This window comes from Apodemus sylvaticus, chromosome 1 (genome assembly GCF_947179515.1).
Source record: "Apodemus sylvaticus chromosome 1, mApoSyl1.1, whole genome shotgun sequence".
In the NCBI taxonomy this organism is placed as follows: domain Eukaryota; kingdom Metazoa; phylum Chordata; class Mammalia; order Rodentia; family Muridae; genus Apodemus; species Apodemus sylvaticus.
The window spans coordinates 198,160,410-198,232,498 of record NC_067472.1 but is presented as its reverse complement, the minus strand read 5'-3'; the positions used below and the strand labels follow the sequence as shown (position 1 = coordinate 198,232,498).

At 39.5% G+C, this 72,089-nt stretch overlaps 1 protein-coding gene across 1 annotated transcript; it reads right to left on the bottom strand.

Annotated features, from left to right (window-relative positions):
* Positions 1 to 12,371: 12,371 nt before the first annotated feature.
* Positions 12,372 to 69,990, bottom strand: LOC127670216 (STAM-binding protein-like). Its single transcript, XM_052164629.1, has 6 exons — positions 69,978 to 69,990; positions 25,067 to 25,191; positions 24,179 to 24,316; positions 15,612 to 15,724; positions 14,491 to 14,590; positions 12,372 to 12,428 (listed from the first exon to the last, which is right to left on the bottom strand). Exons 1-6 carry the CDS (start codon positions 69,988 to 69,990, stop codon positions 12,372 to 12,374), a joined length of 546 nt encoding a protein of 181 aa, XP_052020589.1.
* Positions 69,991 to 72,089: the final 2,099 nt, after the last annotated feature.

The window sequence follows — 72,089 nt, the reverse complement described above, 5'->3', positions numbered from 1 at the left end:
GCAGTACATTATTTACAAGAAAGAGTAATTATGCTGTGTTCTTAGTCACTTTCCATCACAGTGCACCCTTCACATTCGTCTCCACACAGTTTTGTAGTAGTGATTCCCATCAATATGTACTTGGTATGATTTACAACAATATTCAGGAACAATATTCATTATTTTGAATTCAGTCATTTTCTTAAAGTTCTGTATTGAATCTCGAGATTACAAAGTCCTAAAAGGAAAACAATAGACAACCTTCAAATAATGTATTCAGCTATTTCTTCTCATGTGTGCTTGTAAGTTTTTTTCTTAGATCCACATATCTTTTCCTCGGATTCTTCGAGTATTCTCTTTGAAAATAATTCAATTAAAGTAAATGAGTGAAATGTATTTGTTTAAGATTTATATTGCATACTATTTCTCTATAGCATACCATTGTATAAACAATATGCTGTCCCATATTTTAGCATACATTTTCCTACAGGAAAAATATTCTATTTGATTTGGCATGATGAGATTAATGAGCTTACAGGTTTTTTTTTACTGTAACTTATGTCTGTTCTATTTATGACAACATTAGAAACCTATATTACTTGCATCACACTCACAACTTTCTATAAACATCGATCATTTTCTATATGACATGGAAATGATGTCAAGATTGTTATGGAGATAAATACAGTTTCTTTCACATGTTGTTTATTTAAATATAATGTTTATTATGCAATGTAATACGTGTTCCCCTATAAATGAAATTAATTATCTTTCCCTTTTTGCTCTTAGAGTTTGAAGATAAGATTTTCAAAGTCATCTTGAATTCCAGATCTTCTTGGCATAGCTGCCTAAGTGTTGGAATTAAAGGTATGTCCTATCATGTCCATGTGGTGATCCTGTTAAAAATGCAGTGGATTAACTTACTGGGACACTTAGAACATTTAAACAATAAATGTTGATTTTTGTCCACAGTTTAGACATCCAGGAGCAGGTCAGGTGTTCTGAGGCATAGAGATATTGAGGAGAAGATGGAAGTGATGGCAGTTTGTTTGCATGACTGCCTTCATATTGAGGCTTGATTGTAGCTGTAGAGTCTAAGCTTACTACAGGGCTTCTTGGGAGGCCTTGATTCTTAGAGGCTTGCAGCAGAGTTCTTCCCTACCATCCCAGGCAGACATATTCCCATATTCTTTTCAACTACATGTTTCCTTTCCTACCATCAGGGTAAACTGAGGTACAGTGTCTTTCATAACCTAAAATCATCATTTTTGCCATATGCTGTCAGATACACAAGGCTGCAGTACAGTGCTCGAAGGAACTACATAATCAGTACTCAACATTCTGTCATCTGCTTCCACACTGTACAGTTTAGTTCATTATGACAAGAATCCATATCACTTGCCATTCTGTGCCAGTGCCTAGGAGTCTGTCACTAACTGTGGCTTAGACCACAGCAGGAGAGTTTCATTTTGCTTAGAGTTTGAACTGACACAGCCCATCTTGGTTTAGGAGGTATGGGTCAGCTAGCCACGTTACATCTACTCATGAATCAGAGAGGGATGAAAGGCAGTGCTCAGCTTATTTTTTCCTTTTTAATCTGTCAAGGATCACAGCCCTTGAGAGCATGGACCCACATTCAGGGTGTGTTTTCTCTCCCCAGATAAGCTTTCCTGAAAACATACTGAAAGATATACCTAAAGATATGTTTCTATGGTAATTTTAAATTCACTCAAGTTGATAGTTGATATTTACCATTGTAGAAGATATTGAAGAGTTACTAGTCAGTGACAATTCTGAAATTATATTTAGCCACAATTAACTACTTCGAAGAGGCTGAAATTCCACCCTTACATCTTATTACTAAGGCCTTAGGCATACCTGTATAGAACTCTACTCTAGATGTTTCCAATATCATAAGAAAAGAAGCTACATATATTTAGCAATCATATAGCCTGCTATATTAATAAGTATGTTTGCTGTCCAAGTTATAGGGAAATGACGTCATCTCATAATTGTGCTTCCCATTATGACACTGGCTAGATTAACTGATTAGTCATATAATCAATGTTTGCTATTTTTGAGAAGGCATTACTCTTATCCATATAAATTTGAGCTACTTAAATAAAAATAATTCTCATTTTATAAAACTTTGAAGTTTGTTAGAAATAAAAATTCCTGATCAAATATGAAAAAGAAGATAATGAAAAGAAATCCTGTATGCCGGAACATGATTTTTAGCCCTGCCTCTTGTAAGGCAGGAGGAGGGAGATCAACCCAGGTCTGAGACTGTCTTGACACAATAGTGAGATCATGTTGCAAAGCTAATGATATAAACTCCAAGGAAAGTGGTTAAAAAATGATTGCATATTGAAGCTCCATGTCCATAGAAAGATCTTAAAGTCTTAGAGGATGGCCATTCCATTGCAGATAGACACCATGAAATTATGGAAGGGAAAACAATATGATCCTTAACGCCTTTCCCATAAGCTACCAGTCAGCACACACTCCCTTTCCTCAACTTCAACCATTGTTGCATCTTCATTTTAAATGCATGTACAATCATAACTGGTTGTTTCTCTTTCACATTTCCTTTTTAATTAGGTGTTTTCTTTATTTACATTTCAAATGTTATCTCCTTTCTACATTTCACCTCCCCAAACGCCCTATTCTCTATCCCCTCACCCTGCTCACTAACCCACCCACTCACATTACTCTTACTACATCACCTACACTGGGGCAATGATCCATTACAGGTCCAAGTGCCTCTCCTCTCATTGATATCCAACCAGACCATCCTCTCCTTGTGTACTCTTTGGTTGGTGGTTAAATAGCTGAAAGCTCTGAGGGTACTTGTCAGTTAATATCATTGTTCCTCCTATGGGGATGCAAACCCCTACAGCTCCTTGGGACCTTTCTCTAGCTCCTCCATTGGGCACCCTTTGCTCAGTTCAATGGTTGGTTGAGAGAATCCCCCACTGTATTTGTAAGGTACTGGCAAGGCCTCTCACGAGACTGCTATATCAGGCTCCTGTCAGCTAGCACTGTTGTCATGCACAATAGTGTCTGTGTTTGGTAACTGTATATGGAATGGATTCCTATTTGGGGGCAATCTCTGTAAGGTCATTCATTCCCTCTCTGCTCCACACTTTGTTTCTAGTCTTTGATTGCTGCTTCCTGGTATTGTTGTTGTTAAAAGTGGAGTTATGTAAGTGAGGTAACCCAGACTCAAAAGGTGAATCATGGTATGCACTCACTAATAAGTGGATATTAACCTAGAAAACTGGAATACCCAAAACATAATCCACACATCAAATGAGGTACAAGAAGAAAGGAGGAGTGGCCCCTGGTTCTGGAAAGACTCAGTGAAACAGTATTCAGCAAAACCAGAACGGGGAAGTGGGAAGGGGTGGGTGGGAGGACAGGGGAAGAGAAGGGGGCTTGCGGGACTTTCGGGGAGTGGGGGGGCTAGAAAAGGGGAAATCATTTGAAATGTAAATAAATTATATCGAATAATAAAAAAAAAGTGGAGTTATGTTTATGTGGCTACCGTCTTATTGGTCTGTTAATGGAAGATTACATTATTGCTTTTTCTAGTGTAGTTTCCATCATTCTGTTGGAGTTTTCTATGTATTATTCTTTGAAGGGCTGGATTTGTGGAAAAATATTGTATAAATTTGGTTTTGTCATGGAATATCTTGATTTCTTCATTACGGTAATTGAGAATTTTGCTGCATAGAGTAGTCTAGGCTTTATTTGTGTTCTCTTAGGGTCTGAATGAGATCTGTCCTGGACCTTCTAGGTTTCATTGTGTCTGGCAAGAAGTCTGGTGTAATTCTGATAGGTCTGTATTTATTGTTTTTTTTAGAATATACTTAATATTTTAATTGAGGATACATGATTAAATTACATAAAATTTGGTCTATTAACACCACAAATAAGAAAAGTAAAACAAAATATAATGTAAACAAATGCAAAACAGAACAAGGTAAATATGTAAGAAATAAAAATAATGGTACTTATTAAAACTACATTACAAGGAATATTAAATGTGGTCACATTATTCTTTACAAACATAAAGCTTTCCTGATCTATGAAAAAGAAAGTTCTCATAATACATTGTCTATAAGAAACATAGGGTAAAGGGTTCTGGAAGGATGTACCAAGTTGACAGTGAAAGACACAAAAATGAACTAGGGCAGCTACATCAGTTTCAGACAAAGTGGATGTCATTAATATAATAAATTGTCATTACTTAAATAGGGTTTGTAACATAAATGCTTTTCTTACATTTTGAAGGTTTACAGTTCCAAGATGGAGTCACTGGAAGTGTTGAGTTCACAATCTCACTTATGCATGGCAGCTTCTTGCTGTCTTTCTACAACCATGAAACGAGTTCCTTGTCCCTCTCTGGACTGTTATTGGAGGGAAAGTGACCCAGAAGTGACATCACTGCTGGAATCCCAGCTCTCTCCTGGCAGGCTGTGCTCAGAGGGCAATGAAACCACCCAGCTCCAGGGTGCAGATGGTGAGTGGAAGGATCCTTTCCCAGATGCTCTACTCATCTTATGTCCTGTGACTCTCCCACAGTTCTTATTTTAGATTCGCTGTCTTTATCCATTTGTTACCCTATGTTCTAACAAGGAGTCTTGGAAAGGCTCCTATTCTCCCACCATTATAGTACTTTGAACTTTGAACCAGAAGTTATCTGTGATCCCAATATGAAATACCATTCTCAATATCCATTCACAAAATATTAGACAGTAGTGTGGGCCAACTGCATTTCTAATCAGACAAGTATGAAGTTTTCATTGCCTGTTGACATTTCTGGGATCTGAAGTGTTTGTCACTACTTATAGTATTACCCTTGCACTCAAAATCAGCCTGCAACTACATGCGTTCCAGAAGCAGTCTGTTCTGAACAGCCGCTCTAAAAATCAATCTGTCTATAAAAATCCAGCCTTGCTAAGGGTAATGGCAGCATTGGCATTTCTTTCCCTAGCTGAATGAGAGAACGGAGGCCTTCAGTGTCCAATTCTTTAAAGAAAGTAAATATACACATATTAGAAGCTCCAAATGCATCATTATTTATATCTTTACATTTTACATTTTTTACCATTTTAAAAGGTACAGTGAAGTCATTAATTGAATATATATTATGTTCAGGAACTTTCCCCCTGTGCCCATGTCCTCAAGGATCTTCCCCGGTTTCTCATGCATCTGATGGGAAAAAATGCAAAGATAGACAATCAGACATTATGCATGCAGAGGGACTGAGATACAGAATGTCTGACAGTGCATGCAGAGGGACTGAGATACAGAATGTCTGACAGACAGACACACACACACACAGAGAGAAAAGAGATAGAGGCAGAAAGAGAGAGAGACAGAGACAGAAAGAGTCAGAGACAGAGAGACAGAAAGAGAGAAAGAGCAGCACCCAACTCCATATGAGATTTCTCCATTAAATACCCCTCCGCAGAGCTCAAGGAATCCTGAAGTAGAAAAATAAGAATAAATAATATACATACCATAGGATAGACTAGACACAAGGAGAACAAAGCCTTCTAAGTCAACTGATCAAAACTTATTTGTACACACAGACGGTGAGGCAGCAGACATTGGGTGTATTGGTGTGTGCAAAGTCTTCCCAAAACCTATCTTTCAGTTTAGTATTTTATAGGACTCCTGAATGTGTAAAAATATGTCTCAGTTTCTTGAGCTCTTTTCTTCTGTTGGTTTGCCAAACCTTACTTTGTTGAGCTTTTCTGTGTGGTAACCTAAGTTTCATTCTTAAATTCAATATACAGATCTAAAAGTAACCACCTTCCTGAAATTATCTGCTGACCTCCAACCATTTATCCCTTTATGATCAATATCGAACACACAAACAAACAAATGTGAAGTATCTTAGGTGAGGGTTAGATAGATGCTTTAGTGATTAAGAGCAAGCACTACTCTTTCAGAAGACCCGAGTGTAGTTTTTAGTACTTCATAAGCTGGCTCACAACCATGAAAGTAGAAGGTAACATAAAGCAACATCTGAAATTGTCTTGTGACCTTCACATTTGCATGCTGTGTGCACATATCCATCCATTGTTCAGGTGACATCCCTTACTGTATATGAAGGTGCATCTCTGTATTTTCAATTGTTAAATCTGTACTGATAAAGAGCTAAGTGATGGCAGGAGTTTGATACTGTCGTTTCTGAACCATCACTGTGCTTTAGATTTTAAATTTTGCTGATTTAAAGTTTGCTGACTTTGCTCAAAACATGAATGTCATTGCCTGATGGCAATCCAAGAGATATTCTGGCACTGTCTTACTGCTAATTGCTAATTATAATTATCTGACAGCCAATAGAAAGGTCAAAACTACTGGGATTGACCAGGGCAGGAGACAGACAGAGGGGACAAAAGCAGATGCAGGAATATGAAAAAATACTGATGGAAGCAGAAGATAGGGAACAGAGCTGTAAACAGTGAGAACCAAATGGGTAGGTAGATTGTTGTACAACTTGAAGTAAGTTGAAATGAGCTCTCCCATCAAAATGCCTACAGCTTTGACCTATACAGAAATCTATGTTTTATTTATGCTGTAAGCTGCTCTGTGAAAAGCCCTGTTTTCACCTATGCTCACAACAATACACACCTGCAAAACAGTATGTGATGCAGCTTCTTGGGTGTATGGATGATTAAACTGATGGACAATCTCATGGTTTCCTACACAGAGGAATCCAGAGAAACTTCCATCCCTCTTCCAAACACAATTGACCTTCCTGCCTAACAAGTGTAGCCCAGCCTTCTCACATTTCTCTCTTGCTCACATACCCTTTGAGCCTTGGTAACAGGCTCTCAGGGCAGCAATAGAGCCCCTGAGAACAAAGTCTTTGATTTATTGCTTGTGCTGTATGCATAGAGGCAGAGAAGGCCCACACAGAACTAAGTACACATGTATGAATGCTCACATCTACAAGCATAATCTCTCACTCATGGAGACCCTCATCTCTGTACATACTCATGTATCACACACAATTGGAGAAACCTCCCATGACAGAGAGGCACATGTAGACACACATACTGCAGAATGTTTGTTTACAATTGTATAGCCATTTACTCTACTGTACACTTGAGAAACTGCCCTGAGTCACCATGAAACCAGACTTGTATGTTAGTTCATGATAACTGTGGCATCCACTGCTTCCTCCTTTTCCTGGACTTCCATCAACCACTGTTTAATCATGTTCTCTTTCAGATATCTCTGGATAAAATAGCTAATGGTCCTGGAATGCAAACTGTATGACCAGTGTGGTGGCCAATTTTTCAGCCTTTTACATCTATCAAGATAGCAGTGTCAGTGATGGAGGTAGATGCATAGTGCTCTCACAAGCCAGAGAGGGGAGAGGCATTTAACAGAAAGCAACAGGCATGCCACTTACTTCATTCAGCTTAGAATCTCTGTCTCCTCAGTTGGCTCCAGTCAGTCTGTGGAGAACTTCATCCCTCTGCTCCCTCGGAATCTCTCTTGACCAATTAAAGGTAAGTTGTCTAAGAGACATGGCAACACAGCTTGTGAGCAATGAGTATTTCTTTATGGTCACCTGTCCCTTTGCCTAACTGTGAAGTATCTTTTAGCCTCTGGTTCCTATATTGATGATTTGTGAGGTTTGGTTCTCCAGAACTTGAGCATGCTATATTAGTAACTCAGGCCTAAATAGAACATCAACATCACTGTCACTCAAACCTCACTGAAGCTGAGGCAAGAAAATCATATGGCCAGCCTGCCTTATATGGAAATTCTACCTCAAAAAATGCATGATTGTCATTCAGAAATGTCACTGTACCTGACATCTCATAGACTACAAATGCCTCTTACTATGCTAACAGGAAAATGTCAGCAGCAAGGAGGATAAACTGCTCTTTAAGTGTGTTAATGAAATCACCTGAGAGGTTCTTTGCTTGTTGATGGAGAATCACCAAAATATCAACACATTCCTCCTCTCCTCTCTAGAATTGCCTTTACTTTCGATCAGGTCTAACTATGTAAACCAAACTACCTAGATGTCTTGGTATATTTCTATCTCTATCCCAAGAAGCAGGACTTGAGATGTCTTCTGGGTGACTTACCTGATTAAACAATAGGAAAAATGGCAAGATTTCCTATCTTCCAGTATCTCCAACAGTTCTTCAACTTGTAGCCAAAAGGTCTCCCCAGAAAACACATTCAGAGTCTAAAACATAAATACTATTATTCTTTCTCTGGTTCAAATTAAGGAGAGCTAATGGATGAGTAGGAAGTCCTTACCCAACTTGTTAAAATGCTCCATGTTCTCCTTCTCTTGCTGTCCTGGGTTTTTCAGGGACTTTAAGCTTCCCCTAGAACTCCACACTCTCTACTTCCCTATGGGTTCTCTGCCTGATCCCCCACCCGACATCCCCCACCCCTTGGTACATGCATCAAGACTGAGGAAATCCAGGCAGGCTCTTGAGCAGGTAAATGCTTATAGAGTTCTACGTTTAAGGATTTCTATTTCTTTTGTTTCTCAGAAGACTTTGTGCATGTGAATTTTTGGTCTATATGTATGTATATGAATTCATTACTAGAGCCAAGGTTACCCAAGAAAATTAGGAATTGAGTAGAGAACTTATGAGCAAACATATGGGAGATGAGATCAAATAGGATCCATATTGAATGACTTTTTTTGGAATGAGCCATGTCTGGATCCTCATGCACTGTCCATAAATTAATTTGTACTCTGCAGAGCATTGGAGATCAGAATACTTTGTGTCCTCCTCATGTTTTGATCTAGGAACATTTACAAGTGATGACCTGGCCCCTCAGCCTAGTCCTGTACTTCGAATACCACCTTACTTACAACTCTGCACTGGCTAGCAGCAAGTCGGTCTGGGGATTGGGTTGTGTCTATGTGTACAGGGCCAGCTGTGATATGGAAAGACCTAAACTGTGTCTTCACTTAGACCAACAAGCAAGGAGAGGTGAGAATAATAGGGAAGGATCTAATAGGAGAAGTGAAGAAAAAGTGTGTGTCTGGGACAGATGTGGAATGGAATGTAAGCATTGCAAAAAGGATGCTTAGAGATTCACTTTCTGTCCTCATCTAGGCACAGACATGTAAAGGGACCAGTGGTAAGAAAACCTCGTGCTGTAGTAATGGAACAGTTTTCAGTGTGGCATCCTTATATGATGCATTTGCTGAGTGCGGACTTGTGGAAATAATTGAGAGTTCATTATTCTCAGATAGCAATGGTTAGTGAGACCCTAGCTGCTCTTACGGATCCAATAGGAATCACCCTGTCCACAGGCTTCAATATCCAAGCTGGAGACCATGAATCTTAAGTTAAAGGGAGGACCCTCTGCAGTGAACACTTGCAGTTTGTTTCAGCAACTGATGATTGTGTTCAAAAAATTCAGTCCCAGGAGTGAGAAAGTCACCTTGTACTTTTATTCAGTGAAGCCCGAAGCTACATAAACAATATAAGCTAGTACTATTTCTCTTGGTTACATACCAGAAGTAGATGGTAAGAACCTACTGTTGAAGAAACCACAGTTCAGTTTTGGTCCATAGAGAAATGAACTGAGTCTGGCAGACATCTGACTGCTGCATTGCATTCTCTGTGAAGTGTGGTGCTATACATGGGAGAGAAGTCATGTTCTGACTACTAGTGGATTTTATCTGCTATTATTCTAACGTGCTTGGTAGGATATGCCTACAGATTCAATCATGACAGTCTTGCTATAACAGTAACCAAAACGGTCTGGTTAAAATTTTGGCCATTAGACAAGATGAAATCCATACCTAGATCTTTAACCTGGTCCTAAACCCACACTCTGGTACATAACAGATCATGAAAAGACATACTGCTGTCCTTTTGGACATACTTTCAAACTGCTTCCTCAATGTGTCCATGTTCATAGATTAGTGCTACTTTTCCCAAAGGTCAGAGAAACAACTTTTGCAGGGTGATGTGTTAAGGTATAGACTAATTTACTCTCATTGGTTTTTTATTATTATTACTTGTATTTGTACTACTCTAATTATCCTTATCATTACTATCATTACTACTATTATTATTAATATTATTATTTAGACGTATACCTATTTCCTTAATTACCTCGAGTTGCTGAGAGCAAATGTTAAGTGTTTGACCCCAAATGAGACATTTAAATCACACAAATACACACCAGACCTAACTACTCAGAGACCATGGTATAACATGACCTAGAAACAGTATAAAAGGTGGAAAATAGGAGGAGCGCTTTGAAAACGTCTGTTCTGGACAGGATAAGCCATTGCACTCATAAAAACCCAGCAACTGTGTTTACTTGCACTATACCTTTAAAAAGTGAAGCCCTTACAGCATGCTATCATACATATTAAAGAAGCTCCTAGTCCAGCTTTACAAGAACAGCTAATAATATCAAGTGTTTTGGGTATGAGGAGTCATTTTTCTTTAGGGGTATAGAGAGAAGAATTTTTCCAGCATCCATGGGACACCACAGGGAAGACATGCAACACACCTGATTGAACACAGCAGGTTTTATGTTTTTTGTTTTTGTTTTTGTTTTTAAATGTTACATGTCCCTTGGCTTCCAGGGACAAGGACCTTAGCACCATGCCTGACAAGCAGAGTTTGATCATGGAATCTAACATAGTAGTAGAAAATACCTGATGCCTTCAAGTGCTCCTGAACTCGAGAGAACCTCTAGCATATGTCCTCTAGAAGCAAAACAATAAACACATATACAGAAACACACACACACACACACATACACACACACACAGAGAGAGAGAGAGAGAGAGAGAGAGAGAGAGAGAGAGAGAGAGAGAGAGAAAGAGAGAGAGAGAGACAGAGAAAGAGACAGAGAGAGAAAATAAATGTACATTTAAAGGAGACATGATAGTTGGAGAGATTTTTCTTTTTAAATTGGATTCTGTGCAATATGAGGGAAACATCAATGTGTTGTGATTAGCTTCACTTCTGAACAGGACCAAAGTCAGGAGCATTGAGTAGAATAGTTGACCACCCACAGGTCATAGTGAGCTTCTTTCTGCCAGTATGCCACCAGCAGTGAGTTTGTCCTGCCATCTCTTGTTGAGGACAGTATCTTTGTGTGAGGTGAATGCAAGTACTAGTCTCATTGATTAGGTCATTAAGAATTCAGGGAAGTCACATGCTGTAGGAACCATGTTCAGGCGAGCACATTACTCTGTGTAGGTCAGACAGATTTCCCTGGTGTATTGTCTTGTGTTTTGTGGCAAGATTTTTCAGTCAGCAGTATATCCATCAGGACAACTTGGTTGTAGGACTGGACAAACTGGAGCAGGTGACATGGTGTATGAGGAGTGGAGAAAGTCTTCCTCATCTTATTTATGTTCTATAAACGTGACAAATTCCACAGGGCTGTAGTCATCTTCTCTTGTCTTCCAGGGTTTGAGAGGTGGTCACTTTGTTACCAAAGTTCTTTTCACATCTGTGATGAACTGAAGATTCAATATGCAGTGAACATCACAGTACAAAGTCAGCACTTTAATGGTGTAAGCCTGACACAGCATCATCAAAGGTTCTTCAGGGAGCCTAGCAGAAACACACATCCCTAGGATATTTTCTGGAAAATACATCTTTTTCGGTTTTCCATGATGTTGCAGTACCAGACTATAATAATCTCATGTAGGGAGACATCATATCATGCCGTTTGTACTAGAAACTCAATACCGATGGTCGACTGATTTCAGATTAAAGTCAATCCAAAAGCAATGAAGTTTCTATTGAGTCAGAAAATTCTTTTTTGTCTTCATTAATCCATTTCTCTCAGAGCAACATTCTGAGTAGATGAAAAATGTAGGCTGATGTCTGGGACCTTTGAGATGATTCCCCTCTGCAGTTGGTTAGTGAGTCTTGGAATTATAATCTGTCCCACATCTACCCTGTGACAGATGATGCAGACCAGTTTTGGGTGTACTGAATCCTTATATACAATGTATGCTCATGGTTCATGGCCAAAAATATTGTCTTAAGCTCTTAATAAATGTTTTATAACAAAATCAATTTCTAATTGTTATGAACTCCTAATACACTATCCTAACTTTAAATAAACCTCATATAGAAAAGATAGGTTTTCTTTTGGCCACCAAGTATAACCATCCAGACTGGTACACATACATGATGTAGATTAAACATTCAAGAGATAGAAGCAACATGTATAACATATTGAACATAACAGATATGTATACCACCCTACATACATACATATAACACATTCATATGTATAAAACACTCAGAGAGAGAGACATACATGTGTACAAGTACTCATGCATACACACACACACACACACACACACACACACTCACAACTGAAGGTGTTTGGGATTTGACTCATCTCAAATCTGTGACAGTCACCATGATGTTCCGGGTGGTGACATGACTGCAGTCCTGCAATTGGAGAAAAGGAAACGTGGATAAGTCGTGGTAAGCTCCAATTTTGAAACAACTTATACTTTTTATATTATAGCAAAGGAAAGTCTCATGTGATCTAGTCTACACTATATATCCTAGAGAGCACAGACCAATCTTGGTGTTAAACTCCTGACACCTGCTCTCCAGTACTGTATTATAGGAAAGCAGCACTTAGCAGATTCCAGAAGTGGAAATGCTGGGAACTGAATAGAGAGCCTAGAGTTTAAAACACAAGCAATCTCACTGCATAGCCCTGTCCCAATCCTCTAATGTAAAAAGCTAACTGTAGAGCAATAATTGTCATCTTAGACGTGAGATTATCTTGTTGGTGGCAGCTATGGGAAAGGGGCTGGGACCCAGTACTCCTCCCTAGTTCTCCTCATGATCAGAGTCAGTGTGTCACCATATATCTTGGCACATATTTTTCAGAGTCACTTGCAAAATATTGCCTTATTAAAAGGATCAGTAAGTCTAGTGTATTATTGGAGTCATTGTATAAATCAGATGATAAAAGTTATCTAATAGTCTTTGAGGGATGCTTAAATATGGCCTACAAAAACATGAGGAGTAATCAGTATGACTCAGTTTGGCGACATAGTGTCAGATAGCTTTAAACTCATGATTCACCTGCTATAGCTGTCCTGCTGCTGGCTTTGTCAGTATGCTTTACGTTGGCCAGAAATAGAAAGTGTTGTTGCAACTTGGAACCTTGGGATTAGATTTCTAGGCATTTTTTTTTATAATCATGCAATCTCTTTCAACTTTGCAATACTTAACATTGTTATATTACAAGACAGAGCTATGCAGTTTAGAACACATCTGTTCGGATCTTCTTCCTCCCATCTGACTGAAAAATGTTCTCTGCTTTTGATCCATGAGAGTACTCAACTGGGAACAAGGGAGATGATAAAATGTGCAACAGAATCCACTGATCTTATACGGAAGCAGGCACTGCACAATCACCTGACTCCAGATCTAGGACATCTGACAAACTCTTCTCAGCACTAAAGGTACTGAACCCACAGATAACAGGCTTAAAGTGAAAATGGTATCCGCTTTCACTAGTCTACACAATGATGGTACAGAAAGAAACATAGAAATATACATGTTTTACAAAAAAAATCTTAAATTTTATTAGGTCTTAATTTTTGTTATAATCAAGAGTATAATGCTTTATATACATACATGTATTATGACACATATAAAGCACACATACACAGAGAGACAGAGACAGAAAGACAGACTGACTCTTGGAATTAGCAGTCTGATATAGGATCTATGTTTAGTTTGGATCTCTGTGACTGAATTTCTGGTTCTTATATATTTTATGGGACAGGTTCTGGTCCTTTCACTATGTTGCTACATTTCCTTTGAATCTAAACTCAATGGAAGAGCCCTGGCTGATATGCAATAAAGTGAAAGAATCTTGCTATCTGGGGCTGATCTGACACACAGAGATCTGATCATACTAAGTGTGTGACCAGAGAAAATAATATGGGAGAAGAAACTACCTCCCTAGAGAGTTAGAACCATACTCTTCCAGACAAAATTCCTGGTCAAAATTTGCATAATTAACATATCTTGCATATTTTCCATTTGCATTCAGATCGCTGACTGGGAGTTAGTTAATGACATTGATAAAGCATTAAATAAGCTAATGGATTTAATACTTTGTTCTTTTCCTCATGTTACTGGGGATAGAATTCAGAGCCTCAAGCATGCTGCTCTCACACTCTGACCCTGAAGTACACTCAAGTTTTGCTTCCTTAATCTTATCTTGATGTTATTAGTTACCCCAGATATCAGGTTTGAGGGACAGAAAGGACTAGCATCTCAGAGACAGTCAATGACTAGATTTCAAATATGAGAAAACTTATATCCACTGATAACTGCATCCTAGATATTTGGTTATTGTGAATTGTTAAGAAGAGGGTGGTGAAGATGAACTGCCAGGAGGGTAAGGAAAAAATGATGAACCCAATCAGCACTGTGTCCTGCTTGAAAACACGGCCTTGATTACTTGTACAAAGATACATACACAGAAGAGAGCTGTGTCCTGTCTGTGGGTGTGGAACCCTCTCCGTGGACAATCAGATATTTCTTGTAGTCCAATAGGTGTCAGTGTGAAAATTCCAGTTCTGAAATGAGAAAAGGCAGACACAGTTGCACACATTTGCCTCCAAGTCCTAGTTTCCTCTGTCTCTCTTTTCTACCTTTCTCTCTACCGTTTTCTTTTGTTTGTTTTCTTTTACTCATTTCTCTCTTTTTCTTAGATGTCTCTTTTTTCTTATGTGTCTCTCCCTCTTTCTCTTTTACCGTCTCATCTCTCTCAAAACCTCCTATCTCTCTTCTCGTCTTCTTTGAACAGTGTTTCCCTTCTATTTTAGTAACTGCGGACTATGTCTGCCTATTGTAATTGATCATGGTCCACGCTGTCCTCCTCCTAGACCTTGACATCCATGTCCTAGTTTTAATTATCCACTAGTTTCTTAGTGTTTCTCCTTTCTTTTTTCTTTGATGTCTTTCCCCCTTATCTTCCATCTACACTTTCTTATTTATTTATTCATTCATTCATTTATTCACTTTCCTTCCTTTTGTCATATATAAGCATCTCTGTCTCTCTGTCTCTGGATCCCTTTCTTGCACGATAATCTAAGTGGGCAGAGGAAGTCAACAGTAGAAATATGTAGGAAGAACAACGTAGCAATGAGTTAGGTCTGTTTAAACCAATAAATTTGAGGCAGAAGGGACAAAATTCTAAAACCAGAGCAATCTTATTCCTGTAGCACATCAAGTGTACAAAAATATTATAAAAGAAAGCAGGATGATTCATTGCTTGCCCAATACTACCTCTCCTGAAGAATTCAGAATAACACAGCATTGTGAAATAAAAGACATAAAACTCTTATACAGTGTTTTCTGTGGAATTTGTTCAATCTCTGTCTCTTGAGTAAATTTCTTGAGAGGTTGTCTTAGAAAACCAACAGTGGTGTCATCTTATCTTTTAAGAGTGGCTGGTGATCATTAGACTATGCACCTTAAAGGAAGGCTTTCATAGCAATCAATTAAGACATTCTGTACATAGACAATTTTTAAATAGTTTGGAGCCATTGACAATTTTGTAATTCTAAATTCCAGACTTGAATCTCACATACTTACTGTTTATACTTGGGAGCACACACCACAGCTATGGATTCAGGGAGCATCGTTTGGTATGCAAAATGTGTGTGTAGATCTACACTTGACAAAAAGGCTGTCTGGGTTGGATGGGTCTGAGAAGACAAAAGAAGTCAAGAATTGTAAGTTAGCCCAGTCAGCTATGGTTGATCCAGCAAGGAAGGGAGGCCATGGATCATTAACAATCTGTTCTCTCCTGTGATTTCCAAAATCTCTCCATGCAGACCCACATCTGTCATGTGGAAAAGGAAAATTGAACCATCTGCCTGATAATACTATGACTCTTTCCTTTACTTCCCTCCCATTCTCACTGGGCCACCAGATGTAACTACCCATCAGACGAATACATTCATGAGTCCACACTTACAGATAGTAATCACATTTCTGCACAATGAACACAAAGTACTGCTAGAATTGAGGAGGTTCATATATAAAATGGAGGAAGACATGGTGAGTTCAAGAGAGGATTCAATTTCAGAGGAAGGAAGTGAGAAATTTGGAGCAGGCTTTTAGCAGATTCTCATTTCTATCTCTAAGTTGTGTATGCATATAGATGCATCCACCTTGAGATATTTAACAACTCTATTTATGTATGTACACTCACAACTATGCTATAACTTATTTTTCCCTTTTTTTATTCGATATATTTTTATTTACATTTCAAATGATTTCCCCTTTTCTGGACTCCCACTCCCCAGAAGTCCCATAAGCCCCCTTCCCTCCCCCTGTTCTCCCACCCTCCCCTTCCCACTTCCCTGCTCTGGTTTTGCCCTATACTGCTACACTGAGTCTTTCCAGAACCAGGGGCCACTCCTCCGTTCTTTTTGTACATCATTTTATCTGTGGAGTATAGTTTTGATATTCCAGTTATCTAGGTTAATATCCACTTCTTAGTGAGTGAATACCATGATTGATCTTTTGAGACTGGCTTACCTCACTTAGTGTATGATGTTATCCAGCTCGATCATTTGACTAAGAATTTCATGAATTCATTGTTTCTAATAGCTGAATAGTACTCCATTGTGTATATATACAACATGTTTTGCATCCATTCTTCTGCTGAGGAATACCTGGGTTCTTTCCAGGTTCTGGTTATTATAAATAGGGCTGCTATGAACATAGTGGAGCATGTATCCTTATTACATGCTGGGGAATCCTCTGGGTATATACCCAGGAGTGGTATAGCAGAGTCTTCCGGAAGTGATGTGCCCAATTTTCTGAGGAACTGCCCAACTGATTTCCAGAGTTGTTGTACCAATTTGCAACCCCAACTCTTTTTACATATGTACACTCACAGCTATGCTATAATTTAAAACATCAAGCCTTTGAAAACTAAAGTGAAATCAAAGAAAAATTGAAGAAAACAACAAACAAGAAGATACCATGTCCAAACCATCTCACAGGTCCTACAGGTCAGTAATCTGCTAACCCATTTCCTAAGAGCAGTCTTCTCACTTCAAATTCCCCTAGATTCTAGGTCCTAGATGCCTGCTTCAGTATGACCGTTATGACAGACTCCACCCTGACCAATTCCTAATTAAGTGACTTCTTGTTTTGAGGCACAATATTACAGTTCAATCAACTTGGCACCAAATTCTCTACCTACAAGTCTTATCGTCCTGAATGCTGGGGGTCCAGGAGTGTGACAGTACACCCAGATTTTATGACATTCTTGAACATTGCAATCTCTGCCCACCATGACTTAGAAGGCATTAAGTCAATATCCTCAGAGCTCCAGCAGGTCAAATCCTGACGTCATTCTTCCTGCATCCCTGTTATGCGGCTTCTGAGAACATCATATCCAGTTCTCCTTCACCCTTGTTTCTTCTTCATCCCTATATACCCTGCTTTCCTCATTAGACATTCACCTAATCTGCCAGGGAATTGTTTCTCTTGCAGCCAGTTCTCCCTATTTACCAGGTTCATGAGCCACCTGCACGTGGCTCAGGTCCCTCTCTAGGCTTCTCACAACATCCTCCCAATGTTGATGCAGTTGGAATATCTAACATGTGCCTTCAATTCCAAACAGTATAACTGAACCCTGCTGTCAAGATCTGTCCTCTTCTGCAACCCTATTCATGTTTATGAGAGGAGCACTTCTAACTCCATGAGCCCAATTGAAATTCTGCCCAGTCTGACTCCTCAGCCTCTACCCCTATTGCCTGGGTATCTGAATTACCCTGATCCCTCCTACACACACAAACAAGACTATCACCTTCTTATCCTCATTCCATGGTATAAGCTCCCAAACCACACCTGACATTCCCTTCCCAAGGAGCCCTTCAATTCCTTAATTTTAACTTCTGGAGTATGGCTTTGGTTACATCATTCTTTTGCTCAGAATAGTCCAGAGCTTTCTCTATACTCCAAATCACTCTCCATTTTTACCTCCATCCTAGACAAGGTATGCCAGGGTTCTCTTTGGTTATATATGTGAAGATCAGGCATCCGTTTCCAAAACAAACCACAAATCCTAGCCAAGAGAAATGCTCACTGATATAGGATCTCAGTGTATCTCTCTCCAATGCTATCCCCTCTCCCATAAATTTTTTGGGCTCCTCCTCCCAAGTCATCATGTCACTTTACATGTGACAGCTCTTCCTCTGCAACCCTCACTGTCCTATATTTCTTACCTGAAGTATATTGTGCACTTTGTCTCATGTGACTTGGTGCTCATTTTATGTGTGATTTCCCCTTTGAGTCCCAAGCCACAAAAGGCCAATATCAGTTGGCCATAATATATTGTTGAATGTACAGAGCCATATTGGGGCAGTCTTGCACTTGGTCAGAGTTTGACTTTGGTCAAGGTTAACTTCTCCCAGAATGCCAGGATCCTGCTCCACCTAGGGTGGAGTGCACGTAGTAAAGGTCAAGCTCATTGTTCCTCCGTGTATAGGGATTCCTGAATTAAACAGGTGACCCACCCAGCTGCCGGAGCAGTCAAGACGAAGACCTCCAAGAGAAGCTAGACAACTTCCACCGGAACTCAGCCTGGAGTCTGGGGGGAGGGTTTGCCCAAACTGTTAAAAGGTCCGGCGCCATTAAAGTTTAGGGCTTTGATCAGTGAACATTGACTTAGCCGTACGGTCTTTTCGCCGCTCTTCCCTATGACCCCAAAATTCTCTCAACAGGTAACCCGGTTTACATGTAGCTGCTGGCGGCTACATAGTGGCGCCTGAACGTGGGAAGACCTGGCACGAGAGAATTCCTGAGGTGGCCCTATCCAGCGAAGCTTCGCAGAAAAAGGTGAAAATTAATGGTGTCCGCACGGTAAGCAACATAGAGGGCAAAACTAGCGCTAGTGAATTCGTGTCTATGGTTGTGAGTGCAGGAATGGATACAGTTTTTCAAGCATACTGCGTGGACCCAGCGCAGGACTGCTTGGGTTGATAAGATAGGGAAATATGGGGAAGGAATTTGGTAGGCATTTGCCCAAAGCTCGTAAGAGCTGATTTCGGCGAAAAGAAAGGGGTTTTTAAAAATAGGCATATGTCCACAGCTTCTAAGAGCTGTTTAAAGAGGAAAATGGATGCAATTGCTTAACAAGCACGCTTAACTTTCTGTGTATCTTTCCGTGTTTGTCCCGGTGCACCGACTGTCTATGTGTATGTTTATGTCCTCTCTGTGTCTTTGTGTGAATGACTGTTTCATGTTAAAAAGAAAAAATTGGTAAAGATTACATCTGCTGGTAACCTCTTGAGCTAGCCACAGTTTGTGTGGGGATTGATTCAAAGCCACGCCGCGACAGCGCAGCTCACTCAAGAGGCAAACATGGCTGGGGAAAAAGCCGCTCTTAAAGCCCAGAAACCTCGAGATTTGGGAAGACTTTGGTTTGGCTTGTGAAATTCATGTAGTCGCTTTATACTTGTTTTTAATTGGTTTTAATGATATAAGGCTTTACATTTCTTGACTAAAGAGTTATAAATTAATTGGTTATTATGTAAAAGGTATAGTGTTATTAAGAAAAGGTTAGTTTAAAACTGGTAATTCAGTGTTAGAGCCATCTTAACTAACTACACGTGGCCTAACGCCACTCATGCTTTGTTCTTGTTTATAATTGGATTTAAAGGTATATTTTGCATGTCTTGACTATAGAGTATTGGCTTAAGTCACTGCACATGATTTAAAAGGTATAATGTTATTAACAAAAGTCAGGTTAAGGCTGGTAGTTTAGGGTAGTCGCCATTTTGAACACGTGGCATGATGGTTAAGGCTGGTAGTTTAGGGTAGTCGCCATTTTGAACACGTGGCATGACGATTAAGGCTGGTAGTTTAGGGTAGTCGCCATTTTGAACACCACATGGCATGACGCAATCCAGGAAATACAGGCCTTTGGGACGCTCCTAAATTGGCATGGTGTTTCATGTGGATCTTGGCCTGGAGATTAGACTTAATGAAGATTAAGATCTAAAATATTGTCTCTTTAATAAGTTACACTGTTATACACTTGAACATAAGAACTGGCATACAAACCTTGTGCTGTAAATATGTGTTTGCCATTAATTTTAAAGAAAATAGATTGTTTAAAATTGAGATTTGCTTCCAAAATTACAATTGTGCTCTAATATTGCAAGAAAACATTGAGTTACAATAAAAATCAGTGTGTCATTGGCTACAGTTTTCAGTTTGCAGGCTCGTAATTGTTAACATTTTGTAATTAAGATAATTTTGAGAGTGATACAGCTATGGGTTTTAGAGGCCCATTGCCTCTTTTCCACAAGTTTATAGGCTACAATGGTAGGAGCAAAATTTAACCCTCCAAGATTAAAAAGGATATCTCTGTAGAAATGTATTTGATATCAAGTAGGTTCCTTTGACCATGAAATTACAGGCTTCTTTTGTTTAATCCTTAAATTGTCCTTGTAGGTTTGGGTCTGGTCTTAGTTAAAAGGCTCAGATTAGAAGATATTTACATTTGAGGAATCTCATACAATGTCCTTGCCAAGGACTCAAGGTGGATCCTAGGGCAGATAAAAAAATTTACATTTGAGTTAATGCAAAGCTTAGAGCTGCCTCAGGGGAAGCTAGTGAGGAAGTTTTGAGAAATTGTTTCCGCCTTACAGGCCCCACCTAGGGAGTGTTTGGCTTTAAAAAAAAAAAAAAAAAAAAAAAAAGGTTTTTGACTTATCCAGGTGTGGGTTAAAATGCAGTTCAAATCTATGAAAGGTCAAGGAGGCTATAAAAGCATTAACATTTGGCCTGTCTACTCCCTATAAAATTATTGTAAATTTAAAGGGTTGGTTTTTTGCTTTACATTCTGATAGTTATAAAAGCATTTGCTTCTAATTTTAAAGAAACAACAAAACAATGTCATTAGAAAGTTTTTGCCTCAAGGAATGGCTAACAGCCTTACGTCCTGTGAGGAAAAAATGTTTGTCTCTCTTTCAATACAGAAGTTAAGATCTTAAAAATTTCAGTGTATAATGTTCATAGAATGTTTGTTACAGGCCCTTGCTCCTATAGACTTTTAGAATTTTTAGGTAAATGGCTTTCAAAGGTTGTTAAGATATATTAATTGGCTTTATCTTATATTTACCTCATTTTAAGCTTGCCACAGAAGGTCTTAAACCTCTGTTTTCAAGGTAGGAAACGTTTGTTCCTTGCTTCAAGCAACAATCAAATTTATTATTAATGGTTGGTCTATTACATGGTAAGCATTTTTAGGCAAAATTAATAATTGTTATCCAAAAGATAATTTGTACTATCAGATCACATGTTTATTCCTTTAAGTTTCTCCCTGCTTCAACACAGATACCTGAATTGGGTGCTATAGCAGCTATTTTTAAGATGTTAAAGGTCAAGCTTTTAATAATAGTAGATATATATATATATATAGCTCATGGTTTTATAATTGCTTAAAATTGGTCCATTTTTAATACTGCTAATTCTTAATTTCTACAGTTTATACAAATGTGATTCAAATTTCTAAGAACAAAGGATATGTTCTCTAAATGACTGTCCTTTAGGTATTTGAAATAATTTTATATTTTGTGCACATCAAATTATAAAGATTTGTTCTTGATGTCCTCAGTTTCTACCTCTACCACGTAATGGTGTTAATCCTAGAGGACTTAGTTATTACAGATAAATGATATTCATATTTCTAATTTAAAAGATTAAAAAAATATGTACATGTGACTAATGATTCATTTTTAGGCTGTCTAGTTGCAACTGCTCTAACAGAAAAAGCAACTATATTTTATATAATTACATAGTTATTGCCTATGTTATGGTTTATACTTTGTGTTCCAACTTAAATTAATAAAACAATATCTTCTTGGAAGAAAGAAAAGAGGGGAAATCGTGTCCCTGTACATATCATTTATATTATGCTTGCATGTTTTTAAGAAAATTTTAAAAATTGGATGCCAAGAAACTCCTTGCTAAATGTATATGACATCTTGTAATTAGACATATTGATGTCTAGGTGAAATGAAGGAATTCACTTACTAACATATGCCATGATCCTGATTTAATATTGGGGGAGAAGGCATGTCCTCTGTTTTTTCCACAGAATGCTGCAGAAGATATGCTGACTGTGCTTGCTGAATGCCCAGACCATGGTAACATAAGAGCTATATTGGGTATATGTTCTTGACTTACCTCAATTGTTAAATGTCCCAGGTTAGATAAATTGCCTAGCTTCAAGCTTTTAGACTTTGTGGGACAGAAAATAGAGACTGTTAAGCTAGCTTAGGAAAAATTAATCTAAAGAAGAGTTAAAATGACTCTTCTCCTTATTGTGTTCAGCTGACTTAACCATAGACTAGTCTAGAAATAATCCCAATATTGAAGATTCCAATTTTGAAGATGGCTAACAATCTTCAGCCAGCTGTGTTAATTTAACATATAGTCTCCACTTTTCCTGAGAAGTAACAGCATATCTCTTGATTCACAAGGCTACCTCTCCCACCTCAGAGGCCAAGCTTTGGATCCTTAAAGTTGTTAATTTACAACTGAATTGGATACTTCTGGGACAAGTTAATCCTATTCCACCTTTAACTCTTGACCTTGTCTGTTAAGCAGACTGGCTGTCTCCACCCAGGCTCACCTGGATGGAGAGATTACATGTCTGTTAAAGACACTTGCAGACCCCCCTGGCTTCAAATCTTACACAAGTGGATCTCCAAAGAGGGAGCCACATAGAACTCAGATCTATGTGTGTTTGTTTTTGAACAAACATGGGTACCAGCGAGACGTGCGAGGCAAAGCACTGCATGGGGAGGTGAATTTCTGCTTCTGAGTCCCCAGGAAGTACACCTAATTGCATAGGGGTTAACGTCGAGAGGCTGTCCTTAAAATAATAAGGGAGCCTATTACCCCTCCTCTGAAAAAGACGTTATACAATATTTAAGAGGAATTACGGTCAATGCTTCCCCTCCTGGTTAAGGCCCGCCTTCTTATGAAGGATATTTATCCACTTGTTTTCTACCTCCTCGTGTTCAAATTAATAAAAAAAGGGAGGACATGTACAGAGCCATATTGGGGCAGTCTTGCACTTGGTCAGAGTTTGACTTTGGTCAAGGTTAACTTCTCCCAGAATGCCAGGATCCTGCTCCACCTAGGGTGGAGTGCACGTAGTAAAGGTCAAGCTCATTGTTCCTCCGTGTATAGGGATTCCTGAATTAAACAGGTGACCCACCCAGCTGCCGGAGCAGTCAAGACGAAGACCTCCAAGAGAAGCTAGACAACTTCCACCGGAACTCAGCCTGGAGTCTGGGGGGAGGGTTTGCCCAAACTGTTAAAAGGTCCGGCGCCATTAAAGTTTAGGGCTTTGATCAGTGAACATTGACTTAGCCGTACGGTCTTTTCGCCGCTCTTCCCTATGACCCCAAAATTCTCTCAACAGGTAACCCGGTTTACATGTAGCTGCTGGCGGCTACAAATTTGGCACAGCAGGAAGAATTTATACAATTGGAATGAAGAGCATCAGCACTTCCCAAGGTCTGACTAGAAGTTTTTGATCTCACAAAAAACACAAGTAATGCTCCTTCTTGTGGCTTATATTCGTTGTTAGAATAATTTCAATAGTTTTGTGAACTTCAGTCTTTGAAAATAACAGAATCATCCAAGGGACTCTCTAGGCAAGTAAATGTGTTTTCTTGAAAGTCAAAAGATGTATGCTATACATGTTCAAACACTTCAAAATCTTGCATGTAAGATTATTTCAGTGTACACAAAGGAAGTACTTCTTCATAAATATAAAACACAATCATTAGAACAGACACTCTTGGCTTACTTAAGTTTCATCTCTACACCTTTAGGTATATGGTCTATATACATTTTCTCATATATCCTGTCAAGCTACCATTCTCCACGCAGATTAACATAAAGTTGAAAGTTTGAACAATTACTCCTAGTAAACATAAAATACAAAGAGCTGTAAAAGTGCCAGGAAATGCTCCTTTGATTTGACCTGCACACTATTGGTTATACATGCTCAGAGCCGATGATCTGGAATGAATTGCCTCTGTGCACAGCAAGTTTTAGGTAGGCTGTTTTGAAGAAACAGAAAAGGAACCCTCATTCCCAGAGGTCCTTTTGCTTACATGTATCCATCCTAATGTAATAAGTCCCAGTCCTTCTTGAATAAAGAAGAGGTCCTCCTCATGCTTTGCACAGCAATAATCTGGGCCTCCTTCCTGGACAGGAATGAGGATATGGCTGATGTGATATTCCTCTCCAACCTGCCAGGAGAAAACAACTTGTCACAACTCTTGGAGGTCTCAGACCCATTCTCTCATACACACAATAGGCCCCAGACCAGACAGTACATGAATCTCATTTTTCTTTCTCCCTTTGTGGTTTCAAATCCTTGGCTGCACTTGTGCTTTGCTAAGATACAGCTAAAAAGGAACAGATGTTGAGTAGAAATGTAGATGTCCAGCTTGACACCTCCTGGGCTTAGGGTCTTTCCCGTAGCAGCCAGTAGGATTGCTCAGGAGTCTAGAGATGCCTAGGAAACTAGTGCTCAAAAGCTTACCAGAGTAGATACTCAGACCAGGACCTAAAAGCCATTGATTTCTGGTTACAACGAGGCAACTTGTCTGTTTCCGTGACTTATGCCTGGCTACCTGCATTTCTGCTTTCTGTTTGCATTCTTTTACCTTTAGGTAATATAGAACTCTGACGCTGAGGCTCATTTGAACTTGTAAGAAGATTCCAGCATCAGTTTGCCAGTGCCTAGAATTTCTGGCACTAGCCCCCAACTAGAATGAACATTTCTATCTATAGCATTGAACCACATTGTTCATTTCAAAAGACTCTCTAAAGCAACCAAATACAAAGTCATCCAATACAAGATGGCCAACCTTGTCAACCATAGTTCCTTCTGGAAAGTGATGTGTATGGATAGAGACCCTAGATATGTTCCCTGAGAGTCATGTAAAGTCAAGGGGAAAGCAACAGCCTCAAATTAGAAGTGTTTATATCTTTACCAGGGCTCCACATAGAACACCACATGTCTCTATTTTTTTCTTGGTGTTCATTCCTGCTGCAGTGAGGAATTTATCGCACAAATCATGAGGGAGGACCACCTGGCGCAGGCCTCTGCCTTTCTCAACTGTAATGGAAAAGAGAGAAAAGTATGAGGAGACAGGGCCTGGTATCCCTGAGGAGAACTCAAGTCTATCACCCTAGGAAAGTAATACAAAGTCATTGAGATCCTTTTCTTCATCCCCCTCCTCATGATAGGCAGGGAGTTTTACTCCAAGCTCTGGTTACTGGTGTCTGGGAGAAGGGGCCATGGGCTTTACTGTCTGCTTAAGTGGATGGAGCAATATTTTTGGATGTGACTCTTAGCTGATATAAAATTTCTCTGTGAAAGTCCTCATTGGACAAAGTCATCTCCTAACTGAGTAGAACACCATAAGCATTCAGGGAGCTATACTGTCAGAGAAAAGCAAAACTTCTGCTGTGTTTCTCCTGGCAGAGACAGGTCTCCTTGGATCTTCATTCATATCTCCAGATTTTTTTGGCATTTACGCTCTGAAGTCTAGACTTGTATTTTCCTGTGTCCACCTGGATGTTGCCTTAGATCTTGACTCACACAAATGACTTACAATCTGTGACATCCTGGCATGCATTGAGTCAAACTACACTTATTCCATAGAATCCACCTTGAAGAAGACAGCTGTAGTTGTGCTCAATCATATGGAGCATTTATGCTAGATCTGTGAGGCTGTGAATAAATCCTTCAGGTAATAAGAGGATGCAGAGAGCACAAATACATACACAGTTTCTTATCTCAGGGTCAGACTACCACAATCTGTCCACAATCTTGCAATGTTTTAAGGATGAGGGAGACCCATGTGGTCGCTGAACTGCAGGGAAAGTTCAGAAATTTTTAACAACATCTGACAGATACATATGGAAATATTGCTCTGTCTCCACATGCTGACAAGACAGTCAGGTTGTCAAGACAGATAAAAGCAGCACTCATCTCATGAGGTTCTGTTACCACAGCATAGCCAGCAGATCCATGGAAGCAGAAGACTGAGAACATGGCAGGAGATTCAGGATTCCGTGTGGGGCCCAGTGTTCCAGACTTGAGGCACCTGTCCAGCACCTCTGCCTTACCTTACTGGTGAGCTTCAGTCTCACTCCTGTTTTCCTGACCCAGATGCAATTTGAACAACTTCTACACAAGGCTTGTCCAAGTAAGAAAACGATGATGACTCACCTGGACATTCTAAGGTGCCAGTTTCTGAAGCCTCCTTGGCAGCTGGTGATGTTGTTTGAGCTGCTTCATCACAGGCTTCCTTTTCTGAAGGCACCACTGTTGGGCTGAAAGTTCCAGTTGTTACTGAATAAGGCTGAGCTTCCTTTGATGAAACTGGTGCTCCAGCGCCCACCTCCCACCTTTTTTTATTTTTCTTCAGAACCATACCGTTTTAGAAAAGGAAAGGAAGCCCATTTTGAAATTCGTGTTCTGGTCTTCTTTTTTTCTTCCAAGAATGATGCCTTCTTGGACAGTTCTTCTTCCTTCTTCTTCTGTAGGAAAGGAAAAGAATTTAGGCCACTACTTCAAATTTTGGAAGAAACGTCTTTTCAGCCCACATATGAACAAAGCGTAGTTCCGTTAAAGTCTGACATTTCAGCCTAGGGCATGTATCCCTGGTGTTTTGGAAAATCCATTCTTCTACCTTACTCTTTTCCTGTTTTTAATAAAGTTAGGTCTCAGTCTTCTTAGTATGCCATGACATTGTGTGTGTGTGTGTGTGTGTGTGTGTGTGTGTGTGTGTGTGTGTGTGTGCATGTTCATGTGTGTTGATTGGATTACAGAGGGAGCCCTTTCATTGACTCACACTTCAAAGACACTGCACAAGACAGTCCTGGGATCAGACTGTGTAGATGTCACACAGTCCTCCTATATCCATGCTTCCCCTCACACTGACCTTTTCTGTCAAGTAAACGAAATGTTCTTCAGAATATTCATTTAACAGGTCTCTCTTCAGCTCCTCAGCCCTTACAAAAATCTGTTTTATTGTCTGCAATACAAAACCAAAATGGATAATTAGAACAGTGCTAATGTTAGAAAAGAGAGAAAGAATAGAAGATGGCAGGGGCAGCAGTATCTCGTGCATGTCTTGAACGCAATTCCCAGCCATCCCCTCTGTACAGAATTCCTGAAACAGCATTGCCCCCCCACCCCCCCACACCCCCCACCCCCCCCCCCCCGCTTCCTTCTAGTGTCATCATCTGTGTCTTTTTGGTGAGCAGTTGTGTTCTGCTTTGGAGATTTTTGGTCAGTCACATTGAGAATGAAAACCTACCTTGAGGATATTTGATTTTTTGTAAATCTCCACAACGTCTTTGTACTTTTTATCTGCAGGGAGCTTTTCCACATAGAGTCTAAAGGAATAGAGCAGAGAGACTAAGCTGTGCAGAGAAACTAAAATGTCTAAATGAGTCCCTAAGGAATCTTGGACTCTGTTGTCACTGCTTCAGAAGTTACTGGTATTTAATAAGGCACACCCTGAGATCCCACATCAATTTCCATTACTTAGACTGGAGAAAAACTATCAAAATTCTTCCATGATACTGGCACATTCAGCAAACATTAGTTGTCAATAAGCATAGTTAAAGTGATACAGTGCAGGTTGGTCATTTCAACACCCAGGAGGCACCAGATAGACACACAATCCTTGAGGAAACAGGTTGTACTCCTGGACTTCATACTAGGAAATAATCACAGTGGTCTGAGTCTTTCATTCCCAATATTAATCTTTGCCCACATAGCACTTTTGTTTATTGCTTCCTGGGAGTGTACCACCTTACCTCAGACATCACTAGGTAATGAGAGGAGATACTGAGGGTGCTCAGTTCTAGGTGGTGATGTTCCCTGGGTACCTAGTCTCATGATGCACTGAAAGATGCTAGTAAACTGCTTCAACCCTTATGTCTGTCCAAGATTCAAGATTCACTGCCTTGTCAAAAACTCTTCTTGAGAAGAGGATATGACCAGAAACTCAGTCTGGGAAGCTGATGTATGGGAGAACTTGTGACTTTTTGGTAAGAGAGATTTGTTCTTGGAGAAGGGAAAAAATGAGAGTAGATTTTTTATGATCTCAAGAGAATGCCTTCATTTTACGGGAAACCACCAGTGGAAAACCAAGAGAAACCCTGTTGTAGTATTTGTACAACAAAGGGAATGCAAACTGTGGTACCTCAACTCATCTGTAAATCTAAGCTCTCTAGTTGTGGAACAGTAATTGACATACCTACTAAACATTCAGTCTTCTGAAGATCAATTAAATCATGTCCAGAAAACCCCTCCCTATACTATATATATATATACTATATCTCCTTATATTCTGTTTCACAAAATTTAAGGCCAACTAGGATTAGTGAGACTTTTCCATCTTCCCCTTACTAAAGTCAAAGCACCCTTGTCACTGAGGCTGTAAGAACTATTTCATGGTGACAGCTTTACAATCTATTTTTCACTCTTCTTATGCAATACAATGAATAGTTTGGAGAAATTCCTAAGGATGGTTAACCACACTGAAGCTAGGAAGTCAACAATCCTCTGGTGACTGTGAAGCTACAGGAATGCCTACTTCTCTCCCATAGAACTCAATAAGTGTGGCCACCCATCAGAGACAAATCTGTGACTGTTTACATCAGGGGAGATTTGAAAATCAAAAATAGCTATCAGTTCAGATACACACTGATTTTCAGCCCTCTTTTCTTCCACTATGAGCTGGACCTTGTGTGCCATTATATTTCCTTATTTATAGCACCACCACCTTTGTTCCTCATATCTTTGAATCACAAGAAAAAGTTTGTGTGGGCAGTTCCAGAAATCTGATGAAAAGATAACATCCTCAAGTTCTATAGCTGTCAACAAAGAAGAAAACCCTGAATAAAACAGCAGACTGAGCAAAAAAACGAGTTCCAGAAAAGGAGTAGAAACTGCAGGTTCTCACGTGAGGTACTTGTGGTAGAGCACAAAGGCTGCTTCCTTTTGTCCACATTGATCAAGGTCAGCTGCCATTTTATAGAAGTTTTTGCTCAGGCTCACGTAAAATGCCCACGAAACATTGTTGTTTATTTCAATGTTCTGCCCAAGAGCACTTAACAGTTGGAACCTCTCTTGGGGAAGAAGAGTGGCATTATCATGCCTGGCGATGTTCTAAGACAAAAAGGAAAAGACAGGAAACATCAAAACACTTTGTCTGGCATGCTGGCATTTCAGCTCTCTAGCACATTAATGGCTTTGCCCACAGACACACACACACACACACACATAATTGTGTATGTATGTCTGTGTCAGATTCACAAACCTCTCCCTGAAGAAATTAGAGTGAATAGAACACCCCTTGTGTCAATTCAGCTTCATACATTTAGTGAATAATCCCACCTTGGGATTTCCTATTATGCTAGTAAAGTGGTAGATTTGGGATTAGGGATGCCTGTTACCATTGAAAAACATATTGCAAAGGAGCTCTGAGGGAATGTTCAACTTAAGAAGCCGGCTTACAAATAGGTTATTTATTGAAATCAGGACCAGAAGACTTCTCATAGCTGTGAGTGGTTGTGTACAAATAGGAGGGTTATGCATTTGCATGATCATGAGGAATGAAAACTAAGTTCCTGATGTTTAAGAGGTTCAGAAATTAAGGCTGAGAATCTTCAGTAGGCCATACAGGCTTTGGGAACTCTGAGCACCTTGGACCATAGCATTGTACAAGGCTGTCTTGGGTTAGAATGTTTCAGAGCAGTATTCAGAGCAGTAGTGTAACGACTAACTGGACAGAGCATTGACCTGTTTTCTCTGATCCCAGTGGCAATATAAAGAAAAATTGATATATGAGGAGTTGGGTGAAAACATTTGAGGATTACTAGTCTAAACACACAAAAAAGACATTGAGATTTTAAATTTGCCTCAAAGAATTCCATGCAAATTACCTTTATTTGTAACTGTGTTGAGACCACACTTGTTGTTCCTGTACACAAAGACTCGTCATTGCCTAGACTCTGTTGGTCTGAGTGCCTAGGGTTCAGGAGGTTCCCACCTGTCACAAGATGAACAATAAGTTAGGAAAGGAGATACTTTGCTTCTCTGTGAATTAATGTTATATTACATTAATATATGCATTGCTAAATAATCCACTGTGCCATAGTAAGTCAATCTCCATTGAAAATTCCTGGTAATCCCCTACAATGCTGCATAAAGCCATTCCAGGACCAGGGCTCTCTCCTTCCTCTCCTAGTTTCTTCTTGGGAATGATTTGATATGTGACAGGACAGAGAAGTGGGGGGGGGGTTGATTGGGGAACAGTCAAATGCAAGAGGGCTTATGGGATTATGCTGAGGGGCAAACAGGGAAAGGGAAAATCATATATAATATAAACAAAGAATATAGAAAATAACAAAAGAGAAATTTCCTATAAATGATAAGTTTCAATTTATTTCTTTTTTTAATTTTTTATTCGGTATATTTTTATTTACATTTCAAATGATTTCCCCTTTCCTAGCCCCCCCACTCACAAAAAGTCCTGTAAGCCCCCTTCTCTCCCCCTGTCCTCCCACCTACCCCTTCCCACTTCCCCGTTCTGGTTTTGCTGAATACTGCTTCATTGAGTCTTTCCAGAACAAGGGGCCACTCTTCCATTCTTCTTGTACCTCATTTGATGTGTAGATTATGTTTTGGGTAATCCAGGTTTCTAGGTTAATATCCACTTATTAGTGAGTGCATACCATGATTCATCTTTTGAGTCTGGGTTACCTCACTAAGTATGATGTTCTCTAGGTCCATCCATTTGCCTAAGAATTTTATGAAATCATTGTTTCTAATGGCTGAATAGTACTCCATTGTGTAGATATACCACATTTTTTGCATCCACTCTTCTGTTGAGGGATACCTGGGTTCTTTCCAGCATCTGGCAATTATAAATAGGGCTGCTATGAACATAGTAGAGTATGTATCCTTATTACATGGTGGGGAATCCTCTGGGTATATGCCCAGGAGTGGTATAGCAGGATCTTCTGGAAGTGAGGTGCCCAGTTTTCGGAGGAACTGCCAGACTGATTTCCAGAGTGGTTGTACCAATTTGCAACCCCACCAGCAGTGGAGGAGTGTTCCTCTTTCTCCGCACCCTCTCCAACACCTGCTATCTCCAGAATTTTTAATCTTAGCCATTTTGACTGGTGTAAGGTGAAATCTCAGGGTTGTTTTGATTTGCATTTCCCTAATGACCAATGAAGTTGAGCATTTTTTAGGATGCTTCTCCGCCATCCGATGTTCTTCAGGTGAGAATTCTTTGTTTAACTCTGTACCCCATTTTTTAATAGGGTTGTTTGCTTTTCTGGAGTCTAACCTCTTGAGTTCTTTATATATATTGGATATTAGCCCTCTATCTGATGTAGGATTGGTGAAGATCTTTTCTCAATTTGTTGGTTGCTGATTTGTCCTCTTGATGGTGTCCTTTGCCTTACAGAAACTTTGTAATTTTATGAGGTCCCATTTGTCAATTCTTGCTCTTAGAGCATACGCTATTGGTGTTCTGTTCAGAAACTTTCTCCCTGTACTGATGTCCTCAAGGGTCTTCCCCAGTTTCTTTTCTATTAACTTCAGAGTGTCTGGCTTTATGTGGAGGTCCTTGATCCATTTGGATTTGAGCTTGGTACAAGGAGACAAGGATGGATCAATTCGCATTCTTCTGCATGCTGCCCTCCAGTTGAACCAGCACCATTTGTTGAAAAGGCTATCTTTTTTCCATTGGATGTTTTCAGCCTCTTTGTCGAGGATCAAGTGGCCATAGGTGTGTGGGTTCATTTCCGGATCTTCAATCCTGTTCCATTGCTCCTCCTGCCTGTCACTGTGCCAATAACATGCAGTTTTTAACACTATTGCTCTGTAGTATTGCTTGAGGTCAGGGATACTGATTCCCCCAGAATTTCTTTTGTTGCTGAGAATAGTTTTATCTATCCTGGGTTTTTTGTTATTCCAGATGAATTTGATAATTGCTCTTTCTAACTCTGTGAAGAATTGAGTTGGGATTTCGATGGGTATTGCATTGAATCTGTAGATTACTTTTGGCAAAATGGCCATTTTAACTATATTGATTCTACCGTAGATCCATGAGCATGGGAGGTTTTCCCATTTTTTGAGGTCTTCTTCCATTTCCTTCTTCAGAGTCTTGAAGTTCTTGTCATACAGATCTTTCACATGTTTGGTAAGAGTCACCCCAAGATACTTTATACTATTTGTGGCTATTGTGAAGGGGGTCATTTCCCTAATTTCTTTCTCAGCCTGCTTATCCTTTGAGTATAGGAAGGCCACTGATTTGCTTGAGTTGATTTTATAACCTGTCACTTTGCTGAAGTTGTTTATCAGCTGTAGGAGTTCTCTAGTGGAGTTTTTGGGTCACTTAGGTAAACTATCATGTCATCTGCAAATAATGATAGTTTGACTTCTTCCTTTCCAATTTGTATGCTTTTGACCTCCTTATGTTGTCGAATTGCCTGAGCTAGTACCTCAAGTACAATATTGAAAAGATAAGGAGAAAGGGGGCAGCCCTGTCTAGTCCCTGATTTTAGTGGGATTGCTTCAAGTTTCTCTCCATTTAGTTTGATGCTGGCTACCGGTTTGCTGTATATTGCTTTTACTATGTTTAGGTATGGGCCTTGAATTCCTGTTCTTTCCAAGACTTTAAGCATGAAAGGATGCTGAATTTTGTCAAATGCTTTTTCAGCATCCAATGAAATGACCATGTGGTTTTTTTGTTTGAGTTTGTTTATGTAGTGGATTGCATTGATAGATTTCCGTATATTGAACCAACCCTGCATTCCCGGGATAAAGCCTACTTGATCATGGTGGATGATCGTTTTTGATGTGTTCTTGGATTCGGTTGGCAAGAATTTTATTGAGTATTTTTGCATCGATGTTCATAAGGGAAATTGGTCTGAAGTTCTCTTTCTTTGTTGGATCTTTGTGTGATTTTGGTATCAGCGTAATTGTGGCTTCATAGAAGGAATTGGGTAGTGTTCCTTCTGTTTCTATTTTGTGGAATAATTTGAAGAGTATTGGTGTTAACTCTTCTTTGAAAGTCTGATAGAATTCTGCACTGAAACCATCTGGTCCTGTGCTTTTTTTCGTTGGAAGACTTTCGATGACTCCTTCAATTTCTTTAGGCATTATGGGACTGTTTAGATACTCTATTTGGTCCTGATTTAATTTTGGTATTTGGTATCTGTCAAGGAAATTGTCCATTTCCTCCAGGTTCTCTAGTTGTGTTGAGTACAGGCTCTTGTAGTAGGATCTGATGATTTTTTGGATTTCCTCAGTTTCCGTTGTTATATCTCCTTTTTCATTTCTAAGTTTGTTAATTTGGATACTTTCTCTGTGCCCTTTGGTCAGTCTGGCTAAGGGTTTATCTATCTTGTTGATTTTCTCGAAGAACCAGCTCCTTGTTTTGTTGATTCTTTGTATGGTTCTCTGTGTTTCTACTTGATTGATTTCCTGCCTTCTAATCATCTAGTTTGATGATTTCCTGCCTTCTACTCCTCCTGGGTGAAATAGCTTCTTTTTGTTCCAGGGCTTTCAGGTGTGTCATTAAGCTGGTAATGTATGCTCTCTCCATTTTCTTTTTGGAGGCACTCAGGGCTATGAGTTTTCCTCTTAGCACTGCTTTCATTGTGTCCCATAGATTTGGGTATGTTGTGTCTTCATTTTCATTGTGTTCTAAAAAGTCTTTAATTTCTTTCTTTATTTCTTCCTTGACCAAGGTATCATTGAGTAGAATATTGTTCAATTTCCACGTGCATGTGGGTTTTCTGTTGTTTTTGTTGCTATTGAAGACCACTTTTACTCCATAGTGATCTGACAGGAGGCATGGGATTAGTTCGATCTTCTTATATTTGTTGAGGTCTGTCTTGTGACCAATTATATGGTTGATTTTGGAGAAGGTACCATGAGGTGCTGAGAAAAAGGTATATTCTTTCGCTTTAGGATAGAATGATATATATATATATATATATATATATATATATATATATATATATATATATATATATATCTGTTAAATCTAATTGGTCCAAAGCTTCAATTAATTTCATTATGTCCCTGTTTAGTTTCTATTTTCCTGATCGATCCATTGAGGAAAGTGCAGTGTTGAAGTCACCCACAATTATTGTGTTAGGTGCAATGTGTGCTTTGAGCTTTAATAAAGTTTCTTTTACGAATGAGGGTGCCCTTGCATTTGGAGCATAGATGTTCAGGATTGAGAGTTCTTCTTGTTGTATTTTTCCTTTGACCAGCAAGAAGTGTCCCTCAGGGTCTCTTTTGATGACTTTGGGTTGAAAGTCAGTTTTATCTGATATTAAAATGGCTACTCCAGCTTGTTTCCTGAGACCATTTATTTCAATTATAATTGTAAGTGTATTATTCTGCAATTTGGGTTGTGTCTACCATCCTGCTTCAGTCACTTAATTGTAGGATTAAAAGCCTGTATCTCCATGGCCCCCTAGTGCTAAGGTAGCATATCTTCACAAGTAGTGCTGGCACTGGCACTTCTTTTAAAGATTTTGCCTGGAGGATTACAGCAGGTAATATAGTTTCTTTGTGTCCTAGACATGACACACAGTCACATTTTCTGTCCTGAAATTTCCATTCAAACCATAAAGATCTGGTCCATGAGGGTTATACTCTGAGTCCCCAGTAGGACACAGCTGCCAATCCTGGCAGGCCAGACAGGACAACCCTTTCCATAGAGGGTTGGCAGTTGTGGCAGCTAGTTTCCCTCCCATCACAACACTGCTACTGAAGAGGTTAATGTGGAAACTGAGTGCAGGATGGCTACCACAATGAGACATCTTGGCTTTGAGTGTTCCTGTGAACACCCCAGCTCTCTGTCTGCTTCTCTGGAAGACCTCTCATGAACTACCTGGGTGTGTTATCTACACTGTTCTCTCCTATGCACTCTACTTCTAGGTGGGCTCAGAGCCCAGCCTGTTAGTTTTGCTACTATGGAATGTGAAGATACTTTAGTGGAAGATAGAATGCTCTGTCCAAAATCATGAGCTCAGATATATCAGAGCCAAAACTAACACTAGGGCACCAGATTCTAGTTCAGTACATTCCCTATGCTTCCACACTTTCTGGACTTCTCAAAATATATGGGGATATCAGCTAAAGAAATGTGTAGATTTCTTTCCTCTCCAGACATTTTAAGGTTTGTAATATGAGCAAAGTTTGGGAAAATAGGTTTGTCCTTATCATAAGGACCCCAAATTGATTCAGGTGTTGATTGGCTAGTAGGTAGAATAGTATCATGAAACTGGTAGTGATGTCCAAAAATATAAGAAGGGACAATTCATACTGCTCAAAGGAAAAGTCTTATGCTCTGAACATAAGGGCACCCACATTCATAAAAGCAACTTTAATAAAGCTCAAAGCACACATTGCACCCAACACGATAATAGTGGGAGATTTCAGCACCGCACTGCCAAAAATGATCAAATCATGGAATCAGAAACTAAACAGAGATACTGTGAAACTAACTGAAGTTATAGACCAACTGGATCTAACAGATATTTATAGAACATTCCACCATAAAGCAAAAGAATATACCTTCTTCTCAGCACCTCATGGTACCTTATCCAAAATTGACCATATAATTGGTTACAGAGCAGGTCTCAACAGATATAGAAATATTGAAATTATTTCAGGTATCTTATCAGATCACCATGGCCTAAGGCTGGTCTTAAGCTCAAACAACAACAATGGAAAACACACATATACATGGACTTTGAACAATGCTCTTCTCAATGATAGCTTGGTCAAGGAAGAAATAAAGAAATTAAAGACTTTTTAGAATTCAATGAAAACGAAGACACATCATACTAAAATTTATGAGACACAATGAAAGCAGTGCTAAGAGGAAAACTCATAGCTCTAAGTGCCTCCAAAAAAAGGAATGGAGAGAGCTTACACTAACAGTTTGACAGCGCACTTGAAGGCTCTAGAAGAAAAGGAAGCAAATACCCCCAAGAGGAGTAGACTGCAGTAAATAATCAAACTTAGATCCAAAATCAACCAAGCAGAAGTAAAAAGAGCTATACAAAGAATCAACAAAACAAGGATCTGGTTCTTTGAGAAAATCAAGATAGATAAACCCTTAGCCAGACTAACCAGGGGGCATGGAGACAGCATCCAAATTAATAAAATCAGGAATGATTAGGGAGACATAACCACAGGAGCTTTGGAAATTCAAAAAAATTATCAGATCCTAGTACAAGAGTTTATAACCAACAAAGTTTGAAAACCTGGATGAAATGGATAGCTTTCAAGATACATACCAGGTGTCAATGTCAAAACAGGATCAGATAAACCATATAAATAGTCCCATAAGCCCTGAAGAAATAGAAGCAGTCATGAGTATTTTCCCTTCAAAAAAAGGCCCAGGACCAGATGGGTTTAGTGGGGAATTCTATCAGATCTTCAAAGAAGAATTAATTCCGATAATCTTCAAACGTTTCCACGAAATAGAAACTCAAGGAACACTACCGAACTCATTCTATGAAGCCAAAATCACACTTATACCTAAACCAAACCAAAAATATTGAACAACACCCTGACCAACGGAATCCAAGAATGCATCAGAACTATATAATTAACCATGATCATTTAGGCTTCATCCCAGTGAGGCTGGGATGGTTCAACATACAGAAATCCGTCATTCTAATTTACTACATTAACAATCCAAAGGAAAAAAAAACCAATGATTATTTCATTAGATGCTGAAAAGGCTTTTGACAAAATTCAGCATCCCTTCATGATAAAAGACTTGGAGAGATTGGGAATCCAAAGCCCATACCTAAACATAGTGAAAACAATATACTGCATACTGAAGAATTGAAGACCCAGAAAAGAATCCACACACCTCTAGTCACTTGATATTTGACAAAGGAGCTAAAAACATCCAGTGGAAAAAAGACAGCATTTAAAAAAAAATGGTGCTGGATCAACTGGAGGTCTGCATGCAAAAAAATGCAAATTGACCCATTCTAACTAATCAACATCAAACTAAATGGAGAGAAACTTAAAGCAATCAGACTAAAATTGGGGACCAGAAAAGGCTGGCCACTCTTTCCCTATCTATTCATCATAGTACTTGAAGTCTTAGCCAGAACAATCGGGCAGCAAAAAGAGGTCAAAGGTATACAAATTGGAAAGGATGAAGTCAAACTATCAATATTTGCTGATGATATGATAGTATACTTAAGCAACTCCAAGACTTACACCAGAGAACTCCTAAAGCTGATAAACAACTTCAGCAAAGTGGCTGGATATAAAATTAACTCAAACAAATCAGTAGCCTTCCTCTACTCAAAGGATAAACAAGATGAGACAGAAATTAGGGAAATGACACCCTTCACAATAGTACCAAATAATACTTCACACCTAGGTGTGAACCTGACGAAGCAAGTGAAGTGTCTATATGAGAAGAACTTTAAGCCTCTGAAGAAAGAAATCGAAGAAAGTCTCAGAAGATGGAAAGATCTCACATGTTCATGGATTTGCAGGATCAATATAGTAAAAATGACCATCTTGCCGAAAGCAATCCACAGATTCAATGCAATCCTCATCAAAATTCCAAATCAGTTCTTCATAGATCTAGAAAGAGCAATTCACAAATTCATCTGGAATAACAAAAAAACCAGGATAGCAAAAATTATTCTTCACAAAAAAAGTTATTATGGGGAAAACACCATCCCTAACCTCAAGCTCTACTACAGAGCAATAGTGATAAAAACTGTTTGGTATTGGTATGCAGACAGGCAGGAAGATCAATGGAATAGAATTGAAGACCCAGAAAAGAATCCACACACCTATGGTCACTTGATATTTGACAAAGAAGCTAAACAACATCCAGTGGACAAAAGAGAGCATTTAAAAAAAAAATGGTGCTGGATCAACTGGAGGTCTGCATGCAGAAAAATGCAAATGGACCCATTCTTATCTCCTTGTCCAAAGCTCAAATCCAAGTGGATCTACAGATAAATCCAAGGATCTACAGATAAAATCAGACACACTGAAGCTTATAGAGAAGAAGTGGTGACAAACCTTGAACACATGGTCACAGGGGCAAAGTTTCTGAGCAGAACACCAATGGCTTATGCTCTAAGAACAAGAATCAACAAATGGGACCTCATAAAACTGCAAAGCTTCTGTAAGGCAAAGGACACAGTCAATAGGACAAAATGGCAACCAAAAAATTGGGAAAAGATCTTTACTAACCCTGCATCGATAGAAGGCTTATATCCATGTATACAAAGAATTGAAGACTTTAGTCTCCAGAGAATCAAATGACCCTATTAAAAAATTGGGTACAGAGCTAAACAGGGAATTCTCAACTGAGGAAACTCAAATGACTCTAAAGCACCTAAAGAAATGTTCAGCATCCTTAGCTATCAGGGAAATGCAAATCAAAGCAACACTGAGATTCCACCTTACACCAGTCAGAATGGCTAAGATGAAAAACTCTGGGGTCAGCAGATGCTGGAGAGGATGTGGAGAAAGAAGAACACTTCTCCATTGTTGGTGGGATTGCAAGCTGGTAAAACCACTCTGGAAATTAGTTTGGTGATTCCTCAGAAAATTAAACATAGTACTATCTGAGGACCCAGCTATACCACTCTTGGTCGTGTACCCAGAAGATGTTCCTACATGTAATATGGACACATGCTCCAATATGTTCTTAGCAATTTTATTTATAATAGCCAGAACCTAGATAGAACCCTGATGCCCCTCAACAGAGGAATGGATACAGAAGATGTGGTATATGTACACAATGGAGTACTATTCAGCCATTAGAAACAATGAATTCATGAAATTCTTAGGCAAATGGATGGAACTAGAACGTGTCACCCTGAGCAAGGTAACCCAGTCACAAGAACACACATGGTATGCACTCACTAATAAGCCGTTGCTAGTCCAAAGCTCAGAAGAAACAATTTACAATTCACCTAGCACAGGAAGCTCAAGAAGTAGGAGGGCTTAACTGAGGGTGCTACGGTTCCTCTGAAAAAGGGACCATAATACTCACAGGAGCAATAAGGGAGACAAGACATTGAAGTAAAGGCCACCCAGAGACTGCCCTACCTGGAGATTAATCCTATAAACAGTCACCAAACTCCGACACTATGACAAGAAGTATGTACAAAAGGAGCATGCCATGGCTGTCTCCAGAGGGGCCCTGCCAGAGCCCTACTAATACAAAGGCAGAAACTAGCAACCAACTACTGGACTGGGCATGGGGTGTCCAATGCAGGATCTGGAGGGTGGTCTGGAGGAGTTGAAGGGGTTTACACCCCAGGGGAAGAACAATGACTTCAGCCACCCAGACACCCCAAGACTCCCAGGGACTGAACCATCAACCAAGAGGTACATATGGTTCCAGGCAAAAATGTGGCATAGGAATGTGTTGTTGGGCATCAGTTGCAGGAGTGGTCTTTGGTCAGGTAAAGGCTCAATAGAGGCCCCCCAAAAGGGAAACCGACAGAGGTGGGGAGGAGGTGGAAGTGTGTCAGGTAGAGGGGCATATACATGGAGGCAGTGGGTGGGAGGAGGGGTTGGGAATCTTTGGGGAGGGAGCTTTTGGGAGGGTAGAAATTGGGAAAGGTTTTATCAACCCCAGTGTAAATGAAGAAGATACTCAATTTAAAAAAAGAAATTGAATTTGAGCTGATGCATGCTTGAAACCTTTACCCTTATGTCCTTGTTTCTTTGTTATAGGAACATACTCTGTTGGCTACTGAAACAGAAACAAATACCAACTCAGCCACAAACCCCTTGACCTACAATATTTCTCATTGGCCAGTTATACCTGCCAGAAATGCTAGGGCAGTGGTGTCAGAGAACCTCTAGGAATAATATAAAAATGTCTGATTTGACTTAAGGCCCAATTAATGAGACAGAATATATACAAGACACTGCTTATGTGACAAAAACATAGAGTCTAGATGGCCAGAGATCTAGTTTAAAATCAAATCCTACTGGTCTAAAAAATTAAATAAAAGAAACAATCTAGCAGTCCAATTCTTCTAATCCCAATGTTCAATGCCCTATTCAGCCATTATAAGAAAAGATTCCTTCTGCATCAAGTGTGAACATAGTGTCCAATACCAAGATATTATGGAAAAGAGAGAGAGAGAGAGAGAGAGAGAGAGAGAGAGAGAGAGAGAGACAGAGAGAGAGAGAGAGAGAGACAGAGAAACAGAGACAGAGACAGAGAGACAGAGAGAGAGGTAAAGAGAGAGGCAGACAGACACAGACAGTGACAGAGACAGACAGAGCAACAAAAACAGAGAGAAACACTCAGACAGAGACAGGGAATGAAAGACACAGACCTATGTGATGTGTCTCCATCAATCCCCCTATCAGTCCCATTCATATATCAGGGAACTGTGCAGAATAGGAGGACAAAATAATGTCAAAGCAGACAGAATGAAAGAAAAGAAGAACAGAGCCCTCCAATTGATCTGAGCAGAGCTAGCATGAACTGGGAGAAGCAGAAAGCACTGGGCCTACACAGATCCTTTGCAGGACAGCTGCAAAAATATGTAGCTTCCTTTTTTCTTTTTTTCTTTTTTCTAGATAGTGTTTCTATGTATATCCCAGGCTCTCATAGAACTCACTCTGTAGACCAGGCTGGCCTCCAACTGGGAAATCCACTTGTATTTGCCTCCCAAGTACTGGGATTAAAAGTGTGTGCCACCACTGCCTGCTTCTCTGCAAAACCTCCCATGAGCTACCTGGGTCCTTTCTCTATACTGTGCTCCCTTAAGCACTCTGCATCTACTTGTGCTCACAGGTCAACCTGTTAGTTTTGCTGCTATAGAATGTGAAGATCCCTATAGTGGAAGAGGAAATGCTCTGTCCAAAATCATAATCTCAGATATATCAAAGCCAAAACTGACACTAGGTCACCAGATTTTAGTTCAGTACATTCCCTATGCTTCTACACTGTTTGGACTTCTCAAAATATGGGCATATCAGCTAAAGAAATGTTCCCATTTCTTTCCATACAATACATTGTAAGGTTTGTAATGTGAACACAGTTTGGGGAAACAGGTTTGTCCTTATCATAAGGACCTCAACATGGTTCATATTTTGATTGGCTAGTAGGTGGAATAGTATCATGAAACTGTACTGGTAGCTCTGGTCCAAGAATTCCTGGTTGGAGAGACACAGTCTCATTGTGATATACAACCAAGTCTTTATTGATTCCTGTCTTATTTTTGTAGCTTTATAATTCCTTGTGGTTACAAAGATTATACCGTGTCTAGTAAGGTAAATGAGTATAAAGCTTGGAAATTCGATTTAGCTTGATCCCTAATACTAAATAGAATCTAGAATACCACAATGACTCCAGCTGAAAGCCAGAGTAAAACAAAATCCCTAGCACATTTGGCACCTGTCAACCACAAGTGCTCAGAAAAATTTCTATTTCATTGTAATAATAATTTGACTTTATAGCCAGAGATTGCCTATAATTCATCATTCTTTCTAGAATGGGTATAAACTAGCATCAATCCCTCTCCCTATGCCACCTGTGTGCTAGAATTTTACTCCTGAACCCAGACATTGCACTAAGATTTGGTTCTACAATATATGCATAGAATGCTTATTTTCTAATTGTAAAGCATCATCAGTGTTTAGGGACTCAGAAGATGATAAACATGAAAGGTGTTTTTCCTGATAAGCTGGCCCTCCTAGTAACATCCTGTGCCAGCCTAGGGATCCTTCCGGATCTCTTGCCCTATATGTTCATTAAACCACAAGCAGAAGACTGATCACATGGCAGGAGATTCAGGATTCTCTGTGGGGTCCAGTGTTCCTGACTTGACCTGTCCAGCACCTCTGCCTTAAATTACTGGTGAGCTTCAGTCTCAATCCTGTTTTCCTGAGCCAGATGCATTTGGAACCACTTCTATACAAGGCTTGTCCTAGTGAGAAACCTGTGGTGACTCACCTGGATGTTCTAAGGTGCCAAGTTCTGCAGCCTCCTTGGCAGCTGGTGATGTTGTTGGAGCTGCTTCATTGCAGGCTTTCTTTCCTGAAGGCACCACTGTTGGACTGAAGGTTCCAGTTGTTACTGAATAAGGCTGACCTTCCTTTGATGAAATTGGTGCTCCAGGGCCCTCCTCCCCACCTTGTTTATTTTTCTTGAGAACCATACCGTTTTTGAAAAGGAAAGGAAGCCCATTTTGAAAGTCGTGTTCTGATCTTTTGTTTTCCCTCCAAGAATGATGCCTTCTTGGACAGTTCTTCTTCTTTCTTCTGCAGGAAAGGAAAAGAATTTAGGCCACTACTTCAAATTTTGGAAGAAACGTCTTTTCAGCCCAGATATGAACAAAGTGTAGTTTCGTTAAAGTCTGACATTTCAGTCTAGGGCCTTGTATCCCTGGTGTTTTGGAAAATCAATTCTTCTACCTTACTCTTTTCCTGTTTTTAATAAAGTTAGGTCTCAGTCTTCTTAGTATACCATGACATTGTATGTGTCTGTGTGTGTGTGTGTGTGTGTGTGTGTGTGTTTGTGTGTGTGTGTGTGTGTGTGTGTATGTTCATGTGTGTTGATTGGATTACAGAGGGCATGTGGAGCCCTTTCATTGACTCACACACTTCAAAGACACTGAAGAAGACAGTCCTGGGTACAGAGTGAGTAGTTGTCACACAGTCCTCCTATATCCATGCTTCTCCTCACACTAACCTTTTCTGTCAAGTAAACAAGATGTTCTTCAGTGTATTCATTTATCAGGTCTCTCTTCAGCTCCTCAGCCCTTACAAAAATCTGTTTTGTTGTCTGCAATACAAAACCAAAATGGATAATTAGAACAGTGCTAATGTCAGAAAAGAGAAAGAAAAGAGGTTGTCAGGGGCAGCAGTATCTCATGCATGACTTGGACCCCATTCCCAGCCACCACCTCTATACAGAATTCCTGAAGCAGCATTGCCCCCCATTCCTTCTAGTGCCATCATCTGTGGCTTTTCTGTGAGCAGCTGTGTTCTGCTCTGGAGTTTTTGGTGAGCCACATTGAGAATGAAAACCTACCTTGAGAATATTTGATTTTTTATAAATCTCCACAGCGTCTTTGTACTTTTTATCTGCAGGGAGCTTTTCCACATAGAGTCTAAAGGAATAGAGCAGAGAGACTAAGCTGTGCAGAGAAATTAAAATGTCTAAATGAGTCCCTGAGGAAATTTGGACTCTGTAGTCACTGCTTCAGAAGTTACTGGTGTTTAATAAGGTACACCATGAGATCCCACATCCATTTCCATTACTGAGACTGGAGAAAGAATATCAAAATTCTTCCATGAAACTGGCACATTCAGCAAACATTAGCAGCCTATAAGCATAGTTAATGTGACACAGTGCCAGTTGGTCATTTCAACACCCAGGAGGCATCAGATAGACCCACAGATCCTTGAGGAAACAGGATGGACTCCTGGACTTAAACTAGAAAAAAAATACAGTGGTCTCAGTCTTTCATTCCCAATATTAATCTTTGCTCACATAGCACTTTTGTGTATTCCTTACTGGGAGTTTACCACCTCACCTCAGACATCACTAGGCAATGAGAGGAGATACTGAGGGTGCTCAGTTCTAGGTGCTGATGAGCCCTGGGCACCTAGTGTCATGATGCACTGAAAGATGCTAGTAAACTGCTTCAACGCTCATGTCTGTCCAAGATTCAAGATTCACTGCCTTGTCAGAAACTATGCTTGAGAAGAGGATATGACCAGAAATTCAATCTGGGAAGCTGATGTATGGGAGAAAATGTGACAGTTTGGTAAGAGAGTCTTGTTTTTTGAAAAGGGAAGAAATGAGAGGAGATTTATTATGACCTCAAGAGGAAGCCTTCATTTTACTGGAAACCACCAATGGAAATCCAAGAGAACCCCTGTTGTAGTATGTGTACAACAAATGGAGTGCAAACTGTGGTGCCTCAACTCATCTATAAATCTAAGTTTTGTAGTTGTGGAACAGTAATTGATGTACCTACTAAACATTCAGTCTTCTGAAGATCAATGAAATCATGTCCAGAAAACCACTCCCTAGTAGCTGAGCTCCTGTATATCTCCTTATATTCTGTTTCATTAATTTTAAGGCCAATCAGGATTGGTGAGACTTTTCCATCTTCCCCTTACTAAAGTCAAAGCACCCTTGTCACTGAGGCGGGAAGAACTATTTCATGGTGACAGTTTTACAATCTATTTTTCACTCTTCCCATGCAATACAATGAACAGTTTGGAGAAATCCCTAAGGATGGTTAACCACACAGAAGCCAGGTAGTCAACAATCCTCTGGTGACTGTGAAGCTACAGGAATGCCTACCTCTCTCCCATAGAACTCAATAAGCATGGCCACCCATCAGAGACAAACCTGTGACTGTTTATATCAAGGGAGATTTGAAAATCAAAATAGCTATCAATTCAGATACACACTGATTTTCAGCCCTCTTTTCTTCCACTATGAGCTGGACCTTGTGTGCCATTATATTTCCTTATTTATAACACCACCATTTTGGTCCTCATATCTTTGAATCACAAGAAAAAGTCTGTGTGGGCAGTGCCAGAAATCTGATGAAATAATAACATCCTCAAGTTCTATAGCTGTCAACAAAGAGGAAAACCCTGAATAGAAAAGCAGACTGAACAAAAAAAAGTTTTGGAGAAACGGAGTATAAACTGCAGGTTCTCACGTGAGGAATTTGTGGTAGAGCACAAAGGCTGCTTCCTTTTGTCCACAGTGATCAAGGTCAGCTGCCATTTTGTAGAAGTGTTTGCTCAGGCTCGTATAAAATGCCAGTGAAAAATTCTTATTTATTTCGATGTTCTGCCCAAGAGCACTTAGAAGTTGGAACCGCTCTTGGGGAACAAGAGTGGCATTATCATGCCTGGCGATGTTCTAAGACAGAAAAGAGAAGACAGCAAACATCAAAACACTTTGCCTGGCATTCTGCCATTCCAGCTTTCTAGCACAATAATGCTCCCCCCACACACATTTATGTTTGTATATCTGTGTCAGATTCACAAACTTCTCTCCCTAAAGAAATTAGAGTGAATAGAACACCCCAAGTGTCAATTCAACTTCATAAATTTAGTGAATAATCATACTTTGGTATGTCTTATTATGCTAGTAAAGCGATAGATTTGGGATTAGGAATGTCTCTTCTGATTATAAACATAATGCAAAGGAGCTCTGAGGGAATGTTCAAGTTAAGGAGTTGGGTTACAAATAGGCTATTTATTGAAATCAGGACCAGAAGACTTTACATAGCTGTGAGTGGTTGTGTACACATAGGAGGGTTATGCATTTGCATGATCATGAGGAATGAAAACTAAGATCCTGATGTTTGAGAAGTTGAGAAACTAAGGCTGAGGATCTTGAGTAGGCCATACAGGCTTTGAGAACTCTGAGCCCCTTGGACCACAGCATTGTACAAGGCTGTCTTGGGTTAGAGTGTTTGAGGGCAGTGTTCAATATAGTTCAATGTAGACTAATTGGACAGAGCATTGACCTGTTTTCTCTGATCCCAGTGGAAATATAAGGAAATAATGATATACTACCAGTTGGGTGAAAACATTTGAGAATCACTAGTCTAAACACAGAAAAAGACATTGAGGTTTTAAATTTGCCTCTAAGAATTCCACGCAAATTACCTTTATTTGTAACTGTGTTGAGACCACACTTGTTGTTACTGTACACAAAGATTCATCATTGCCTAGACTCTGTTGGTCTGAGTGCCTAGGGTTCAGGAGGTTCCCACCTGTCACAAGATGAACAATAAGTTAGGAAAGGAGATACTTTGCTTCACTGTGAATTAATGTTATATTAATATATGCATTGCTAAATAAACCACTGTGCCACAGTAAATCAATCTCCATTAAAAATTCCTGGTAATCCCCTACATTGCTGCAAAAAGCCTTTCCAGGACCAGGGCTCTCTTCTTTCTCTCCTAGTTTCTTTTTGGGAATGATTTGATATGTGCCAGGACAGAGAAGTGGGAGGAATTGATTGGGGAACAGGCAAAGGGAAGAGGGCTTATGGGACTTATGCTGAGGGCCAAACTGGGAAAGGGAAAATCATATATAATATAAACAAAGAATATAGAAAATAAAAAGGAGAAAATTCCTATATATGATAAGTGTTGACTTAAGTCCATATTTCAATTAAAATTGTAAATTTATTACTCTGCAGTATGGGTTGTGTCTACCATCCTGCTTCAATCACTTAATTGTAGAATTAAAAATCTATATCTCCATGGCCCCCGAGTGCTCAGGTGGCATATCTTCACAAGTAGTGCTGGCACTTTAAAAATCTTTTAAAGATTTTGCCTGGAGGACCACAGTAGGTAATATAGTTTCTCTGTGTCCTAGACATGACACACAGTCACATTTTCTGTCCTGAAGTTTCCATTCAAACCATAAAGATCTGGTCCATGAGAGTTGTGCTCTGAGTCCCCAATAGGACACAGCTGCAAATCCTGGCAGGTCAGCCAGGACAACCCTGTCCATAGAGGGTTGGCAGATGTGGCAGCCAGTTTCCCTCCCATCACAACACTGCTACTGAAGAGCACTGCAGTTCAAAGGTTAATGTGGAAACTGAGTGCAGGATGGCTACCACAATGAGACATCTTGGCTTTGTTCCTGTGTACACCCCAGCTTTCTGCTTCTCTGGAAAACCTCCCATGAACTACCTGGGTGCTTTCTCTACATTGTGCTCTCCTAAGCACTCTACCTCTAGGTGGCCCAGAGCCTGTTACTTTGCTACTATGGAATGTGAAGATCCTTATAATGAAAGAAGGAATGCTCTGTCCAAAATCATGAGCTCAGATCAATCAAGGCCAAAATTGACACTAGGGCACCAGGTTTTAGTTCAGTACATTCCCTATGCTTCCACACTGTCTGGACTTCTCAAAATATATGGGAATATCAGCTAAAGAAATGTTAAATTTTTTTACTTACCAGATATTTTCAGGTTTGTAATATGAACACAGTTTGGGAAAATAGGTTTGTCCTTACCATAAGTACCCCAAGGTGATTCAGGTTTTGATTGGCTAGTATGTAGAATAGTATCATGAAATAGTACTGGTAGTTTTAGCCAAAAAATTCCAGCTTCAGGTGACACACACATATCAGTGATGTAAAACAGAGTCTTTAGGGATTCCTGTCTCATATTTGTAGCTTTATAATTCTGTGTGGTTACAAAGATTATATTGTGTCTAGTGAGGTAAATGATTATAAAGCTGGGAAATTGCCTTTAGCATGATGCCTAATACTGAAGAGAATCCAGATCAAGATGATTTCTCCAGTTCCTGTGTATGCTCCAGGTCAGAGTAAAAGAAAGTCTCTAGCACACACAGTCTGACCCATTTGTCACCGGTGAACAACAAGTGCTCAGAAAGAATTCTATTTCTTTTTATTAATGATTTGACTTCATGGCCAGAGTTTACTTATATTTCATCATTCTTTCTAGAATGGACATAAACTAGCATCAATCTCTCTGCCTTTGCCACCTGGGTACTAGAACTTTACACTTGAGTCCAGACATTGCACTAAGAATTGGTTCTACAACATATACATAGAATTCTCATTTTCTTAATTGTAATGTATCATCAGTATTTAGGGTCTAGGAAGACAAAAACTAAACATGAAAATGGTTTTTCCTGATAAGCTGATCCTCCTAGTCAAACCCTGCCCCAGCCTCAGGTTTCTTCCTGATCTCTTGACCTATATGTTCATTAAATCCTTCAATGTTTGCCATGTACTCAGCGATTTGTACCCACTGTTCCTTTTAAAATGTATTTTTAATATCATTTGGCTGCCTTGAGTATTCAGTGCTGAGCTTCCTGTGTTACATGGTTAACACCTCTATATTCTGTCCTCTCCTTTCATCTATTCTTTCATATTCTCTTCTCCTTCAGTTTTGGCCCTTTTTTATTTTCTTCACCATCTCTATGTAGGCGGTGTGATCTTTATATAAATGGTCCCTAGCTTGCCTTCTCAAGAGTATCCTTACTGGCCTGTGATCAACCCTTCAGTCTCAGATGTTTTCAGACAAGATTCCAAATACTGAGAATGCTAATTTTTAAAATGGATTTCATTATATTTCTGGAGTAACTGTCTTATAGCCCCAGACTGGTTCTTTTGAAGTTACTGTCCAATAGACACTCTCATGTTCTCCTTGGTCCTCATGCCTCTGGTTCCCAAGGACTGATATTAAGACTATGGGAGACTACTCTAGCTAATAACATTAGGAGTTTGTTTGTGCTAACAATCATGGATATGTAATTGTCTTAACCATTACCAAATTTGAGTGGCAACCTACTCCATCAGTAAGGTACCCTTCATTAACCCCGTGTGTAGCACCAAGGAGAACACAGCTGTTCCTGTGCCCTGGAATGTAACAAACTGTTCTTTTGTCAGAGAAATACTTTTTTCCACATGACAGCATGAGAGAAAACAAATGTGCAACCATGGAGGAGAAAAGTTCATCTACCCAGTTGGCAAAAATTAGTCAATCTAAGTTGCTAATTGAACAGTGGAAGATGTCTTATTGAATCTCCTCATTTCAACATTACTCTTAAAGAAGCCAACTTTGCAGTACTATCGTGGAAAACTATGTAGTCTGTCAACAAAAGAGAAGCATCTTGGGCCTCAGTTCTCCTGTGTCTATACACAGTTCTCTCTCTGCTTCAGTTGAAACAGCCCAAGAACTATCTGGATTCCTTCTCTATCACCTCCTCCTAAAGACTCAATTCCCTAGAGAGCCCTAGAATCTGCCAGCAAGTAGATAAGTAAAGGTTCAGTTACAAAGTTACAACCCTAGGAAATGTCAGAGCCAAGACCTTAGTTAGGGCACAGTCTTGTCCTTCAATACTTTCTGAACAATTCTGCCTTACTTTAATGGTTCCTTATTTGAGGGACTGTCAAATACACACGTTAGTTTCTTTTCCTCCCTGACATTGTGGAGGCATGAAGATGAGTAGAGGTATAGGATTTGGATAAAGAGATGATAAACAGGTTATTGGGATTCACAAGCAAAATTCACATGTGCCTGTTGAAGCAGTTCAACTAAACACTGAGCCAGACTTGTTTACTCAGCTCCATGGTAATCTCAAGATTCTATTAGGAGCTGATGGGATGAGAGGGAATCTGATGTGATTAGGCAGATGAAAGACAACAGTAATCTCAGAAATTAGAGAAATGACACCCTTCACACTAGCCACAAACAATATAAAGTATCTTGGTGTGACTCTAACCAAACAATTGAAAGATCTATATGACAGGAACTTCAAGTCTTTGAAGAAAGAAATTGAAGAAGACCTCAGAAGATGGAAAAATCTTCCTTGCTCTTAGATTGGCAGGATTAACATAGTAAAACTGGCCATCTTGCCAAAAGCAATCTACAGATTCAATGCAATCCCCATCAAAATCCCAACTCAATTCTTCATAGACTTAAAAAGAGCAATTCTCAAATTCATCTGGAATAGCAAAAAACCCAGGAGAGCTAAAACTATTCTCACGAGTAAAAGAAGTTCTGGGTGAATCAGTATCCCCAACTTCAAGCAGGAATACAGAGCAATTGTGTTAAAAACTGCGTGGTATTGGTACAATGACAGGCAAGTAGATCAATGGAATAGAACTGAAGATCCAGAAATGGACCCACAGAATTATGTTGACTTGATTTTTGATAAAGGAGCAGAAAATATCCAGTAGAGAAAAGATAGCCTCTTCAACAAATGGTGCTGATTCAATTGGAGGTCAGCATGCAAAAGAATGCACATTTATCCATTCTAAAAAACTTGTACTAAGCTCAATTCCAAGTGGATCAAGACTCTGAAGAAGGAAATGGAAGAAGACCTCAAAAAATGGGAAAACCTCCCATGCTCATGGATCGGTAGAATCAATATAGTTAAAATGGCCATTTTGCCAAAAGCAATATACAGATTCAATGTAATACCCATCAAAATCCCAACTCAATTCTTCACAGAGTTAGAAAGAGCAATTATCAAATTCATCTGGAACAACAAAAAACCCAGGATAGCTAAAACTATTCTCAGCAACAAAAGAAAATCTGGGGGAATCAGTATCCCTAACCTCAAGCAATACTACAGAGCAATAGTGTTAAAAACTGCATGGTATTGGTACAGTGACAGGCAGGAGGATCAATGGAACAGGATTGAAGATCCGGAAATGAACCCACACACCTATGGCCACTTGATCCTCGACAAAGAGGCTGAAAACATCCGATGGAAAAAAGATAGCCTTTTCAACAAATGGTGCTGGTTCAACTGGAGGTCAGCATGCAGAAGAATGCGAATTGATCCATCCTTGTCTCCTTGTACTAAGCTCAAATCCAAATGGATCAAGGACCTCCACATAAAGCCAGACACTCTGAAGCTAATAGAAAAGAAACTGGGGAAGACCCTTGAGGACATCGGTACAGGGAGAAAGTTTCTGAACAGAACACCAATAGCATATGCTCTAAGAGCAAGAATTGACAAATGGGACCTCATAAGGTTACAGAGTTTCTGTAAGGCAAAGGACACCATCAAGAGGACAGATCGGCAACCAACAAATTGGGAAAAGATCTTCACCAATCCTACATCAGATAGAGGGCTAATATCCAATATATATAAAGAACTCAAGAAGTTTGACTCCAGAAAACCGAACAACCCTATTAAAAAATGGGGTACAGAGTTAAACAAACAATTCTCACCTGAAGAACTTCGGATGGCAGAGAAGCATCTTAAAAAATGCTCAACTTCATTAGTCATTAGGGAAATGCAAATCAAAACAACCCTAAGATTTCATCTTACACCAGTCAGAATGGCTAAGATTAAAAATTCAGGAGACAGCAGGTGTTGGAGAGGGTGTGGAGAAAGAGGAACACTCCTCCACTGCTGGTGGGGTTGCAAATTGGTACAACCACTCTGGAAATCAGTCTGGCGGTTCCTCCGAAAACTGGGCACCTCACTTCCAGAAGATCCTGCTATACCACTCCTGGGCATATATCCAGAGGATTCCCCACCATGTAATAAGAATACATGCTCTACTATGTTCATAGCAGCCCTATTTATAATTGGCAGATGCTGGAAAGAACCCAGGTATCCCTCAACAGAAGAGTGGATGCAAAAAATGTGGTATATCTACACAGTGGAGTACTATTCAGCCATTAGAAACAATGAATTCATGAAATTCTTAGGCAAATGGATGGAGCTAGAGAACATCATACTAAGTGAGGTAACCCAGACTCAAAAGGTGAATCATGGTATGCACTCACTAATAAGTGGTTATTAACCTAGAAAACTGGAATACCCAAAACATAATCCACACATCAAATGAGATACAATAAGAAAGGAGGAGTGGCCCCTGGTTCTGGAAAGACTCAGTGAAACAGTATTCGGCAAAACCAGAACGGGGAAGTGGGAAGGGGTGGAAGGGAGGACAGGGGAAGAGAAGGGGGTTTACGGGACTTTCGGGGAGTGGGGGGGGGGCTAGAAAAGGGGAAATCATTTGAAATGTAAATAAATTATATCGAATAAAAAAATTAAAAAAAAAATAAAGAACCTCCACATAAGACCAGACACACTGAAACTAATAGAAATGAAACTGGGGAAGACCTTTGAGGACATGGGCACAAGGGAAAATTTCCTCAACAGAACACAAATAGCTTATGCTCTAAGATCTAGAATTGACAAATGGGACCTCTTAAAACTACAAAATTTCTGTAAGGCAAAGGACATTGTCAAACGGACAAAACATCAACCAATAAATTGAGAAAAGATCTTTACCAACACTGTATCTGACAGAGGGCTTCTATCCAAGATATACAAAGAACTCAAGAAATTAGACTCCAGAGAGCCAAATATCCCTCTTAAAAATGGGGTACAGAGCTAAACAAAGTTTTCACCTGAGGAATATTGAATGGCTGAGAAGTAACTAAAGAAATATTCAACATCCTTAATCATGAGGGAAATGCAAATCAAAACAACCCTGAGATTTCACCTCACACCAGTCAGAATGGCTAAGACGAAAAAGTTAAGAGAAAACTGGTGCTAGCATGGATTTTGAGAAAGAGGAACACTCCTCCATAGCTGGTGGGGTTGCAAGCTGGTACTACCGCTCTGGAAATCAGTCTGGCAGTTCCTTAGAAAACTGGGAATGATACTTCCAGAGGGCCGACTATAACATTACTAGGCATATACCGAGAGGATTCCAAAGCATGTAGTAAGGATACATCCTCCACTATGTTCATAGCAGCTCTATTTATAATAGCCAGAAGCTGGAAAGAACCCAGAAGTCCCTCAACGGAGGAATGAATACAGAAAATGTGGTATATATACACAATGGAGTACTATTCAGCCATTAGAAACAATGAACTCATGAAACTCTTACACAAATGGATGGAACTGGAGAACATCATCCGAAGTGAGGTATTACAATCTCAAAAGAACACTCATGGTATGCACTCACTGTTAAATGGATATTAACCTAGAAGCTTGGAGTACCCAAGACACAATGCACATATCAAATGATGTCCAAGAAGGAAGGAGTAGCCTTCGGTCCTGTAAAAGATCAGTGCAGCAGTGCCTGGGAATACCAGGACAGTCAATTGGGAAGTTATGGATTGTGGAACAGGGAGAGAAGAAGGCTTATGAGGTTTTTGGGGAGGGGGGATCCAGGAAAGGGAAAATCAATTGAAATGTAAATAACAAATATATCAAATTAAGGAAAAAAGAAAGGAAAAAAAGTGTGTGCCACCACTGCCTGCTTCTTTGTAAAACCTCACATGAACTACCAGGGTGCTTTCTCTATACTGTGCTCTCTTAACCACTCTATATATGTACTCACAGGTCAGGCTGTTAGTTTTGCTACTATGAAATGTGAAGATTCTCATAGTGTAAGAGGGAATGCTCTGTCCAAAATCATAATCTCAGATATATCAGGGCCAAACTGACACTTGGCACTAGATTCTCATTCAGTACATTCCCTATGCATCCATACTTTCTGGACTTCTCAAAATATGTGGATATCAGCTAAAGAAATGTTCTGATTTCCATCCATACCAGGTTGGCAATGTGAACACAGTTTGGGAAAACAGCTTTGTACTTATCCTAGGGACCTCAAGAAGATTCAGGTTTTGATTGGCTAATAGGTGTAATAGTATCACGAAACTGTACTGGTACTCTATCCCAAGAATTACTAGTTGGGGAGGCACAAGTTTATTAGCGATATACAACTGTGTCTTTATGGATTCCTGTCTTATCTTCGTAGATTTATAATTCCTTGTTACAAAGATTATACTGTGTCTAGTGAGGTAAATGAGTATAAAGCTGGGAAATTTGCTTTAGTTTGATCTCTAATACTAAAGAATATCTAGATCACCATGATTTCTCCAGATCCTGTGTATGCTCAAGGTCAGAGTAAAACAAAATCTCCAAACATAAGTTCTCAAAAAAAAAAATTCTAATTCTTTTTAGTAATAATTTGACTTCATGGCCAGGGTTTGCCTATAATTCATCATTCTTTCTAGAATGTGGATAAACTACCATCAATCCTTCTGCCTATGCCACCTGGAAGCTAGAATTTTACTCTTGAGCCCAGACATTGCACTAAGAATTGGTTTACAATATATGCATAGAAAGCTCATTTCCTAATTGTAAAGCATCATCAGGGTTTAGGGACTCAGAAGACAATATCTAAACATGAAATGTGTTTTTCCTGATAAGTTAGTGGTTCTAGTCATATCCTGTCCCAGCCTCAGCATCATTCCTGAACTCTTGACCTATATTTCATTAAATCAATGTTTGCCATGTACTCAGTAATTTTTAGCCAGTGTTCCTTTGAAAATGTATTTATTAATATCATTTGTCTGCCTTGAGCATTCAGTGGTGAGCTTCCTGTGTTACATGGCCAACACCCCTATGTTCTGTCTTCTCCTTTCATCTATTCTTCATATTCTCCTCTCCAGCAATCTTGCCCCATTTTTTTCATTTTCTTCACTGTCTCTAGGTAAAGGTGGTGTGATCTTTTTATAAATGGTCCCTAGCTTGCCTTCTCAAGAGTATCAGTTTGCTTACTGCCCTGTGATCCACCCTTCCTTCTTAGTGGGTGTCAGATGTAAGATAGCTACTACTGGGAATGCTAATTTTTAAAATTCATTTCCTTTTATTACTCGAGGAACCGTCTTATAACCCCTGAGTGACACTCTTGAAGTTACTGTCCAAGAGAAACTCTCATGTTCACATTGGTTCTCATGCCTCTGGTTCCCAAGGGTGGACATTAAAGGTGTATGCCACCATACTCTAGCTATTCACAATAGGAGTTTGTTTGTAATGACAATCAAGGAATGTAATTATCTTAAACCATTTGCGAAAATTGAGTGGAAACCTCCTCCATTAGTAAGGTGCCCATCTTCAACCCAGTGTGCATCACCAGGGTGGACACAGGTGTTCCTGTGCAGGTGAATGTAACAAACTATCCTTTTGTCAGGGAAAGACTTGTTTCCACCTGACAGCTTCAGAGAACACAAATGTGAAACTATGTAGGAGGAAAATACATCTACACAGTTGGCACAAACTAGTCAATCTAAGTTGCTAATTGAACAGTGGAAGATGTTTTATTGACTCTCCTTATTTCAACATTACTGTTGATCAGCTAATCTTTGAAGTACTATTGTGTAATACTCTGTAGTCTGTCATCAAAAGAAAAGCAACTTGGGCCTCAGTTCTCCTGTGTCTATACACAGTTCTCTCTCTGCTTCAGTTGAAACAGCCCCAAGAACTATCTGGATTCCTTCTCTATACCCTCCTCCTAAAGACTCAGTTCCCTAGAGAGCCCTAGAATCTGCCAGCAAGTAGATAAGTCAAGGTTGAGGACAAAGTTACAACCCTAGGAAAGGTCAGATCCAAGACCTTAGTTAGGGCACAGTCTTGTCCTTCAATACTTTCTTTCCAATCCCACCTTATTTTGATGATTCCCTATTTGAGAGACTTTCAATTAAATAAACATTTTAGTTTCTTTCCTACCTGACATCGTGGAGGCAGGAAGACAAGTAGAGTTATAGGATTTGGATAAAGGGATGGTAAACGGGTTATTGGTATTCACAAGGTAAAGGGGTTATTGAGATTCACAAGCACAAGTCACGTGTATGCGTTGAAGCAGTTCAACTGAACACTGAGCCAGACTTGTTTACTCAGCTCTATGGTAACCTCAAGATTCTATTAAGTGCTGATTGGCTGAGAAGGAATCTGATGTCAGAAGGCAGATGAAAGCCAACAGTAATCTCAGAAGCCATGTTTTAAAAGGGACAGACTTGACATCATGCTAGAAAGCAAGCCTGTAGGGCAGCCCGACATGGCTGAAATGATGGCAGCTATAAGCACAAAACCCAAAGATGGTAGTTCCTATTTCCTGGGCTCTTAGTTAAGAAAGAGTGTCACACATTTCTTGCAAGTGTTAATAAGACACTTATCATTGAAATGTGATTATACATCCAGATAATATTAGTGTATGTTATAGTCAAAGATATGTCCTCAGTGGGTGTTTATTTGCTGTTTAATTGCTGTGAAGAACCACCATGACTGGGGAATTTCTTTGAACAGCAAGTATTTAATTGGGGCTTCCTTATAGATTTACAGATAGAATCACTGATGTCATATCAGAGTTTTTCTGTAATAAACCAAAGAGTACAGAGGCAGAGATAGAGACAGAGAGAGAAAGAGAGAGAGAAAGGGAGAGAGAGAGAGAGAGAGAGAGAGAGAGAGAGAGAGACAGACAGACAGACAGGCAGAGAGACAGAGGGACACAGAGACAGAGAGACAAACAGACTGAGAGAGATAGACAGAGAGATAGAGACAGAGACAGACAGAGAAAAAGGGAGACAGAAATAGGATAGAATGAGATAGAGAGACAGCGACTGACAGAGAGAGATGGAGACAGAGACAGACATAAGGAGAAACAGAGTTTCTCCATTCAGGTCCTGTTACTGGTATCTTGAATCTTAAAACCTACCCCCAGTGAAAGACTTCCTCCAAGAGTCTCCCCTAGTGACCTACCTCCTCTAATATATACTTCCAGACTCCCATTGACACATCCCATCCTACAGTACCCCAAGTTTCATTCTTCTAAAAATAAGCACCATAATTTCAACTGGGCCATACCTTCTGACCTTCCATACAGTTCATTACAGGAGACTAATGATGCAAATATATAAGTCTGTGGGGCTGTTCTCATTCAAATCATCAGGAAATGGAAGAAGAAGGAGAGAGACCTCTAGGCTGAACAAAGATATTACTGTTGAAAGTTTGTCATTTAATCTCACTGGGCAATTTCCAAGAACCAAAGCATGGTCCTAGATTGAGAAGATCCTTTAGGGAAAATGTTATATATTTACATAGTGGCAGATTAGATATTTTAAAAAATAATGACATCATGACATTTGCAGAAAAAACTTTGGCAATAAAAAAAACCATCCACAGTGACATAACCAAGATCCAGAAACATACATATTATATGTATTCACTTACATCTGGATAGTAGTCACTAAAGGATACTAACCAACCTTTAATCCATACATCCAGAGATAGGATATGAAGAAATGAACTAGGATGGATACATGCATCTCCATGGAAGTGAGAGATTGATTAGATTTTACAGGTGACCTATGTGAAAGACAATGGACACAGTCCCTGAGGAATAGGAAGGGAGCTAAGGGAAAGGAAGAGAATCCTGGGAGATATAGGTTCAGTTGCAGTGGCATTTGAGGCATAACATGGAAACCCAGTGTACTGGAAATCCTAAATTATAGGAAGGCAATCTTAGTGATTTCTACTGATGGGGGATACAGAGTCTCTACTGGCCACTTTTTGTCACCAATAAGGCTTCCATGAAAAGTGACTGCATTGCATTCATTTGAGTTGTTCTGCAAGGTCATCCCATGGAAATATACAAACAACCCAGGCTGTTGCTAAGACAAATGTTTACTCTTTGCTAACTGAGAGTAGAGTTCAATTGATTAGGCCAACACCTACTCAGCACATTGAAATTGAAGTTGAGCAGATGCATGCTTCAAACCTTTACCCTTATGTTCTAGTTTCTTTGTTGTAGGAGAGTTCTCTGTTGGCCACCAAAAGAGAAACAAATACCAATTCAGCCACAAAACCCTTGACCTACAGTATTTTCTGTTGAAAGTCTGTTATTCAGTCTCATTGGGCAGATATGCTAGGGCAGTAGTGTCAGAGAACATCTAGGAATAATATAGAAATGTCTGATTTGACTTAAGGCCCAATTAATTAGATAGAATCCATACAAGACACTGCTTAGGTGACAAAAACATAGAGTGTAGATGGCCAGAGACCTAGTTTAAAATCAAATACTACTGCTCTAAACAATTAAATAAAAGAAACAATCTAACAGTCCAATTCTTCTAATCCCACCGATCAATTCCCTATTCAGCCATTATAAGAAAGACTTCCTCCTGCAGCAAATGGGAATATATATAGAGTTCCATACCAATATATTATGGGGGTAGAGAGAGAGAGACAGAGACAGAGACAGAGACAGAGTCAGAGAGACAAAGAGACAGAGACAGAGAGAGTGACAGAAACAGAGACACAAAGACAGAGACAGAGAATGAAAAGCACAGTCCTTTGTGATGTGTGTTCATCCATCTCCCTACACAGACCCATTCATACATTAGGGAACTGTGTGAAATATGATGGCAAGATACTGTCAAAGCAGACAAAATGAAAGAAGAACAATGCCCTCCAATTCACTTGAGCAAAGCTAGCATGAACTGGGAGAAGCAGAAAGAACTGGGCCTATACAGATCCTTTGCAGGACATCTGCAAACAAATGTAGCTTACTTTTTCTTTTTTTTTTTCCAGATAGGGTTTCTGTGTGTAGCCCTGACTGTCATGGAACTCACTCTTTAGACCAGGCTGGCCTCGAACTCAGAAATCCACCTGTATTTGCCTCCAAAGCACTGTCATTAAAAATATGTGCCTCCACTGCCTGCTTCTCTGTAAAAATTCCCCTGAATTAGCTGGGTGCTGTCTCTATACTGTGCTCTCTTAAGCACTCTATATCTACTTGTGCTCACAGGTCAGCCTGTTACTTTTGCTACTATGAAATGTGAAGATCCTTATAGTGAAAGGGAGAATGCTCTGTCCAAAATCATAATCTCAGATATATCAGGGCCAAAATTGACACTTGGCACTAGATTCTCATTCAATACATTCCCTATGCATCCATACTTTCTGGACTTCTCAAAATATGGGGATATCAGCTAAAGAAATGTTCCCATTTCTTTCCATACCAGACATTGTGAGGTTGGCAATGTGAACACAGTTTGGGAAAACAGCTTTGTACTTATCATAGGGACCTCAAGATGATTCAGGTTTTGATTGGCTAATAGGTGGAATAGTATCAAGAAACTGTACTGGTACCTCTATCCCAAGAATTACCTGTTGGGGATGCACAAGTTTATTAGTGATATACAACTGTGTCTTTATGGATTCCTGTCTTATCTTCGTGGATTTATAATTCCTTGTTACAAAGATTATACTGTGTCTAGTGAGGTAAATGAGTATAAAGTTGGGAAATTTGCTTTAGTTTGATCTCTAATACTAAAGAATATCTAGATCACCATGATTTCTCCAGATCCTGTGTATGCTCAAGGTCAGAGTAGAACAAAATCTCCAAACACAAGTTCTCAAAAAATTCTAATTCTTTTTAGTAATAATTTGACTTCATGGCCAGGGTTTGCCTATAATTCATCATTCTTTCTAGAATGTGGATAAACGACCATCAATCCTTCTGCCTATGCCACCTGGGAGCTAGAATTTTACTCTTGAGCCCAGACATTGCACTAAGAATTGGTTTACAATATATGCATAGAAAGCTCACTTCCTAATTGTAAAGCATCATCAGAGTTTAGGGACTCAGAAGACAATATCTAAACATGAAATGTGTTTTTCCTGATAAGTTAGTGGTTCTAGTCATATCCTGTCCCAGCCTCAGCATCATTCCTGAACTCTTGACCTATATTTCATTAAATCCTTCAATGTTTGCCATGTACTCAGTAATTTTTAGCCAATGTTCCTTTGAAAATGTATTTATTAATATCATTTGTCTGCCTTGAGCATTCAGTGGTGAGCTTCCTGTGTCACATGGCTAACACACCTATGTTCTGTCTTCTCCTTTCATCTATTCTTTCATATTCTCCTCTCCAGCAATCTTGCCCCATTTTTTCATTTTCTTCACTGTCTCTAGGTAAAGGTGGTGTGATCTTTTTATAAATGGTCCCTAGCTTGCCTTCTCAAGAGTATCAGTTTGCTTACTGCCCTGTGATCCACCCTTCCTTCTTAGTGGGTTTCATATGTAAGATAGCTACTACTGGGAATGCTAATTTTTAAAATTCTTTTCCTTTCAGTACTCGAGGAACCGTCTTATAGCCCCTGAGTGACTCTCTTGAAGTTACTGTCCGAGAGAAACTCTGATGTTCACATTGGTTCTTATGCCTCTGGTTCCCAAGGGTGGACATTAAAGGTGTATGCCACCATACTCTAGCTATTCACAATAGGAGTTTGTTTGTAATGACAATCAAGGAATGTAATTATCTTAAACCAATTGCCAAAATTGAGTGGAAACCTCCTCCATTAGTAAGGTGCCCATCTTCAACCCAGTGTGCATCACCAGGGTGGACACAGCTGTTCGTGTGCAGGTGAATGTAACAAACTATCCTTTTGTCAGGGAAAGACTTGTTTCCACCTGACAGCTTCAGAGAACACAAATGTGAAACCATGTAGGAGGAAAATACATCTACCCAGTTGGCAAAAACTAGTCAATCTAAGTTGCTAATTGAACAGTGGAAGATGTTTTATTGACTCTCTTTATCTCAACATTACTGTTGATCAGCTAATCTTTGAAGTACTATTGTGTAATACTCTGTAGTCTGTCATCAAAAGAAAAGCATCTTGGGCCTCAGTTCTCCTGTGTCTATACACAGTTCTCTCTCTGCTTCAGTTGAAACAGCCCCAAGAACTATCTGGATTCCTTCTCTATCCCCTCCTCCTAAAGACTCAATTCCCTAGAGAGCCCTAGAATCTGCCAGCAAGTAGATAAGTCAAGGTTGAGGACAAAGTTACAACCCTAGGAAAGGTCAGATCCAAGACCTTAGTTAGGGCACAGTCTTGTCCTTCAATACTTTCTTTCCAATCCCACCTTATTTTGATGATTCCCTATTTGAGAGACTTTCAATTAAATAAACATTTTAGTTTCTTTCCTACCTGACATCGTGGAGGCAGGAAGACAAGTAGAGTTATAGGATTTGGATAAAGGGATGGTAAACGGGTTATTGGTATTCACAAGGTAAAGGGGTTATTGAGATTCACAAGCACAAGTCACGTGTATGCGTTGAAGCAGTTCAACTGAACACTGAGCCAGACTTGTTTACTCAGCTCTATGGTAACCTCAAGATTCTATTAAGTGCTGATTGGCTGAGAAGGAATCTGATGTCAGAAGGCAGATGAAAGCCAACAGTAATCTCAGAAGCCATGTTTTAAAAGGGACAGACTTGACACCATGCTAGAAAGCAAGCCTATAGGGCAGCCGGACATGGCTGAAATGATGGCAGCTATAAGCACAAAACCCAAAGATGGTAGTTCCTATTTCCTGGGCTCTTAGTTAAGAAAGAGTGTCACACATTTCTTGCAAGTGTTAATAAGACACTTATCATTGAAATGTGATTATACATCCAGATAATATTAGTGTATGTTATAGTCAAAGATATGTCCTCAGTGGGTGTTTATTTGCTGTTTAATTGCTGTGAAGAACCACCATGACTGGGGAATTTCTTTGAACAGCAAGTATTTAATTGGGGCTTCTTTATAGTTTTACAGATAGAATCACTGATGTCGTATCAGAGTTTTTCTGTAATAAACCAAAGAGTACAGAGGCAGAGATAGAGACAGAGAGAGAAAGAGAGAGAGAGAGAGAGAGAGAGAGAGAGAGAGAGAGAGAGAGAGAGACAGACAGACAGACAGACAGACAGGCAGGCAGGCAGAGAGACAGAGGGACACAGAGACAGAGAGACAGACAGACTGAGAGAGATAGACAGAGAGATAGAGACAGAGACAGACAGAGAAAAAGGGAGACAGAAACAGGATAGAATGAGATACAGAGAGACAGAGACTGACAGAGAGAGATGGAGACAGAGACAGATATAAGAAAAAAAAGAGTTACATTCAGGTCCTGTTACTGGTATCTTAAATCTCAAAACCTACCCCCAGTGAAACACTTCCTCCAAGAGTCTCCCCTAGTGACCTACCTCCTCTAATATATACTTCCAGACTCCCATTGACACATCCCATCCTACAGTCCCCCAAGTTTCATTCTTCTAAAAATAAGCACCATAATTTCAACTGGGCCATACCTTCTGACCTTCCATACAGTTCATTACAGGAGACTAATGATGCAAATATATAAGTCTGTGGGGCTGTTCTCATTCAAATCATCAGGAAATGGAAGAAGAAGGAGAGAGACCTCTAGGCTGAACAAAGATATTACTGTTGAAAGTTTGTCATTTAATCTCACTGGGCAATTTCCAAGAACCAAAGCATGGTCCTAGATTGAAAAGATCCTTTAGGGAAAATGTGATACATTTACATAGTGGCAGATTAGATATTTTAAAAAATAATGACATCATGGCATTTGCAGAAAAAACTTTGGTAATAAAAAAAAAATCCAGAGTGACATAACCAAGATCCAGAAATATACATATTATATGTATTATTCATTTACATCTGGATAGTAGTCACTAAAGGATACTGACCAACATTTAATCCATACATGCAGAGATAGGGTATGAAGAAATGAACTAGGATGGATACATGCATCTCCATGGAAGTGAGGGATTGATTAGATTTTACAGGTGACCTATGTAAAAGACAATGGACACAGTCCCTGAGGAATAGGAAGGGAGCTAAGGGAAAGGAAGAGAATCCTGGGAGATATAGGTTCAGTTGCAGTGGCATTTGAGACATAATATGGAATCCTAGTGTACTGGAAATCCTAAATTATAGGAAGGCAATCTTAGTGATTTCTACTGATGGGGCATACAAAATCTCTACTGGCCACTTTTTGTCACCAATAAGGCTTCCATGAAAAGTGACTGCATTGCTTTCATTTGAGTTGTTCTGCAAGGTCATCCCATGGAAATATACAAACAACCAAGGCTGTTGCTAAGACAACTGTTTACTCTTTGCTAACTGAGAGTAGAGTTCAATTGCTTAGGCCAACACCTACTCAGCACATTGAAATTGAAGTTGAGCAGATGCATGCTTCAAACCTTTACCCTTATGTTCTAGTTTCTTTGTTGTAGGAGAGTTCTCTGTTGGCCACCAAAAGAGAAACAAATACCAATTCAGCCACAAAACCCTTGACCTACAGTATTTTCTGTTGAAAGTCTGTTATTCAGTCTCATTGAGCAGTTCTACCTGCCAGATATGCTAGGGCAGTGGTGTCAGAGAACATCTAGGTATAATATAGAAATGTCTGATTTGACTTAAGGCCCAATTAGTTAGATAGAATCCATACAAGACACTGCTTAAGTGACAAAAACATAGAGTGTAGATGGCCAGAGACCTAGTTTAAAATCAAATGCTACTGCTCTAAACAATTAAATAAAAGAAACAATCTAGCAGTCCAATTCTTCTAATCCCACTGATCAGTTCCCTATTCAGCCATTTTAAGAAAGGCTTCCTCCTGCAGCAGGTAGAATCACTGATGTCATATCAGAGTTTTTCATGATAAACCAAAGGATGCAGAGAGACAGACACAGAGACAGAGACAGAGAGACAGACAAACAGAGAGACAAACAGAGGGACACAGAGACACACAGAGAGAGACAGAGACAGGGACAGAGACAGAGACAGACATTCTGAGAGAGATAGACAGAGAGATAGAGACACAGACTGAGACAGAAAGAGAGAAAGTGAGACAGAAACAGGATAGAATGAAATACAGAGAGACAGAGACAGACAAAGTGAGGAGATAGAGACAGAGAAAGACTAACAGAGACAGACAGACTGCAAACAGAAGGCAGACAGACAGAGACAGATTATGAAAAACACAGCCCTATGTGATGTGTCTCCATTAATCCTCCTACCCAGATACATTCATATATCAGGGCACTGTGCAGAATGGGAGGGCAAAATGATGTCAAAGAAGACCGAATGCAAGAAAAGAAAAACAGAGCCCTCCAATTCATCTAAGCAAAGCTAGCATGAAATGGAAAAGAGAAGCAGAAAGCACTGTGCCTTTTTCTTGTTCCATTTAGCTTTGAATTTCATAATTTATTCATTCATGTAAATGTCTATGTAATGCTCTATAGTGTAAATGTACCACATTTTGTTTACCTGCTTTTCAGTTGAGCACCATATAGGTTGTTCCAAACTTCTGGTTACTGTGAACGCTGTAGCACTGAACAGGTTTGAATAAGTGTATCTGTGATAGGAAGAAGTATCTTTTGGGTAGTATAACTGCATCTTGAAATAGAGAAATCCACATGTTCTTGAGTTATTGCCACTGTGTGGCTCAGTGTTAGAACACCTATTTTCTGGCTTTAGAAACAGCAATCACAGTACTCATTGTGTAGCACCTGGGCAGACAAGATATAATTCCTATTAACTAAACCCTGAGTGAGTTTTATACTGTAGATCATAGAAGAGGAAGGTAATGGAGGCTTCTTCCTTCTGACTGCTACCAGTACACACTCTAGGGGGTTTGGTAATTCTAAGATTCAATATGAACAGGAGGAATTGGTATGAGTTGCTTCCCAGGCTGATAATGTGAGTTACTCCCGGACTCACATGGTGGAGAGAAAGGACTGATCTTTTTACCTCTATATGCATGCTGTGGTGCCTGTTCACATATATACCCGCAGATACAAAGTAAGTAAAAAGTACCTCAAACAAGTTTATTTAGTATACATTTAGCAAGTAATATTAAATATGATAACAAGTTGCATCAATTTAATAACAGTTTCATAGTTTTTGATAATTGTGATATATATTCAGAATCCACTACCTTGGTCATTTACTTTGGAAAAGGATTCTACTTAATTCTTTACCTCAGAAAGGTACACACTCCTGACCCCTTTTCTCAGATGTTTATTACAATGTAATTGGGAAAATGTTTGAGCCTAGATTCCATATTATGTTCCTTGCACATCAAAAGATTTAGGCTAAGGTGCCTATGAACACGGCAGACACATGTCACAGGCAGGATGTGGATGAGGCAGGTGGAAGTCATTCAGTCATTTTTATCTCAGAGTCATTTGAAACCTCCAGGCATAGATAAATGCAGAAAAATATTCCTTTGCAGGATGAGATGTAAAAGGACTTCAACCTGATTGCTGTCAAATTCTCCAGCCTTCACTGTCTACACGGCTGTTGCCATTGGTTTCTGAGATCTCACTAGATTACCCATAGAAAACTGGAATACCCAAAACATAATCCACACATCAAATGAGATACAAGAAGAAAGCAGGAGTGGTCCCTGGTTCTGGAAAGACTCAGTGAAACAGTATTTGGCAAAACCAGAACGGGGAACTGGGAAGGGGTGGGAGGGAGGACAGGGGAAGAGAAGGGGGCTTACGGGACTTTCGGGGAGTGGGGGGGGGGCTAGAAAAGGGGAAATCATTTGAAATGTAAATAAATTATATCGAATAAAAAAAAACATTTATTGATAATAAAAAAAAAAAAGGACTTCAACCTGATTGCTGTCAAATTCTCCAGCCTTCACTGTCTACACAGCTGTTGTCATTGGTTTCTGAGATCTCACTAGATTACCCATTAAGTCGTGCTTATTGGATCATAGGGTTTTTCCGTGCATCCCTCCAACTAATTCTAGATTTGGCCTATAATTCCGTTTTTAAAGGGTAAGAAATATAAAGTCAAAATTAGTTCCAATAGCCACTTGCATCCTGGATCCAATTTTCAATATCAGATGCAATTTTTTGCATCTTTTGGAGCAGTCCTCATCTGCCTCCCAAGGCCTGGAGGAATCATAGGTATCCCCTGGTCTTCAGTCCTTGAGTTGGACGTCAGATGCAGCTGGGACTCATTGGCAGTACATGAGTGCCATATTTCCTGAATGTGTTTAGAATTAATAATGTCAAAAATCAATATTATCTGTCATAGGTTATGATGTATTAATTAGAAAATAGATATTCTAACTTGTATTGAACTGTGGATTAACTGTATAGTTAATAATGACTCATATGTTTATTTGAAAATAATTAGAAGATTAAAGTGTTTTAACAGAAACCAATGAAAATGCTTGAAACAATGGATTGATTACTGATGCTAATTTGGAGTTTCCATAATGTAGATTATTTATTTACACAAGATATAATATCTCACTGATGTTTAGAATTGGTAAAATTCACTGAAAAGCATTTTCTTAAAAAAGCCTGAATATCAGGCGGATCAATGGAATAGGATTGAAGATCTAGAAATGAACCCACACACCTATGGCCACTTGATTCTCAAAAAAGGGGCTGAAAACATCCAATGGAAAAAAGATAACCTTTTCAACAAATGGTGCTTGTTCAATTGGTGGTCAGCATGCAGAAGAATGTGAATTGATCCATCCTTACCTCCTTGTAGTAAGCTCAACTCCAAATGGATCAAGGACCTCCTCATAAAGCCAGACACTCTGAAGCTAATAGAAAAAAAACTAGAGAAGACCCTTGAGGACATCAGTACAGGGGGAAAGGCCCTGAACAGAACACCAATAGCTTATGCTCTAAGATCAAAAATTGACAAATGGGACCTCATAAAATTACAAAGTTTCTGTAAGGCAAAGGACACCATCAAAAGGACAAATCAGCAACCAACCAATTGGGAAAAGATCTTCACCAACCCAACATCTGACAGAGGGCTAATATACAATATATACAAAGAAATCAAGAAGTTAGACCGCATAAAACCAAATAATCTTATTAAAAATGGGGTACAGAGCTAAACAAAGAATTTTCACCCAAAGAACTTCGGATAGCTGAGAAGCATCTTGGAAAATGCTCAACATCATTAGTCATTAGAAAAATGCAAATCAAAACAACCCTGAGATTTCACCTCACATCAGTCAGAATTGCTAAGATTCAAAACTTAGGAGACAGCACATGTGGGCGAGGATGTGGAGAAAGAGAAACACTCCTCCATTGCTGGTGGGGTTGCAAATTGGTACAAACTTCTGGAAATCAGTCTGGCAGTTCCTCAGAGAACTGGGCATGTCACCTCCTGAGGACCCTGCTATACCACTCCTGGGCATATACCCAGAGGATTCCCCAGTATGTAATAAGGACACATGTTTCACTATGTTCATAGCAGCCCTATTTATAATAGTGAGAAGCTGGAAAGAACCCAGGTATCCCTCAACGAAGGAATAGATAAAAAAAAATGGAGTACTATTCAGCCATTAGAAACAATGAATTCATGAAATTCTTACACAAATGGATGGAGATGGATAACAGCATACTAAGTGAGGTAACCAAGTCTCAAAAGATCTATCACCGTATGCACTCACAAATAAGTGGATATTAGCCTAGAAAATTGGAATACCCAAAATATAATCCACACACAAATGATGTCCAAGAAGAACAGAGGAGTGTCCCCTTGCTATGGAAAGACGCAGTGTAGCAGTATAGGGCGATACCAGAAGAAGGAAGTGGGAAGGGGTGGATGGGGTGTAGGGGAAGGGAAGAGGGCTTATGGGACTTTCAGGGCGTGGGGATCCAGAAAAGGGGAAATCATTTGAAATGTAAATAAAAAGTATATCGGAAAAAAAGCCTGAATATTGAGTATTGAAATATGAGTATCAGAAAATCTAATTTTGTGTCTTTGATGCGTTAGGGTGTTCCAGCAATCATTCAAGATAACTGAGACCTTTTAATACAATTCTGTTATGTATTTTGGCACATGCTATTTTAATGTTCTTTGGATGATTGGCTGCTAGACCCATTCTATTTCCTGGCTCTTTGAAACAATGCAGCCATAATCATGCATGTGCTAGTATTTGTGGGGAATTGTTTTGACAAGAGTTCTCTTGCCTTTTGGTCAGGAATTGCAGCTACTGAGAATGTCTCCTTAGGCCTATTAGAATCTTGAAGCACTTGCTTTTCAAAGCAAAGATGAAGAAAGGTATACAGTAATTAATAAACAGGGATTGAGAACTATGGTTTCATGATTTATACAGTGTCAAGTTGACCGGAATCATCTATGAATTCAGAGACACTTGCTTCTGGTTTATGTGTTAGAGGTTTTCTAGATGGAATGAAAAGATCCAAGTGTTCCAGTCTGAATGTGGGAAGTGTGTGTTCCTTGACCTGGAAGCTGAGGTTGAATAAACAGTAGCAAAGGAGATGGCCACCAGAGGAGTGCATCCCTTCTTCTTTGTTCCCTTTCTGCAAGGCTAAAATGCTGTGCTCCAGCATACTCTCCTCCCAGCCATGATGTTCAGAATCTTCTGCAGCAATGAGCACTGTTTTTGCTGGCTGACTCCCAAGCTCATGCTTAGTTGCCCCGGAACTCCTTCCAAGGAATGGTGGACAATGTCCACAGTTGCATGGGTCCTCCTTCATCAATTAACAACCTCTCATACACATGCCTAAAGACCATTTTCATCTTAGTGATCCATAGCTGCTATACTTTTCTCAGACAGGGACAAGATATCCTCAAAGTTAACACTGACATATTTTAATGAGATTCTTTTAAGTACAAGTGCACATTTTATTTCAACATTCTTCATATGATGGTCAACGATGCTCATTCTTTTACCTGACTCTTTTAAACATGGCAACAATAAATATGTATGTGAAATTATGTATTGCAAAGCTGACTTAAAGTCCTTCCACTAGAGATGGGGAAGTTGTATACGTAGACCAGATTTCATTTTTATTGCTAGTTTCTTCAATAACTACCTTATAGATTGCCATTCTATACTCTACTGATCATCAACACAATGGCCTTTCCTTCAAATCCCTGCCCTGTGTTTTGTCTCTGTTTCTCCTGGCTTGGGTATTTTGATATCCCTTCTAAGAAAGACTCGAGTATACACACTTTGGTCTCTCTTCTTGAGCTTCATGTGGTCTGTGAATTTTATGTTGGGTATTCTGAGATTCTGGGCTAATACCCACTTATCATGGAGTACATACAATGTGTATTCTTTTTGATTGTGTTAGCTCACTCAGGATGAAATTGGCTAGTTCTAGCCTTTTGCTTAAGGCTTTCATGAATTCACTGTTTTTAATAGCTGACTAGTGCTCCATTGTGTAAATGGACCACATTTTCCGCATCCATTCCTCTTCTGAAGGACAATTGGATTCTTTCCAGCTTCTGGCTCTCATAACTAAGGCTGTTATAAAATTAGTGGAGCATGTGTCCTTATTACAAGTTGGAGCATCTTCTTGGTATATGCCTAGGAGTAGTATTGCTAGGTACACTGGTAGTACTTTGTCCAATATATTAAACGAACCTCCAAACTGATTTCCAGAGTGATTGTTCTGGCTTGCAGCCACAGCAGCAGAGGAGGAGTGTTCCTCTTTCTCCATATCCTTGCCAGCATCTGCTCTCACCTGAGTTTTGCTCTTAGCCATTCTTACAGATTTTGAGGGAATCTCGGGGATGTTTTGATTTGCATTTCCCTCATTATTAAATATTTTGAACATTTCTTTAGGTGCTTTTTAGCCATTCAGTATTCCTCCCTCAGCAAGTCTTTGTTTAGCTCTGTGCCTCATTTTTTAATAGGGTTATTTTGTTCACTGGATTCTAAGTTCTTGAATTCTTTGTATATATTGGATATTAGCTCTGTATCAGGTGTAGGACTGGTAAAGATTTGCCTAATATGTTGGTTGCCATTTTGTCCTATTGCTAGTAGGTGATGGGGGAGCACCATCATAGAGGCAGGGGCAGGGGGATAGGACAGGGATTTTATGAGGAGGAGACATGGAAAGGGGAAACATTAGAAATGTAAATATAGAAAATATTAAAAAAGAACAAAAGCATTATTAAATAACATGTTCTGCATATAAGAAAACTGTATAAATGTTTGCTTCTTATATAAAATCCTAAGTTTAATGATTCCCCCCCCCCAGTGATAAGAATACAACCGTGTAGGTATCTAATTTTTTTTTTATTATTCGATATAATTTATTTACATTTCAAATGATTTCCCCTTTTCTAGCCCCCCCACTCCCCGAAAGTCCCGCAAGCCCCCTTCTCTTCCCCTGTCCTCCCACCCACCCCTTCCCACTTCCCCGTTCTGGTTTTGCTGAATACTGTTTCACTGAGTCTTTCCAGAGTAGGTATCTAATTTATAGGTCTGTTTATTACTCAAAGTTTGTAAGCTTAGACATCAAACCAGTAGTTCCTTCTCAAGTTCCATGTGTCTGACAGAAGGACAAAAAGGCTACAAGGCTTTGGTAGTGAGATGACAGAAAATATTTTCTGTTACAGTAAGTCCATTATTTTCTTCTTAGAAGGTATCCAGGAGAGTGAATGTCATAGCTTAGTGGCTTCTACAATAATACAGACTCCTTCCTTACTCTATACTACCAAAATAAAGTATTGTAAAGCATTGTTCAATAAATATTATTCTTTCATATTACCCCAAGACACGATTAGAAATTATGAGTTCAAAAAGTGAAAATTGAGACCCCTCACACCTGTCTCTGATTCTGGTTACATCACCACTGCTGTACAGCACCTCAGAAGATCTACTTCAAAATTGCCCACTTTTAAGATCATCTTTGCCCACACACTTACCTTTTATCCGCATCTGTAATGTGATGACTGGGATAACAAGTTTGCAAGGTCAGATGAGCTGTCTCGCCACCACAGAACTCACATTGGAGGGAAGAAGCTAGTGTGTCCTGTGTGTGACTGGCACTACATACAGTGTGACCACCTGACAAAGCATGCTCATCCACACATGACAGAGAACTATAATTGTGGTTGAGTAGAACTAATCATGTGAGTCTGACCATCCATGGAAGGTGTGCCCAGGTCTGCCTGGGCTGCTTGTTGGGCAGTTTAGCAGGATCAAATGTGGAATGGCAGCACAGAGCAAATGATCCCATGTCCTGTCTGTACTTAAGCAATGAAACCATGAATGCAGACACAGAAAGTTTTAGATTGCACGTTGGCTTTTGTTGTGGTTTTACACTGCATGCTGGATTGATGACCACACAGAGAAAAGGAAATGTTTTATTGGTTGGTTAAACTTTCCACCAGAGTGCAACTTCCACAAAGCAAGGCCTTTGTGCAGAGTTGGCTCTGCAGTTCAGATGGATTTCTCATGGACAAAATCCTGAGAAATGTGTCACTAAATGTCACCCAACTGCCTTTCCAGTCATTGTGTGTGAAGGAAATTATTTTGTTCAAACAAGAAAATGTGGAAAGACTATTTTGTAGCTTGCCTGAAAACAGATCTTAGGCACTGCTTTTATGCCTCAGGAGCATGTGTCCTGTATCCAGGTGATCAGACAAAAACGTGCTTTTAGTTAAACTTTTAAAAGCTCAGGAAATACAGTAAGAGTGAGAACAGGCATATGGCACTGTTTTGGCAGCCTGAGAATATTTTTGTGAGGTATGAATTAGGTTTTGTGTTTGCCTATTAATCATTGGTGTTTAACTTTACTAAATGATGGCAAGGTTGAAATATTAAACAATTAGATAAAATAAGGTTTTTGTGTTCAGATCTTTGAGTGTTATATAACCATTACATGGTCATACATTGTATGCTACTTGATCCCTTTAAGGTGCCTCTGCCTTTGGTAGATGAGTTCTGTATGTACATGAGTTTAGGAACTGTGCAGACAGCTCTCCAGGCAGTGTTGGTATTGTCTTTCAACATAGTGGAGTGCAGGAGAACTAACTCTATCTATAGCTCATGTGTGTCGCAGCACCCTGAGCCTGTTCATCTGCCTTAAGTTAGCATCTATGACTGTGTAAGCTTTTTATGACATCTAATTTAATGTTTTTTCATTGTCACATGTAGAGAGATGTTCCATGTCCTGGCATTTCTCCAGGTAACAGAATCCCCTGAAATGTTTGGTTGCTCATCACAGAACTTTCTCTAACTAGCATTGTTTCCAAATGACTGAAGTGTTTCTAGATTTATCAGTCATATTTCTGAAAGAGGTCCCAACATTTGTCTAATGAAAAACCAAGGTGGAAAACAGTTCCTAGCTGAAAAGGACACCTGAGCTCCAGAGCCATGGGATTGGCCGCTCCCTTCAAGGCCCTCCCCAACTCCCCATGTCATGGTGGTGATCCCAGTGTCCCTTATTGCTTGAGAAGTTCTTCATTTGATTTTTTTCACCTTGTTGAACCTTTCAATAATTTTAGTAATAAAAATGCAAATGTTAACTACTTTTGTTTTATATAACAGGCTTTGTCTTATTTAAAAGATTATGGGTAATGTAACTTTTTTCTTTTAATCATGTGAAACTTTCTTGCTTCTCAGACAAAAACGAAGAAAAGATTTCAATTTCAGTAGTTGTGATACTGCAAAGTTGTACCTACTACAGTCTCCTCTCTCTGACCCTGTCTTTCTGCTGGAGCTTTTATTCTTTCAGACACCAGCCACGGTTTACCACTCTCATTGCTTTTTTATATTCCTAGGTATAAAGAAAAAATAGGGGAAAAATCAACTAATTTTAGGTTTGATAAGAGTGTCCAGCAAGTTGGCAGAAAACCTTCTGTCTTTGAAAATAAGCCAATTAAAGTAAATGAGTGAAATGTATTTGATTAAGTTTTGTATAGCATACTATTGTCTCCATAGCATAAGCAATATGCTATTTCATATTTTAGCATACATTTTCCTACTTACATATAAACTCATCAGATCCACGTTTTCCATGATAGAAAAAAAAT

Coding starts and splice junctions, on each gene's coding strand:
- LOC127670216 (XM_052164629.1), bottom strand. Junction 14,591..15,611: donor TGTGCTCCCAAGTATAAACA/GTAAGTATGTGA, acceptor TTCTCATTTCAG/AACTGGAATTTTCACACTGA. Junction 12,429..14,490: donor AGGACACAGCTCTCTTCTGT/GTATGTATCTTT, acceptor CTCCAATTGCAG/GACTGCAGTCATGTCACCAC.